Genomic DNA, 69,406 nt, shown 5'->3' with positions numbered 1-69,406 from the left:
GTGCAAGGCAAGTCTTTCATTTTATACTGCTTTTGGGTATAAAAACGTATTCACTGTATTGACCAAATCAACACAAGCATCATTGTGCTTTCTGATAACTTTCCCATTGATAGAGGTGACGAGTGGCAATTATTGACAGCAGATTGATTTTTTTAGACAGTTGATCATTACCAATACATATTTTTTTTTAAGCTCACAACTCTGTCGATAACTGAAGGGTAGTATAGTCTGCCTGGACTAAGGGAAGGGCAATAGGGCTTGAACACGTAGGGTCATTTAGTTTCCCAATACTGCTTTCTGTGTGGGAGGGTTATCCGCAGGATTTTTCGTGCAATATATTTATCTTTTTTTAATGCATTCTTTTCTTGCATTGTTGCATCCTTTATAACTGAGTGTGAGACAAGACGAGAGTTTAAAAAGGTAGTTTCAGCTTTAGAGCCACAAAAAAAAAAAACACACGTGATGGATCCCAGTAGAGGCTCTACTGCGGGTGGAGCAGGATGAGTCATGCCATCCGGAGTTCACCAATTCGAATCCTGGTCGTGCCAATTGCTGCATTGGCCTCATGGCTCTGGCTGCTCACCCGATTGGGCTTCAGACCGCGACCCCTACTGGTCAGGAGTCCCACAAGTCCAAACAGACCTGATAAAATAGGGCTTAAAAAAAGGCATGTTGCAAGTCACGTATCTTTGTCATTGTAGCCCTGATCCCCAGACGAGAGGCTAAAAGGCAGGCTGTGCGAGACACTGCCGTGATCTTTTGACAGACAGCAGTTATATAATTTGCTCTGATTTGCAATGATCAGGAGGTTTCTAATGCTGGTGCTGGTTTGTTTAGCTTCCCTCTTCTAATGTGTAAACACATTAAAGCTAATTTTATTAATGACGGGTAATTACTGACGGAGAGAGAGAGAAATCGCACAGTCTGACTGGGATGAGCGGGGATTGCTTTAAAAGGTGAATTTTGTAATGCAGTGTTGGATGAACTGAGAATCTGAAAATTATACTTCAAGGAGCATTTACCAAGATTTTGAAATCTATTTTCTTAGCTCTTTTTAGCTGCAGCAATGTTATCGCTAGAAGTCCCCGTTTTTTCCTGTTAAAAACCTTTTGGCACTTGTATTTCATTGGGGGTCCCGCTGCAGTACTGTGACCTACAGCAAAGGTACCAGGATGCAGCAGTTTGTCAATGCATTTGATGTAGTTGCATAGCCTCGACTTTCTCAGCAAAAAAGCATGCGGGGGAAGAAGTGATATTAATAAAGCTGATGCAAGCAATGGATTTTAAAGCGTTGGTTAGCACTTTTTAAATCAGATCGTTAAAAACAAATGTAGCTTGACATTTACACTTTGCGAACGTTTCCAAAGAGCATCACACATAGGAATACGCTTTTGACCTTAAAGGGTTAAAGAATGGGTTCTGCCTGGTTATGCACTTTACAGTTCAGTTACACAGCTACCATACCCCTCCGCTGCCCGAGATTTCATACACAGGGGTGGAAACAAGACTCTGATTGCATTGCGGTCAGATCCATTCCTGGTTTTACTAGGAGTATAAGAAGACACTGAGCCTGTTACCTGTACACTGTGGCTAAAATGAAGCACATGCAAAGACCTGGAATGGGTGAAACTGCTGTGCAATAGGAATTACCATCCCTGTCACAGCCAGCCCTGTTATAATTGAAAACCCGAAGCTCCCTCGTTACAGCACTAGTGAAGAGACCGGATGTAATCAGAATGCAGTGGGGCTGTGTCGCTGTACTGTATCATTGCTAGGTTGCCCTATAATGAGAGAGCCCTGCGAGCTGCGTGAAGCATCGTTGACCCGAAACAATTCCAGCGGCTGAGTTAAACAGGTCAAGTGCTGTCGCAGAGTCATTCCTTATTGAAACCCCACTTCGTGCGACCTCGCACAAGAAGCCCTGACTCCAAAAATATCAATCCAGGGCTTAGGCAATTGGACATGAATCCTTTCACCTCCAGGGTCACCAGCTCAATGGCAGTAGCTGTCGCAACGTGATTTGAAGCACAGCTGCCCTTGTGTAACATGGCTGGAGCAATTAGGAGAGTTGTTTTGTTTTTCTATTATGGATCCTGTTAGATTTGCTATGCAACCCTCTCTGCGATTCTGTTTGTGCTCAATAAATGATCTGTTGGATGCTTTGGTGTTTTGCATTGTACAGCGAGCTGTTTATTTCTTGGAAACGTCACTGTTTTAAGAGGTATGTAAGCTGCTGCAGGTTTAGGTGCAAGGTGTGTGCTTGGTGGTCTCCAGCTTGCTGTCAGTTGGACAGCAGTGTAATGCACATCACAGAACAGCAGACAATGCAGCACAAGGAGATTTGCATCGTCACAGCGGGAGTGATCTCGGCTCTAAGAAGTAAATCATTTCCCCAGTGTTGCTGAACCAAAACAGTGGAGGTACTCACTGAGGGTGAAAAACAACAGCATTAATATCCATCCTATACACAGTGTAATCTTGTAGCACAGTTATGCTCTTCCCACTCTGGTGAGTGGCAGCTGCAGACATTCTGTCCGGAATGTTGACGTGCCACAGTTCTAAAAGCAAACGCTCCGCAGCGAGCAGGATTCCTCCCGGCTGAATCTGGCCCTGCTTGTCACTGTTCAGTAGTGATGAGACGAACACAAGGAGCACAGAAGTAACACGACCTGGAGAAGCTCGGAGCCTGCCTGTAGTGCCTGGCTCCTGCACCAGCTTTCTAGTTTTGAAACCGGAGCTCCTAGCGTCTGATTTAAACCCAGCGGACTCTGAAGCACTCTGCGGTCCGCCTGTGCTTTTAGCTGCTGTGAGTCCAGTTCATGGTTCATTTGTAAGGAGTTGAACACACACGTTTTTAAGTTACACAGATTCCATTAGCAGATTGCATACTTGTCCTCAGCCCGAGATGAGTTGCAATATTCAGAATTGGCATATTTCAAATCAAAGCACGTTTTTATAATAAAATTTCATAATTTACACACAGGTAAAGGAAAGCATGATTGCTTTTAATGTGTTTAATAATACCAACAATAATACAGGGATGGAATGAGACTCCTATTGGGTAGCAGTTGGATCCATTGCTGGTTTTGAGTTTAATGAGGCACGCCTGAGCTTGTCACCTATACACACTGGGGCTAATCAAGCTCGTAGTAAAACCTGGAGTGGGTGAACCTGCTATGCAATAGTCTTATTTCCACCCCAATAATAATAGCAGTAATAAGAATTGTTTTCATTCTGCTGAAATGCTGTGTAGTTAAATGCTGTATGAGGCACAGGGGCCCGGATGCAGCTCAGTGATTTACTCGCTGTGTTTAATACCCTGGCTGACTTGGCTCCAGAATGTTTTGGGGATAATTTGGGTTTCGGTCATTGCAGATGGAGGCAGCTGCTCCATTAACCAGGACTGCTCTGCGATAGGAGTTTTCTTTCCACCTCTGAATCTCTAATAAGACCAACATGCTGTTGGCTTCCAGTGGTAGTTACTGGTTTCAGTGAAGTGCAAACCAGTTAAATGCAGCCCGTCCCTGTGCTGTTGCAAGCTTTGTGTACAGTGTGTGGGGCTGTATACATGCACCAGGTTTCAGGGCAGTGTTCGTGCTCCCTGTGTAAAGAATGCCACAGACAGATGTGATCAGTGCATTAGGGGCTGCATTTTGAACCCAGAGCAGCCGCCTCTGTTTGAACAGAATGATGTAAATGAGACAGCGGCATGTTAAACTGAAGGCTGTGCTTTCTGTATTGTGATGCACGTTGCACCCCCCCGGAGGATGTAGTCCCTCTCTTCCCCTCTCTGCCTCTCTCTCCCTCTTCCTCCCCCCTCTCCGTCCTCTCCCCTTGCCTCTCCCTCCTCCTCTCCACATCCTCTCCCACTGTCTCTCCCTACCTCCTCCTCCTCTCTCCATCTTGGTCCTCTCTCCCACTGTCTCTCCCTTCCTTCTCCTCCGCCCCTCTCTCTACCTCCTCCTCACCCCCCCTTTCCCTTTCGCTCTCTCCCTCCCTGTTCCGCACGTGCTGTGTTTGTTGTCACCACCAGCTCTTTACCGTGTCGGAGGTCAAGGTTCAAACACATTTTCTACTGTTTGGAGAAACATTTCAACAGTTCCACCCGCGCAAGCGACGTCGGTGGCTGGAAGCGCACTCCCACTTACTAGGGAGTCCACACCCCCTCTCTGGTCTTCCTGAAACGTGGAGCTGTCTCCTTGAAATCCAGGACCAGTTCTCAGTGCGGTGGAGTTCTGAGGATACGGTTTCACCCCCCGACTCTGTAGTCAGGAGTTTTTTTTTTTCTTATTAATGTATCGGTTTCTACACAGCGGAAGAAGGGCTTTTGTCCAAAAAGTCCTGAAATAAATGCTTTTTGAAGAGGGGATTCATCTGGAGATAAAGGCCAGGGATACTTGGTTCTCCCCGCCACTGTTTTTATTTACAGATAGAAGTTTATTCTCCGTCTTCAAAGCACTTTTAACCTGTTAGAAAATGCTAGAGTGCAGTAGTGTTAACATTCCTTTTTTATTTTTATTTTTTTTTAATAAATCTGCAGTGGGGGACTATGCAGTACCTTTTCAGCTTAGTTTCCAGATTCGTAACATTTCATTATTCTATTTTGGCTGAATGAATATTGATATACGTGAAGCTGGCGGCAGATCGGTATTAAATTAACGCATGTGTGAATACATTTTATGGGTGGTTTTTTCCTAGCTCAGAATTAACAAAAAGAAGAACCCTGTTTATTTATTTACTATCTTCTTGCTTGAATTGCCCCTCCCAGCCCCCTCGCCTCCCCAAACGGTGGTAAAATGTTGTCATTTTTACCAGCAGTGTGTCTGCGTGATTTATTTGTTCCCTAATAAACCCAGTGGCCCTGCACATCCATTCCATTAGAGGGGCTTCGTTTACAAGTCATTATACCCATTTCTGCATCGCTGGTCATTTTTATTAAATCTGATTTCTGGATTCCAGCCGACTGCCTTTTCCACGGCTGGTGAAAGCAGCTGGAACCAGCGCTCTGCAGTTAGAATTCAGAATAAATTAATACATACAGCTAATAGAGTAGAATGCAAACCAGCAATCTGGATTCATTATTGCTTGGCTGCAAGGACGCTGTTGCAGGGATAGAGGGCTCTGAATTCAATATGATTTTCTACCAGTTACTTCAGAATGGTTCACAATAATATCAGACTTCTGCAATGTCGGGATCTGCTCAGGTTTTGCATCACCCTATGGAACTCATTGTGCTTCATAAAGTCGAATGAAAGCTGCTGAATAATGTCAGGTTAACATATTGAGTCACACACCGCTTTGTAACTTTGCCATAAACTGACAAATTGAAAAAACGTGACGTTTCGAAATCTAACATGAAATACTGTTCTATTACGGCTTCCGGTAGACTTTTTTGCGATATCATTTTTCTAAAATTCTAGGTGTTGTCCGTTATTTTACTTGTTTAAAATAAACATACACAACCCTCGTGGGGTGGGGGGGCTGAATCAGTGTTTTTGCTAGAGTGATTTGCTAGAGTCAGCACACACACACACACAGGCTGCAAACAATAGTCAATGTGCATTACAATAGCTTCATTTAAGCAAACCCCTTTCATTGCTTTTTGTAACTCTGAGGGCAAAAAAACTGAAGAAAAGTGATGAATCGACGAATAGTCAACAGCTGAGTGCTGTTATGCAGGGGGGGGGGGGGGGGGGTTAATTAAATCCTTTCAGCCCTTTACTTAACCTGAAAGGAGAGCGCTCGAGTCTCGCTTCCATGTACAGCAAAACACAAAGTAATAAAGCAGAGTCTTGTATCCCTGCAGCGTGTCCGACTCCCCCAGTAAGGTTCATTTTCACCCTAAACCTAGAATTCCTTGCGAGCCCGTTGGTGCGCGCTCCTGTTTATAAAATCAGGGGTTTGCTCGCCAGTACTGTACACGCTGCTAACCTCCGCTGTCACCCAGATCCTATTAAAGGAGCTCTTAACATCGCGGGATCACCTTTTCAAATGAGTCTTTGTCCTAGGCTTTCAACACCTGGGGGCAATTACTGCAAACAAGCCCCTTCTAAATAGGGCCAGTGTATTCTGCTTGGCCGTGCGTCCCGGGTGGGTTCTGTGTGGGTCGCAGGCTTGTTCTAAATTATTTGGGCTAAACAATGACTCCCCTTAGAGAATAAGGAAAACAAGCATTCCTCTTTTTAATGACTGTGGAAAAGCAGCTAAAACCAAAGCCATGTTCTGGGCTTCTCTTTGTTTAGCCAGGCAGTAAAATACACATTCATGCCTATTACACTCTCAATAGCGCTTTTGAATTTTGAAAAAGCTGAGAAGAAACTTCAGTTCAATGGCAGACGTTTTCGACTAGGTGCAAGAAGCTTGCTTTGTGTGGCGATGCCAGGCCAGTGCCACTGCGTCACGGAAACGAGGTTTCATGAAGTGTTTCTGGACGGGCTGGCTGGTGAAAGGCGCTGTATCATGTTGCAAATTAAGTCGTGCTGGTCTCGTTTACGCCTCTAACTTTTAATTTAAAAAAAAGAACAAAATAAAGTATGAGATTTTGTGTCCCGCCCCCCAGGGAGTCCTCCCATGACAAGGAGCCTTGAGCACGGCACTCGATAGGAGTCGATGTTACAGCTCTGTAAATCTGTCCACTGGGCCGGCTCAAACACTGGCATGAATTAAACTGATCTGAATGACTTCACATGGCGTGCTTGAGTGACACACACACATACACATATATATATATACAATACACAAAAATAAATATTTACAAATCTAACTTTCAGTCGTTTTTTTTATGAATGAAATAGTTTTGATCATTTAATAAACTGTTGTAGGCTTCAGGAGTTGCAGCTTTGTTAAACAGTTTTAGTTTTTAGTTATGCAGTAGGCTGGTTGGCTAGGTCATATCACCTGCAAGTCAAATACAGAACTTTCAAAAACAGCAAACCGCCCTCTATCCAGGGAGAATCAGGATACTCGCCAATCACTGGAAATAATGAAGATGGACGAGTAGTGATTGAGAAACACAAAACTCTTTAATTAGCTATTAGTGAGTTTCAGTTGATCAATTACTGTTCATATATATATATATATATATATATATATATATATATATATATATATATATATATATATATATATAGAGATATATATATATATATATATATATAGAGAGAGAGAGAGAGAGAGAGAGAGAGAGAGAGAGAGATAGATAGATAGTAATCTTATCTGGTTATATTGTTTTAACACTTTACGATATCTGTAGTGTTAAAACGTACTATGACCTCATAATTTTTCCAATCAAGCTCCAGCTATATGATGAATTATAAGCGCATTGGTGTCACGGATCAGTCTCCTTCCACCTCACTCCCAGGAAACTGCCGTTTGTCTTTTAGCAGCGTGTTTAGAAATGAATGTAAAACAGCAACTGTCAAGACCCATCTCTCACATTACTTAATATCTAACCCTATAGAAATCGGATCTCAATATCTATTGTGGTCCAACAAAAGACTGTGAGACGGAGGGCAAAGTGTCTTTAAAGACTGACACGACTTGGCTTGGTAGTTTCACCCCTGTCCCCCGTCACCCCCCCCCTCGTCCGTGTGTGACAGATGCCCTAGCTAGCGCCATCCCTTCACCACAGAGGAGAACCCCACCCTCATGTCGCAGCTTGGAGACGAGAAGCCCACATGCTGATCAGCGCCGGGGCTAAGTGTCAAACTCCGCTCACAACAAGCTTTCAACTGCGGGCTTCAAACTAAAGACCTCCCCTCCTCTAGACTGGCGACTTGGGGCTTCCCAGAGCTAAACCGCCGTCAGCGCGGTGCTCGGCTGCTGCCGCTCATAGCAGCAATCACCTTTTATTTATTTATTTTTTCTTTGTTGCAACTCACTATTTTAATAAGCAGCTAATTCAAAATATTAATAGTGAGTTTTCAGTTTATCAATAACTTAATTATATGTTGTGTGTGTGTGTATATATATATATGTATATATATATATATATATGTGCATATATAGAGAGATTTTTTAAAAACATTTGTTTGTAATATTTGTTTTACAGTAATAAATATGATGCATGTACTGCTTTTGTGTTTCATGTTTTTCAGCCACACAGATATTAAATAATTGCCCCCTTTGCGCTAGTAATTCTAGATTACAAACAGATTATAGTTGAGGTTTTAAAAAAAATACATAGATGATGATAATGGAATAGTCACTGGTGTGTGTGCCCTTATTGGAAAGACAGCACTAACACACTGAACAGACCACCAATTCATTTGGCATCAAGTGGATTTGGAAGAGCTCGAAGGAGCTAGGTAGTCAGTGACCTGTGTGTGCGTGTGTAGATGGAGGCATGCTGAGGAATGCGTACGTGTGGGTCCCTGTGAGGGAGGCAGTGCAGAGAGATGCCTTCCGTACACTCTTTCTCGTTTTAGCGAATTCTTTTTCCTGCTGCTTATGCACGCTTTCTTATTTGTCTGCGTTCGTCATGGCAGAATTCCCAGTGATTAATGCCAGGGTTTTTTTTTTTTTTTTTTTTTTTAAATCTCATCAAAAATTCTACAGGATTTGCAAACGAGAGGAAGTTAGAGAAGGGAGTGTCTGGCCTTGCATTAAAGCATGTAATTGTATTACAGTTGCAGAGAGAGAATAAACCCTGGATGTCCCACGCAGTTACTCTTAAACAGATGCAAATCGGAACAGACAGTATAATACGAGGCTTGCACACTGTAGCAGCCTAGCCAAACTAAGAATGCTTCTTTGTGCTTCCGGGGGGGGGGGGGGGGGTAGGGCAGGAAAAAGGGTTTAAAGAGATTCTGATCTTCAAAATCTTAAACCGTGGTAATTATTGCTGACAGCTAGGGCTTGTAAGATTCCTCTGGGTCGCCTCACAGATCACTCCCGCTTTCCGGTTTTATCCTTTCAATCTGTGATCTGCATCAGCCCGCTCCTCCTGCCAAAACCACTGGACTCCTCAGGGCGAGGTTGCAGCTCGATTTTCAGATCAATAAGTCAATGCATTAAATGAATAGTCGTGCTCTGTGTTTGGGTTAGGCACCTCCAAATACAGTAGCCCGTTTATTTAATTTGTGAACTAGGATAAAGGTCCCGAAGGAGGACCATCTTCTTTACAAGGTCACCCCGAGGGGGGCTGCTGGTGCAGTTACACCCCCTCGCATCAGGTGCTCGTCGGATCGGACATCGCTCCAGATTGGCACACTTAATCAATCTTGAAATATTCAGGGGGGGGTGTAGAAAAACAATTCCAGCTGGGAGTATATTATTTCTCCTCCTGGTTTAAAGTTTTGTGAGATCTCAGTGCCAGACTGTAGCCTGCGCCCATGTGTCTCAGAACCAACAAGAAAGAAAAAAAAATTATTGTAACAAGAAAACAGTATTCAAAATTCACTGAGCGGCTCACGGCAGGCAGAAGAGTGGAACTCTCTGCTCTTGCAAACCTGCAGCTGCTGGAAGAGTTAGAGCCTGTCTCGAAGCTGGAGAATGTCCTAAAGCCCGGTGAATTCCAGCACCTTCATCACACAGGAGCCATAATCTCATGGCTGTCTGAATGTAGTAGTTTTTCATAGGGCTGGATTGTCAGGTTTTATTCTGAAACCTCTTCTACCGTTTTTAAATCACTGTCCTTTCTTTATTTTACTGTTTTATTTATCCTGGGGTTTGTTCATCCACAACACAGACGATTTTGTATTGCCGCCCAGTTAAATGCTCCAGCAGATACTAACACAGTCCAATTGTTCCCATTGAATTGTACACTAAGCAAATGGGAACATACATTTTTAAAAGGAAAGAGGTGTAATTTACAGACTGCAGACCATATTCACGAAAGCTAAGGAATGTTTTTTCAGAGCGCCTTACAATGATGTAGCCTTTATAGTGTTCTGATCTCGCTCGGTCTTCCAGCCGTTCTCGTTCGGGTAGCACCTGTCAGTCAATCTCCCGGGGTGTGACAGCTAGCCCTCTATATTACTGCTCTTTCCCTGCAATTTGCAATCCCATTAACTGTGCATGCAATCCAGCTGGGCTAGCAGATAGACCCGTCCCTTAATCTAATTGATCCAGTGTGAGAGCTGCACTGAGCAGGGTGCAGGATGCCTTTCAGTGACTCGGGGATATACTGTAGAGAGGATGCAAACTGTGCGGAGTGGAAATGCAGATAGGATCAGTAACACAGAAGATGCACTTCTTTAATTACTCTGTAATTACATTAATTACCGTGTGACTAATTCTGTTACAAGGGACTTTATACAGTAGCTGTGCCCTGACTTGCCTGTACAGTAGATGCTACTGTACTTTATTGCTTATCTTTTTGAAGGCAGAAGAGATTAAGATTTTGAAACCCCTCAGCTCAGGTGTGTCTTTAAAATCAAAAACCAGGAATGGATCTGCCTAAAGCTCTAAAAAAGAAAACGCTTTGAAAAAGAAAAAAGCAATGCATCTTCTTTTTTCTCTCCCTGAATAATAATATATTTAAGAAAGCTTGCTTTCACCTTTCTCCTACGCAGCTAGTTTGTTTCCTATTGCTAACGCTGTACGAACGATACTCCCGGCTGCATGCCAGCAGAGAGAAACAGTGGCATATTAAATGTTAAACTCTGCTGGCGTGGTCCAGGGTCTGCAGAAAGACCGCGTTGACTGTTTCTGAACTGATCTGATGACCCCCCCGTCTAGTAACTGATCAGCGGCTACATTATTGCATCCAGAAATTGTACCCCACATAACACTGCCCGTCCCCTTTCTCAGAGTTTGTGCGGTTGGATTCACGCCCCAGGTTCAGAGTCGCTGGAGCCTGCCTCTCTTATTGTTTAAAGGCTTATAGAATGGTTCCATTCATTAGCTGTGCAGATGCTGGTTGCACCCTCCAGGCAAACAGTGGGGGTTCAGTCCGAGCTACCAGCGAGCACTCGAGCTGCAGGCACAGGGATCACTGCAAACTGAGAAGAGGGGCCAAGGGTGCACAGAGGAACTGAATGTCCTTATTTATTATTATTATTATTATTATTATTATTATTATTTTGTGTGGATTGTTTTACATTGTTTCTGTGATTGCCAGGATATACTCCAGTGTTTTATAATTCCAAACAGAAAGGGATTAGCCCACTAGCCAGTCCTTTTAAAACGCTACACAGAAACCAGGAGCAGAGGGGGTAGGGTTGGAAATGAAACAGGCTTAGAACAGAGGGCTGGAAACCTTTCTTTTCGCAGAGAGAAAGTGGTGAGGGTGTGGAATGGGTTACCTAGCCATGTGGCTGAGTCTAAGACTCGACCAAAGTTTTGAGATCAAGAATGACATTTGAATGAGGCTGCCTTGGCATGCGGAGTGCTGTATAACACTCCATTTGGATTGCATTGTGTACCGGATGAGCACTGACGGGTCAAGCAGACTCGTTTTGTACATTTTCTTCTGTGCAAACGTGCTGAATGGTACAGTGTGGTTTTATGAGGGTTAAACAGAGTTCACCAAACTGGCTTCACGTGTGGTCAATAGTGAGCAGCTAATGCATAAACACACTGTGTCTCAGTATATAACACCTCAACCGCTCTGACTGTGTCAGGCTCTCATTGCCTGCTTTATGATTTCAATCTTGCGTTCTTCTCTATAGCAACTGGAGGCTTCGTAAACTGCCTTTTAGCTAAGTTTGACACATTTAAAAAAAAAAAAAAAAAAAAAAAAAAAAAAGCACCACACTATTAGTTTGTTAGTCACATTTTACTACCCTTGTTACAAGGGACAGCTCCATAATGTTTAAGTGTGAAAAGCAATCTTCATAAAAACAGTGGTGTGATTTTTATCCAGCACAGATTTCCTGTTACATGCAATGCTAGTGCAGCAGCGTTACTGTTGTGCAAACAAGACCCTTGGTAAATTCAAACGATCCGTCAGAAGCTGCTAAAACCATCTTACTTTCAAGGCTTAGCGACTGATCTTAATCTCCGTTTAATAAAGTTTTGCAGCTGAAAAAAGGGGAATCGCACATCCAGTGTAGAATTAAAACAGGGCAAAACCAACATTCCGTTAAAATGAATGTCGAAGGGAAGCAGCTTTTTAAAATGCTTTTTGAGGATTATAAAAGCAAGTAAACCCACTCTGAATCCGCTCTCTTATTCAATGCAATATGAAACGCAGTGTAGTGCTTGGGCTGGGCCGTGCAGTTCACAACCCGCTCCTCTGCTGTGAGCCGAGCGTGGAGAATACTCCGAGCTGTCAGTCAGGATGTGCTGTGTGCTCTCCAGAGTGTCCCGCTGTCAGTCACGCTGGCTGAGGTGATTAGAGCTGAGTTCCAGCACAATGCCCGTCATCACTGACCCCATTGTTCCTCTGCTCTGCTGGCTGCAAGGCTCGGGACCTTTCACTGCGCCGTCCAGGATTCCCATGTCAGGCCAATTTACCTGCCTGCTCTCCCAGCTCCCAGCCTCCCCTGCCTGGGCTGCTCATGCTGCTGCTGCCTGTCGACACGCCTGTGATGCCATTTCATTAGATGACTTCATAACAGAACCCTTTTTCCTTTTAAATGAAGGGTGCTCACTGCTTTTGTAATGCACGCATGTTCCATTCACAAACTATAGAGTATTATACCTTTGTTTGCATTGTATTTTTAATATAACTAACTACTTCAGGTTTTCCAGCATGGGACCGCATATAACAGAGTACTGTCCCAAGGGTTGCTACAGTGCAAGTCAGTGTTAAATCTGGCTGCAAAGCAAGGCTTTTGTCATTCATTATAGAGCCTGCTGTCTGCAGGGTTACTCCTATGATAGCACACTTGTGTTCTGATACACTGAGAATTGGTTAAGATCATTGTCATACCTTCCCAGCATGTCACATAGTGGAAATGCTTGTGTGGAATGATTTTTCCTAATGGGAGCGTCTGCAGCCTCCTTAGTGCCGTACCGCATTACCATTGAAGAATATTGGGTAACGGCGTTTAAACCAAGTCCTCATATACAGATACTGGCCTCAAGGCAAGGGCCTTTATCTGATACTGTGCTGCCATCTAGTGGCTATAATGCATTATAACACTTTGTCACAACCACATCGGCTTAATATCGCTTGTTCCCTTCTGGTGAGTCCTGTTAAATTAAAACAACATATTAATTTGCATCAAGGTTATCGGTGGCACAAAAGAAATATGTAGTTTTAAATATTTATTTACTATGTTAAAAAATTCCAGCATATCTACAAATACGTTTACGACTTTCTTGTTTGTTAGAGACAAAGTCTTAACTCTTTATTAAAATATTTTCCCTTTTTCTTTTTTGATTTGTTGTTTTTTCTTCTAAAAGATTCGCTGTTCTCTCGAGGTGCACACCTCTAAGCTACAACCCCCCCACGCCCTGTAAGAATAAAATAAACTAATTAATGTTCTCTGTGCACACGGCAGAAGGATTGCAGCTGGTTTTAAAGTGGGTTTGCACTGCATCACCTCTGCAGATTACCTTTAGGACCGAGCATTTAATCCTAACTGCAGGGATGGGAATGACACACACTGCACTACAGTTTGATCTGTTTACTAGGAGTTAAATAACACCTGGGCTTGTTCTCTATACACTGGGGCTAATCAAGCTCCTAGTAAAACCTGGAATGGGTGAAACTGCTATGCAATAGGAGTCTTATTCCCATCCCAGAACTGGAACCCCCTTCTGAAGTAACTTGGATCTGATGCTGTCCACCCTTCCCCTGTTATACCTCCTTATAAATACACTATAGAAATAGTGTTTATCTCCTAGATTTTTTTTTGCATTACAAAAGATTGCATTATGCCTAATCAGAGGAACACTGTCCTGCTCTTCAGTCCAGTATTGTTGGAGAATACAGGCCCCTAGTGTAGTATTAATAATAATTGCTGGATGCGAGCGAGAGGAGGGGCAGGTGCAGTGACAGGGTTTCTGGCTCAGGGTAAATTGGGTTCATTTTCCCTGTTTAAACATGGAGTGGAATGGCCCTCCAGGACCGAGGCTGGGCATCCCAATCTCAGCTGTACGGTTTGCTTGCAGATCTTACATGCGCAAATAAATCAGCACTTCAGTACACCTTTTGGATTCGTTTATTCGAGCACAGGTAAGAATCGATTTGGAATTGCTTCTCTCAGTTTACACACACAGTGGTACAATAGGATGGGATTGCAGCTGACAGGTAAACACATTCACTTCGACAGACAGGTATCAAGTATCCACTGGGCTGCCTGAGGCAGCTGCCTATGACGCCACACGACAGCATCAATTACAGTACAGCACAATTCACAGAGTAACTGCATCTGAAATTATATATTTTACTGCGGAACAAACGTTATTTAATCACATTACTTCACTTGTACATTGTCCCCAGTCTAGATTTAGGACATGGCTTCAGAGCAGTTTGAGAGAGACTGACACTAAAAAAAAAAACAAATACACATTGGGACAACTTCTCTCTGCAAATCCAAATTTCAAAGTCTTACATGGTTTACAGCCTTCACAGAATTACACAACATGTGCAGCTGCACGATTAACAGAGCTTTCCAAAGACTTTTTACAATAAAATACATTGATATTATATATATATATATCTTTTTTATTTGGTTTTCTTAAAACAAATTATATACAGTCTCTATTTCTACACGTTAATTACATGGCGCAGTTTACTATGAAATTATATACTAGAAAAAGGATCTTCGCTTTCCACCCATTCTTTCCCAACGCTCACTTGAGTTTTTTTTCCATACACATATATATATAAATTCAGCATTGAGGTGTTAGCGTGGAAAGTGATTATTAAGAACCCAGTCTAATGCATTTTTAAAGGTTTCGCTTCTATTAATATTGTAATTCAGAGTATGGGAGTCAGATTATTGGAGTGATCGCTGAGACCGAATGGAGTAACCCCGAGCAGACTAACGCATGCGTTCGCTCTTGTTGCCTCCCTGCTCTGTCGTATAGTGTGCTTTTGGTAGCTTTCGTGTCATTTTTATTAATTGGTGACTTGGAGACTAGGGGGTGAACTAGGCATCTGTTGCAGAGTCTTGTCCAATAGGACCTCGTTTTTGTTTAGCGTCTCATCCGAAGGACGGAGCACGAGGAGGTTCAGTGACTTGCTCAGGGTCTCGCACAGGGAGTCAGTGGCTGGGATTGAACTGGGAACCTCCTGGTAACAAAGCCCCTTTCTCTAACCACCGGACCACCGAGCCTCCGTTCGTAAGGACAGTTTGCGTTTTACAGTTTAAAAGTGAAGAAAACGTGGTGTTCACAGAGGGAATGCTGCAGGCCTGACCGAGAGAGCCTGCCGTATTACCGGCTCTGCTTTGGTTCAGCTGCTGTGTGTTTTTAAAGTATTATCGTTGGTTTATTGTTTGTTTAATGAAGGTTTCAGTTTGGGTGAATTGCTCCAGTCGATGCTGATCTATGGCTATAACAGCACCTTGCTTTGACTTTAAGACCAGTCCCTGTTAAAGTGCATGAACAAGACAATGTACACATCAAACAAAGTGTGGAAGTGCTCCCTCCGCTGCCCTCCCCTCCCAGTGTGACCGCTTCAGCAACGGGCAGGCTGTCGATGGACGTGGGAGAAGCAGAATCTTTCTCTCTCCAAAGGTAAGGAGGGGTGCGGGCTGACGTGCAGGAGAGGAGTGGCCCTCAATATAATTTTGCGAGGAATGGGATAAAAATAGACCAGCTATAGCAATATCACATTTCACAAACTATATTGGAATAAAAATTAAGTTTTATTTTTCAGTGCCTAAAATACATAAACAATTAAAATAAATTTAAAATATGAACAAATGTATTTAATATAAATAAACAAAAAGCTAATTCACTATTAAAAATCCGAACATTGTTTTTCAAACATTTCAAATTTCTTAGTGAGTTTTTTCTAACGCATTAGAACGGACTGCAGTGTGATTAACTCTACCGTTCAAGAATGGCTTTAAATCTGGTCCATCTGTCAGGAGGGGGACCCTGCTCACTGCTACAGTGGAGGAGGAGAGGAGAGGAGAGGGGGACCCTGCTCACTGCTACAGTGGAGGAGGAGAGGAGAGGGGGACCCTGCTCACTGCTACAGTGGAGGAGGAGAGGAGAGGAGAGGGGGACCCTGCTCACTGCTACAGTGGAGGAGGAGAGGGGGACCCTGCTCACTGCTACAGTGGAGGAGGAGAGGAGAGGGGGACCCTGCTCACTGCTACAGTGGGAGGAGAGGAGAGGGGGACCCTGCTCACTGCTACAGTGGAGGAGGAGAGGAGAGGAGAGGGGGACCCTGCTCACTGCTACAGTGGAGGAGGAGAGGAGAGGAGAGGGGGACCCTGCTCACTGCTACAGTGGAGGAGGAGAGGAGAGGGGGACCCTGCTCACTGCTACAGTGGAGGAGAGGAGAGGAGAGGGGGACCCTGCTCACTGCTACAGTGGAGGAGGAGAGGAGAGGAGAGGGGGACCCTGCTTACTGCTACAGTGGAGGAGGGGGGGTGGGGGTTGGGGAAAGGTCTTGATTGCCCAGTGATAGTTGAAAGGATGCCCTGCTAGGTCTTTGCAGTGTGTCTGCTGGCTCAGAATGCTGAAGGTCTTCCCTGAGTCACCATGCTGTGTTCATGAACATCTTCACAGCCAAGTACTCAGTTTCAAACATTCCTGCAAGACAGAACGAGGAGGGAGGGGACAAAAGAAATGAATTAGTTAACCAACACCCATACAGGGTTCCACAAAAGGGGGCAAAGCTGCTGGACCTCCCAGTGGATACTGCAATAATGGTAACCTCTAAACTCCCTGCTCTCCCTTCCTCCCCCTCCACACCCTCCTCCCTCCCTTTATTTACATAATCCGTTTAAAACAATGATTATCAGAAACACACAGTGGAAAGCACCATATTAGGGATTGTCCTCAATCTACTCTGTTTGATTATTTCGTTGCTCCCCTCCCATTAGGGTTGGAAGAACGAGCGACTGGGTCTCCTTGGAGCTCCGACTTGAACTCGACAGCAGAGGATGTGTGGGGTCACCTTGAGAGTGTACCACTGCCAGCCAGCGTCTGCAGGAACGGGACGCATCTCTCCCGAGACGAAGGAGGTACCGCTCGCCACACTGTTAGTTTAGCTTCTCTTTTGATGCACTTGTGAGTTCATGCCGACGCGCAATGAGAACGAACCACGGGCGCAATGTAGTATGGAGGAGTTTAAACTATTGCCTGTTAAGCACACCATTGCATTAAAGGGTTAACTAGCTCTAGGGTGAGCACAGAAAAGACGCCACCTCCCCTCTCTCTCTCCTCTCAACCTGCTGGCTACTGTGGCATGCTGTGCTTAACAGTTCAGCTTGAGTGCCATCGCCACCGTTGCTGGAACACTGCATCAAAAAGCAGGGCATTCGGTTCACCCCCAGACGTGAATCTGGAACCTTGCTCGAAACCAATTGCACGTGACAGTATTTGAGTAGATAATTCAGAGTAGCGAGGGGTGTAGCCAGCCTATACTGTATGTACATTTTTGCAAGCCGTGTGCCTTTTGCAAGCAACTTTGAGCTTTCTGCATGGCAACGTGATCCACACAGTTTATACTTGTGGGATAGTGACTGGATGGAGATGCAGAGTCTGCTTGCAACCAGCTTGTATGTTCCCTGTCCGAGTGCAATGGTTCACAAGGATGGAAATGAAGGCTCCTATTGCACAGCAGTCTGATTAGCAGCAGTGTGTGTGTAGCTAACAAGCTCAGGTGTGTCTTATTAAAGTAAAACCAAACTGCTATGCATCGGGAGTCTCTTTTTTCCATCCCTGGTTCAGTTTCAATTGCTCTACTGATGTGCATTCCTTCCTATTGCAGACTGTCCACACTCTATGTATTTTAAAAGGACTGGCTTCACCCCTGTTCTGCGTAATAGACTGAATAGAAAAGTGAATGTAACCCAGCATTGTGGATTAAAGAATGCAAACTTGCCAGTCTGCATCACTATTGCACTTTAAAAGTCAATGATAGAGGAGTGCCCTTGCCTTGCTGTAGAAACTGGGATGTCCTTGAGATTAGAGCTGTCGGTGTTCTTACCGACTGCTTTCCACACTGCGGTTCTAGACATTTCGTCTGAGATGTTAATGTCAGATGGGTCACACCTAGAATAGAATGTCACATTTTAACGCAGGGGGGGCAAAGCCATGCAAAGCAGGTTGAGCAGGGCTGCAGTTACTGCATTCCATGTTAGGATTCAGCAGCGGTGGTGCGCACACACACACAGACAGCTATTCTGATTAACTGAGCCTCCAATGTTGCTATGCAGTATATTCTGTCTTAAGCAATGGGATCGGACACCACGAAGCACTGTAGAAATGTAATACTGTAAGAGAAACTGAATGTGCCAACAGATGAATACCACAAGGAAATAAAGTACAGCACAGGGCACTGATAGGGCTGTGTCTCATTCAAAGTTATAGATGTCTTTGAAATTGCAGTAATGCATTGCTTCATTCTTTTCGTTTTTATCACAGATCCACTGGTGCACGGTTGTTCTGGAGTAAAGGGTCGCTGAGTCTAACAGAAGCAATACATTCGGCGCTGTCGGTTTTATAGGACAGACACAGACGGTAAGTGATTGAAAACTATTGCATTGATTAAACAGGGAGAAGATTAAAATCGCATTGCATCACACCGCAGGACTGCGATCAGTCAAACTTCGCAGGAAAGAAATGTGAATCGTGCGAGGGCTCAGGAAGACTATCGCTGGTGATCACAGTCCCCCCAATGCATCCCCTTGTCGTTTTAGTAAACTCTCAAGTGAAGTGCCAGAGAGCAGGGCTGTGCAGTCCGAGCGCTGCCAGGGCCGCGGGGTGAGAGTGGATTACCTGGAGTCATTGTTCTTCCCGGGGCTGTGGAGCAGTGTGCTGCTCTCCATCGGGATCTCGACTGGCTTGTCCTCTAGGGCCGTCTCCAACATCTTTGCAGATTCCTGAGAAACAAACGTCAAGCAACAGACACACTTCAACCAGGTACATTAGATACAAGGATAAGGGGGAGTGCTTTCACTGGGTTAGGGAACTAATTTAAAAAAAAAAACAGGGACCCTTGTGCGCCGGTCCTGTCCGTCCGTCCGTCTGGCGCACACTACACAACGAACACAATAACTACCTTGAATTTGCACCAAGCTTCATTCCAAGCGTCCTATAGCTGTTTCAAATTGCATTTGGCTGTAATGCGATAAACTCTTGGTTTTATACGAGTATGTTTAACCTTTTCAGCTGCTGTGTGATTATTAGGTAATTGAGGACCCTCTGCAAAGGGTTTTCTTTTGTAAGAGATGTGTTTGGGTGGTTGTGTTCTGTATGTTTGAAAGCTGATATTATTTAAGGAGGGGATGTCATAGTGAATGTGTTGTAATCTCTGCTCTTATCATCTTGCAGGACTACTTGGCTCTCGCTCTAGTGGAAGGACTCAGCCTCTCCCTTCCACAGTTTCTCAGGGTGAAGCTGGAGATCAAGGGCCAGTTCCATTTACATCTACACAGCTGCTGGAGAAAACAATCCTCTTTCCAAAATCATTTCGTCAGATTTATGTTTTTAAACTTGGTTGTAATCTCTTATTTTTAAACCTGTTTGTGTGCTTAATAAATATAATTTAAACTTCATTGTCTGTGTGTCTGTCTTGTGAATGACAGGTCTGTGACCAATCAGAACATCTGAGGGAGGGGTTTAGCCTTTAGAGTTGGCCAATCAGGCAAAAGAACTGTCCTATGCCCTTTCTAATTAGGTATCTTTATCACGAATCAGATTACAGTTATGAAGTGATTGACAGACATTTTAACCAATAAGAGAATTAGATGGGTGGGGTCAGCTTTTATTTTAACTAATGAGAGAGCAGTGTTGGATTAATGATTGACAGTCCTGTTAACCAATCAGAATGTGCTAGGGTGGGTTTATTTTCACCAATCAGAATGCAGTTTGAAATGATTGACAATATTTTTAACCAATGAGAGCACTATATGGATGGGTTCAGCTTTTATTTTAACCAGTCAGAGAGCAGTGTTTGATAAATGATTGACAGTCCTGTTAACCAATCAGAATGTGCTAGGGTGGGTTTATTTTCACCAATCAGAATGCAGTTTGAAATGACTGACAATATTTTTTTAAACAATGAGAGAATTCTATGGGTGGGTTCAGCTATTATTTTAACCAATCAAAGAGCAGTGTTTGATAAATGATTGACAGTCTTGTTAACCAATCAGAATGCAGTTTGGAATGATTGACAGTATTTTTAACCAATAAGAGCATTATATGGGTGGGTTCAACTTTTATTTTAACCAATCAGAAAGCAGTGTTTGATAAATGATTGACAGTCTTGTTAACCAATCAGAATGTGCTAGGGCGGGTTTAATTGACTTTAGGCTTATTTTGACCAATCAGAACGCAGTTGGAAATTTTTTTAACCAATGAAGGCACATCATGATGATTGACAGCTATGCTAGCCAATCACACCAGAGTTGGGGCAGTATATTGAAAACAACAGAAACTTAGAAGCATTGCTCCATTTCTATCCAGCTCAATATATAAAACATCAAACATCTTAGTAAATTGATGGCTTGCATTTCAGAACTACTATTAAAATTACAAATAATTGCAATGAAGAATATACACATGATTCTACCATGATCTTAATTTTAGGCTTTTTTTTAAGCATCACATTTAGATCTTTAGCAGGTTCATGGAGCCCCTCAGCGCCCCGTACCTCCTGCTCTTTAGCCCTCTGCGTGGCGTCATCCAGCTTCTTCTTCTTGCTCTCTGGCATGAGGTCGTCCAGCCAGCTCAGCTCTCGCTTGGAGAAGCCCAGGTCCATCAGCTTGCGGATAAACACCAGAGCCAACACCTGGGGCAGAGCAAGCACAGCTCTGAGTCTCCGAGCACATGGGCAGGGGCACCAGCACACCGCTGCACACTGCATCCTGAAGAACATTCAGCAGCCCACAGCCATTCCAAACCCACCATCCTGAAGAACAGTCAGCAGCCCACAGCCATTCCAAACCCACCATCCTGAAGAACAGTCAGCAGCCCACAGCCATTCCAAACCCACCATCCTGAAGAACAGTCAGCAGCCCACAGCCATTCCAAACCCACAAGCAAAGCGAGGGAACCCAGCTCTCATTCTTAGAACGCATACAACAGTCACCACATTAACACCACAGAGGTCCAGGAGAAACAGCTACCAGACACCATGCTGTGCAACTCCATGCTCTTACTGCAAGACACTGAACCGCTGGCTTCACAGACCCTGATCAGCAATGACCTAGGATACAGCTTACCCCAAGGCACCCTTTGGTAGCTCAAGTATAGTTCTAACCTGGGTTCGAGAAGGGAAGTCACAGAGACGCAGCCCTTGCACATTCACAGAAGCTGCCACGCTGCGATGCTTTTGACAAACTCTAACCTCTTCTACATCTGGGAGCACAAGAGAGATTTCTTCTAGTGCCACTGTCAGCATTCCAGTGTTTCTATAGAGATCAGTGGGTATCCACTGTGAGATATCTCTTAAGTATTTATCCCAAATTATTGCCCATATGGGGTCTGGGAAACCAGGCTTGGGAACGGTTTAAAAATCTTGGTTAAGTTAGCTCGTTCTGAAATTCTCTCTCACCATCATGGGGAAGACGATGGCGGCGGGCGAGGCCTTGATGACCCACAGCAGCACAAGGCAGGCGAGCTGGATGAGGGTGAAGAGGTGCACCTTGCGCAGGGGCACGTGCCTCAGGTAGATGAAGTCCGGCTGGTGCTTTGGGGGCATAGCGAACAGCTTCAACCGGTCGAAGAACTGTCAAGCCAGACACAGAGAGATGATGAGTGAGGATTCAATACAGGATTTATCAACAGGTAAAATCACGTGTGTGTGTGTGTGTGGGTGTCTATGGACTTGGGTTAATGAAATTGGCACAGGGCATCTTTCCAAGCAGACAAGAAGAGAGGATGGCATTGCATGTCAACCCTGCCCTCGACTTTATCAAGATAAAGGGTGCTCTCTCCAGTCCAGGGCAGGCTTGAGGCATGGAGACTGAACTGCTCCCTCACCTCCTAAGAGAAAGGGTGCTCCCTCCAGTCCAGGGCAGGCTTGAGGCATGGAGACTGACCTCCAGGTATAGAAACACTTTGTGTTCGTATTATCCAGCTGTCTTACCTGAATTCCCTTCAGAGAAGAGGCTCCCATGTAGAGGAACACTCCATACAGCACAGGCATGGGGATGAACTGGGAAAGAAAAGGGAACAAGTGCGGAGCTGTGATAAAAACCGAGGGTTATTTAGAGTAACTCTGTATTCATTCATTCAGTAAAGAAACCTAAACCATTCACCCCCCCCCCCTGCTGAAGCATCAGATAGCTTCAGCTATTCCACCGACTTTTGAAACATGCAAGCAAGTTCGTTCCTGACAAGCCGACGGTCTCTGCACAGCCTCACCTGCAGGACTCCAGTCATGAAGACGGAGCAGCCCATGAGAACGAAGATCACGAGCCCGGTGAGGCGCTGCTCGCGGATCCCCAGGAATTTGGGCTGCTCCCCCGGAGCCGAGCACTCCGACTCCAGCTTCAGGCTGTTCACGTGGCTGATGGAGAGGACCGTGGCAGCCACGAACCACGGCAGCCCCATGATGGAGCACACGCCCAGCATGACGCCCACCACGAGCAGATCCAGGTGGTATCCACAGCCCTTCTGCACAGGGAGACAGAAACAGAACAGCAAGCTTCACAAACGGGAAGGAACGAGACAGAGAGAGAGAGACACGGAAAAAGTATTTAAACTTCAAAAGTGCTCAATTAGAATTCCCAGGTAAAACAGTAAGTAGCTTCAGCCAGTGCTGCCTTCTACTACCCTGAAGAAGCCGAAGCTGTTCGCTTACAGTCGGCTGCTTTTTCTACAGCTTTTCCTTAAAATATCTTTAGCCGCGTCTTACAGTTTTTGAGAGTGTCGTGAAGCCTGCTTTCCTACCACCAGTTTGTGCTCCTTCCTGTTGACGATGACCGCTGTGATCTGCTGGTCCATGAAGATGAGGATGGTGCAGAGAAGAGCGGGGATGAGCGCTGCCAGAACCGTCCACCAGGGGTTCGGACCGATCGGGTTAATGATCCAGCCCCGGTCATCTCGCGTGGGCTGCAAGCACGGACAGGGTTAGCCGCAGAAATACCAGACCAGCACAGTACGATAAAGCACAGCAAAAGCATGGTAACGCACAGGAATTGTAAAGCACAGAGAGGTATGTTAAAGCATATTGAAAAAACATGGCAAACCAGAGTGAACTACAGTGAAAAGGTCTACTATAACCATGGGTAAAGCTTCTAAGTAATTTTGAATTAACATCAGGTTACTTGTGACAATTTTCCTTGGTAAGTTTGCCTTGTGCACAAAGTGCTATGGATTTGAAGTACTTCCTCATGCTTTTATCTGTAGTTTCCAACAGCCCAGATTCTCTGAGTTAGCACTTTCAGAAGCCAAGTAAAGTCGATCAATGTTGAGGCATCAGCAGAAAAATACGTCTGCCTCTCCACCTTTCCAATGGGATGTACTGCCCTTGGGGTTTGCTGTCACAATGCTACCCAACAGCTTAGCGGTTCCGGTTTTACAATGAGAGAACCCTGCTGAAGCTTTGTGGACTACCTGCAGTGACGAGAAGTGGCAAGAAGTCACGCTTCCCCCCCCCCCCCAATTGCACTTTCACTCCACTGGCATTCCTAACCGATCCAAGGGTCAAAGCCGCCTTCCGCGCATTAGAGACTGCCCAGGGAGACGAGATCGATCGAGTCTCTGATCCCTCACAGCAAGCTGATGGATAACCATGCGGGCGTCTGCCCTCGCACAGTCTCTTCATACCGTTTACAGGGCCTTGACTATCGATAGTGTTGCTCCGGTAGCTGTTTAATTTGAACGCAGTAGCTGAAGCAATAAAAAGGAGTCTTCTGCCCAGATCAGCGATCCTACCTTGAAGTCTCTGGGCACTCGGAGCTTCTGAGTGGGGATTCCCAAGGCGTAGTCGATGAGCACCATCATGAAAATGGTCAGGAATACAGCAAAGTCACTCACCATCGACCTCACCTAAACACACACAAAGCAACATGTTGAACACTGGCAGCCCGTCATACCACTATACCAGGCACAGGGCTATTGATCCTAGTACCTTATAGTGGCCTTCTTGCTACTAGGGAGAATACCAGCAGCACAGGCTCTTAACTATGGCTCCAAGGCTTTCTTCCATATATAATTGAATATAAAATGAGTCACAAGCTATTCACCCTTAGGGGTGTGTCAATATACTCATATAACAATGCGACACATATCGCGATATGCAGGTCGCAATACTATGCATGCAGTGGACCAGATTGGCTACTTGTATGATGAATCATAAGACCAAATATTTACAGGATGTGCTACTTTGTTAAAAACACACAATTAAATGAGATGGGGAAAGTGTGTGTTCATGCTATCTATAAAACACACCGATTCTTCATTCAGGGACCACCTGGTGAACTACAAATGAGCAACACTGTTGTTCTGTAGCAGGGTGCAAACGACACAACGCATGGTACACAAGACTCACCCTGGTGGGGAAATAGCGGCTGGTCTTGAACTGCTTCAGGAAGCTGGACATGGCGAAGGTGGCGAAGAAAAGGATGGCCGACCAGAAGAGCACGTCGGGCGTGTAGGGCCCGTGATGCCCGCAGGAGGGGCCCACAAACTCGCCGTGCAAGCTGCGGCACTTCTGCAGGACAGACACAAGACAGGACTGAGAGCAAAACCCTTTGCAATGTGGGGTTATTCAGGGATGGGAATAAGACTCCTATTGCATAGCGGTTTCACCCATTCCAGGCTTTACTGCAAGCCACAGTGTATCTCTCTGGTAGCTTACCTCCACTGTCAGGTTTGTCCAGTTAACTGAAGATGCTGTGATGTTGTTCTGCTCCCAGTGTTTCAGGGTCTCATTACTGGGGTTGTCTGGCTCCGAACACCTGCAGCTGCAGACAGGAGAAAAGGAAGCAGACTCACAGAGAGAGTGCACAGAGGAGTCTGGCAAGGTGGCGTTCCAGTTAATGCACAATCCGGCTGAATCACTTTAAGACACTTGACGCCGTGCTGTATAAATTATTCACTGGAAAACTTACAGGAACCCTCCTGATGAGCAGAAAAGGATTTATCTGTTTGCATTTACCTATTCTTTGAAGCAGGGCTTGAAATAAGACTCCTACTGCATAGCAGCTTCACCCATTCCAGGCCTGAGAACAAGCTCAGCGATCAAACCCATAGTAAAACCAGGAATGGATCAAACCTCTATACAATGGGAGTCTTATTTCCATACCAAAAAAGCACAGCAAGCGCTTCAGCATGCAGATTTCCAAGCATATATACAATATCGTCCCACCCCCGGGCTGTGGTACTCACTAGTACAGGGTGAGCTTGTCAAGCTCAGAGTTCATGTTTATGGGGTACAGCTCCCCCAGGTGGAGGAGCTTCTCGATGGCCTCGTAGATGAAGATGAGGCAGATGAGTGAGGCGAAGGCTTCCTCGGTGAAGCGGGTGATGTAGCACACCAGGGAGCTGGCGTCTGTGGCCACCAGCAGCAGGCACAGGATGGCGGTCCAGAGCCCAATGCAGGTGCGAAGAGACAGGTAGGAAAGCTGGAAGTCTCTGGAGGGGAGGAAGGAAGAGGACCCGGTCACACAGGGACCCCGAAACACGAACTGTACGATTGAAAACATCAGGAGTAGGCTGTTAATAAAGTGTTCCTCCCTTATAGCTGCACGGACAGCTGCTAGTAAATTAATTACGTTATTGAAATGGAGCCAGGAGACTTTAAATAAACAGTTTCGCATCCCATAGCTGTAGGAACACACCCTATCAAACCTATTAATTCTGAAATAAGCAGGAGCCAGGGGCCTGGTTGCTCAAACTCCTGGCGTCTGTTCATTTCAATACCCTATCTAAACCCAGGGCCAGGTGCAGGGCTGGGGTGATTTCCCCCGTCTTGATCAGGAGTTTCCATCCTGCAGGGTCATGCCACTCTCCAGTAACGCTCTCTTCTCTTCTCAGCTCTCTGTTCTTTTGCGGAGCCCTTCGTTAGTTTCATTTGTATCTGTGTATTTCCAGCAGTAAGTACCATGGCGGGGAGCGACTCACTTGCAGAACTTGAAGAGAATCTTCTCAAACACCAGCACGGGGCCCGTGCTGCCCAGTATGGTGAGGGGCTGGCCAGCAAACAAGGAGTACGCGATGCCCGTCATGGAGGCTCCGAACAGAGACTCGATGGCGCTCTGGGGAGATAAACACGCTGGTGAGCGTACCGGGCAGAGCTGGGTGACACATCGTCGTTATAGATTCTGCCCCCTGTCTGCAAGATGAGAGCAGGTTAAAAGCTCTAAAACCACTAAATGCACTGCAGTGAAAGACCTTGCAGAGCGTGGAGTCGCTCAGTAATAACATACCTGCCCCCTATTTCATATTTGCTGCGTTTCTAAAATCAGGTTTAAAATCACAGCGGTTTCTCACATTGAAGCTCTACTGATGTCAGATATTACCAGGAAACTCTTTTTTTTTGCCTACACACAAAGGATGGAAATAAGATTCTTATTGCATAGCAGTTTCACCCATTCCAGGTTTTGCTAGTGCATAGGTAACAAGCTCAGGTGTGTCTTACTAAACTCGCAGCAAAACTGCTCTATGCAAAAACTTCTACACCTTATAAAACAGATACACAGACAGGAACCCTATCGGGGCACAATCACACTCGCAGAGACCGAAGGGGTTATTTCTGTTAAGCGTTCTATTTCCAGGGTAAGAAGACAATATAAAAAATGAATGCAGGGTTAACCAGAGTGTTAAAATGCCGTGGCCCTTACAATGCGCCCCTCCGTGGCCTCTCCCAGCAGCCCTCCGAAGGTGATGACGGGGGACATGCAAGCGCAGTACAGGAACAGGAAGGAGGCCACGCACTGCAGGTTGAGCGCGTCGCGGTAATCGCTCCAGTAGAACGGGGCTTTGCGCGTCACGTCCAGGATCAGCCCCCCGAACAGTCTGAGCAGAGGGACAGAGGGAGGGCTTCGTCACGGTTCACACACAGACACGGGCGCGGTGCGATCCCCCCTCCCCTCTCCCCCGGGACACACACCTGCCAGTGCGCTGCAGTTCAGGTCCGTCGTGTTCTCCGTGGGGCTCAGGGTCGGCGAGGCTGATCGTCCCGTTGGGCACGCCCCGCATCTTCCGCTTCTCCTGGGAAATCAGGAAAAAGAAAAACATGGGACAGTTTAACAGTTAGGAAAACAACCCACATACACACACAGTAACTAACGCAAACATTAAAATAGCCTTTTTATTTCATTTATTCTGTACCATGATCGACTGGTTTCGAATCTCACATGTTGAGTATTTTGTATCCCCATTAACACCTGCTCTTGTGTCTAATATATCACTTCTAATATAGCTCAGAAAGCCCTGTTCATCAGTTTGGTGATCACATCAACGCTCGTCTCAGTTCAAGTGCGTTCTTGCCCTTATGAAAACGAGTCAATTCACGCAGCGTTTGTTTGAATGTTCGAGTCTGGGATGGAGCAGCAGGTACCTGTGAAGGGACGTTCTTGGGAGGCTCGATGCGTATGGAGGGGTCCCACTCCCCGGGGGGCAGCACGGTCACCTGATCCAGGAACTCATCCACCCCGGCCAGCAGGTCGCTGCGGTTCTTCGCCTTGTACGCCACGTCGTGGAAGATCTGTGGCACGCACACACACACGCACGCACGCACGCACGCACACACACACACACGGGACACAATGAGAGCAGAGTAGGGGCTAAACACACACAGGCCTGGAACAGCAGAGAGCCGATAAAAGCAGGGCTGCATATACGGGAGCTCCAGTCCACAGTCGGCAGTGGAATAGCCTGGACTCGAACCGGTGATGCCCAGGCTTTAGGGCCTATACGTTGTGTTAAATGTATTTAAGAGATTAGCGCGGAATGCACTACTGAGTGTTCCCAAAGTTTTTACCCTTCAGCATTTTAATACTCCTGGTTCTAAGCTGTCGTCAGTTTCATTAACAGACTCCCCCGTTCCACAAGATCACCTCGTCGGTCATGACGGTTGCCATGGATCTGCCAATCTCGTGGTACTGCTGTGCCTTCCCGTTGGGTCCCAGCAAGATGAACAGGAATCTGCCGGAAACACAAACAAAACCAGCGTTTCACAAAACACACCTCCTTGCTGCGCCTTCGACCCCATTCCCGATGACCCCGTTCACGCTCCCAGGAACAGCAGCCGAGAGTCGTTCTTCACACACCCTCCATAAAACTGACCGAAGAGGAGGTCACACGTTAAAATACAACGGCGTGTCAGAACAGCATCCTGACAGCTGTTACAAATCCTTGGATGATCCAACAGGGAGTTTAGAAGTTGTGGGAGTCACAACAGCCAGGGCGCTGCACCAGGGGGGACTGACCGTGTAGGAATGGGCACCTCGGTGAGTCCGGACAGCAGCACGGCCGGGGAGAGGCGCACAAAGGCCATGATGGGGCGCTCCAGAAAGTCCAGCTCTCCCACCAGCACGTTGGAGGCCTCCGCTCCCACTGGGATCTTCTTCATGAAGTGAAGGTCCACCTGCCACAGCAGAGAGGTGAGATTCAGAACCTCAACAAGCACCGTTACTAAAGGAGACCGCGTGGCTCTATGCATGCTCACCAGGACGGATTGGAACAGCTCCATCGCAATGCAATCTGGTAAGTGGTTAAAAAGGGGTTTGTCTTTTCTTGGCAAATACTTGACCGCTTCTATATAATTGGATTTTGTTGCTGTATAACTCTGCCCTGGAAGCTGAAACACAGCCACTGGAAAACAACACAATTGTTTTACGGCACTGTGCTTTTAAAGGGAGGGCTTGCTGGTGTCCAGCGAGGCGAGGAGTTCACTCCTTTGTGAGCTTCACGCTTTCATGACCCCAGACAAAGGGCTGATTTTGCAAGGCAGAGTCGCCTTGACACAGCACAGCGGACACCTCCGCCAAGACTCAGCCAGGGCAAGAGAGACAAGAATGACCTTGACCCAAAAAACATCCTTTTTGATTCTATGGAACATACGACCCCACGTGCACTAGGACAGTTCGGGCTTTTCAACTCTCATTGCAATTCCTTCTGGTACGGTTTACCTGTCTCGGGTACCTTTCACAGCAGGACTACACTTACCAGAATGCATTGAGGTGTGAGTTGAAAAGCCTGAACTGTCCTAGTGTACATTAAGTCATATTGCAACCTTAGTTTTTACAAAAAAAAATAAAAAATATTAAGACCAAAAAGCATGTCATCCTTTAAAACATTTTTTTGATAATTGAGTTAAACGAAACAAAACTCAATGCAGTGGTGCTTTGTGGGCGGTTATCCTATGCAACTTGGCATGGCTGGGATTCGAACCATGATTGCATGACTCCAAACGGCAGCACTGTTACCTGAGGAGCCACTGGGGGCCCTATGAGATACACAATCTCACTGAACGCATACTTCAAAGGAACACAGCGAGTTCTGTTCATAGGCTGTGGCAGGGCTCTCTCTGCGAGTTCGTGCAGGAGGGGACCCCCTCTCACCTTGCTCAGGTCCACGGCGCTGTTTTCATGGTGCACCCCGTTCTTCATCTCTTGGTTCGTTGGGGCGGCCGGGGGGGACACAGTTTGACCTGGAGGGACGGAGGTCAAGAAGGAAACCCTCAAAATCACACACAGCCTTTCAGCCACGCTACGAAAGCAGTCAAGGGCGGCGCAAAGACCAATACATTTTTAAGGAGGGCCTTGTGTTTTTTATTTGTTTTACCTCCCTTGCATTTTGCAGGGATGGGAATAATACTCTGACTGCATAGCAGTTTTACCCATTCCAGGTTTTACTACGAGCTTGATCAGCCACAGTGTATTGGGAATGAGCTCAGAGGTGTCTTATCACACTGCTATGCAGTGGGGGTCTTATTACCCTACCTGATTTTGATGTATACTTGAACAGGGTAAACTATGGTAAATGCAGCATATGACATGGGAAAAGCTTGGGAACACTGCAAAATGACTTTACTGTGGGCATATTTTAAAAGCGTTTCCCATTGTTTATTCTCTCTCTCCTTTGGGGTGAGGGAGTTAATGAGGCTCTGTTAGTGAAGCCAGGCCATTTTCAGCCCAAGGACTCCTGGAGGTTAATTCCACGCCCCCCTCCTCAGCCCAGGGGGGCTGACATTTTCATCTTTCTCATGTATGAATGTATTAATCTCTCAAAGAGAAAGTAAATCCACTCATCCCCTCCTCACACCTGCTCTCCACTCTCCTTGCTCTGCCCAGCGTTATTTACGAAGGCAGAGTTTCGTTGAGTCTAATAAATAACACTGCTGACCTGACAGAATAACACTGCTGGCCTGACAGGGCTGAGGACGGCAGACATGACAGGGTCTGTTTATCTAAACATCTCACAGCCCTGTTCTATCGCAAGCCTCTTCTCCCTCACAGTTTTAACTGGATTGTTGTATTTACTGAGATTAGTAAGGGAACGATAAAAGGTTTCCCACAGTAAAAGCACAGCAAAGTGTAAAAGCACATTGAAAGCATGGTAAACCATAGATAAGCATAGTAAAGCACAGAGAGATATGATAAAGCATAGGGTAAAGCACAGAGAGGTCTGGTAAAGATAAGCATAGTAAAGCACCGAGAGGTCTGGTAAAGCACAGATAAGCATAGTAAAGCACAGAGAGATATGATAAAGCATAGGGAAGCATTGTGAAGCACAGAGAGGTCTGGTAAAGCATAGGGAAGCATTGTAAAGCACAGAGAGGTCTGGTAAAGCACAGGGAAGCATTGTAAAGCACAGAGAGGTCTGGTAAAGCATAGGGAAGCATTGTAAAGCACAGAGAGGTCTGGTAAAGCACAGGGAAGCATTGTGATGCACACCGTTCTTGTCCATGGAGTGGGGCTCGGAGTGCTTCTTGCCGGCCTCAGTGAAGGACCGCACCATGGGGAGCAGGTTGTTCCTCTTCTTCTCGATCTGGTGGTGGTGCTTCTTAAGCAGGGCCTCTCGCACCTTCACCCTGACGCTCTCGTCCAGCTCCATGGAGGCCTCCTGGTGATCCAGAACCATGTCTGGAGAAACGCAACCCAGGGGTCGGGGTCAATTCCAATTCCAATTCCTTTTTAAAAATCCATTCCCCAAATTCCCATTCCCTGTTTAACACGTCGCCGGGCAAAACTGCAACTCACCAGCGTTCTGTTAGAAGTGAGCTCCTCACAGTGGCAACAAATTACTTCAATTGCAATGACTGTGTCGGTCAATTACCACGGGCTTCAAAACACAAGCAGCTGCATCATCACAGGAATTACTATGTCTGGAAAATATTAACAACTCCCTCCAAGGTATGATATTTCTACTTCTTATCCAAATCAGATTTAGACTACTGTGCTGAGAAACGGGCTTTTGAAGGCTCTGTGGATAACGGATCTAATCGGATCGGAAATGCGCGCCGCTCTGAAACTCAATTAGAAAGCAGGCAAGCCCCAACCCCCTCTCAAACACGCACGGTAATTCGATTTCAAACTTGGAACCACGTGTGGAAAACAGAAGCAATATCCTCGGCTTGTTAACTCTGCAAACACAGCCCTCTGGTGCTTTTATGATGCCTCAATATAAAATAAGAAACTGACGCCTAAAAATGATCCGTTTCTTGTCGAATTCCTCCCTACAGTGATGATAAAGCTCTGTTTTCTCTGTGTTGAGCTGCTCCGATTTCACTGCTCTGATTACGGACGCGTCTAACTTGACTGTCCTCAAAACAGGACGTTGCAATTTGCAGCCAAAATAACAGCCGCCTGCACCTTTTCCCCTGCGCTGCTCGTACCTGCGATCTCCTCAATGGTGCTCGCTTGCATGTCCAGCAGCACGGTTCCACTGATGAGGCAGCTGCGCAGCTCGAACAGGCTGTGCAGGGACAGCGTGGCCACATAGGGCTTGCTCCAGCGGTCCCCCCCGTCCTCCACGTCCTCCTCGAACTTCAGCCACCTGCAGCCGGGCACAGACACGCGCGGAGCTGGGTTACAAACTGCAGGGCACTCAGGGTTTGTCTTAGGTTAGTCTCTGCAGCACCAGCCCATTGGGTGCAGCTGTCCAGTTTGTCAATGCTGCATGGGCTGCGTGTGCCGCTGACCCTGAGCTCTCAATCTTGCTTCTGTTCCTACCGACGAGCGCAAAGTAAAGAGGTTTGATTGCAAATGCATGTTTTTGTGTAATAGTTTTCTGGATTATTAAACCACCCATACCTTTACATATAGGGTGTGTATGGGGCATGCATTCAAAATACAGAGCCTTACAATACAGCAAAACTACATTATAAAATATGTGAAATGCATTAATAGGGATTCTGGGCACCAACTTCAAAATCTCTCAGTCAAAATTCAAGTTAAAACTGTAAGAAACAAAGTCAACTCGGGCGCATATTAACAGGGCGGAAGCTGGGATCGAACTAGTGACCCGGCCCGCTGCAAGAGAGCGCCTTAACCGCTATGCAAAAGAGCAGCTTGCGTCTACATTCGTGGCTTTCTAGCTTTTAATGTCATCTCCTCTCGCCGACAAGGGACAGAATCCCTAGCGAGAACGCATCCCACAATGTAGGAAAAAACACAAACCCTTCGTCTCTCCCAGCCTGCAGTGCAGAGCCCCTACCTGGCCGTCTCCTTCCACTCCGTGTTCTGGCCCTGCTTCACACAGATCTCGTCGAGCTCCGTGAACAGGTCATGGGGGACATGCTCCTCGTTGTCGTCCTCTGTCCCCAGGATGAACTGGACACGCTGGGACGGGGTATCTACAGGGGTAGGGGGGCACAGATCACCAATTACACAAGTCAAGGATGGAAATGAGACTCCTGTTGCACAGTGCATAGATCTTCCCCGCGGTCTAAAAATCCCTCTTTCAAATTACAACCTCCTCTGTTCTGCTGTGTTACTCCCTCAGGAGATAAAGAGCTGTGCGGAGATGGAAATAAGACACCTATTCCATCAATGTCCTTAAATTAATAGGGAGGTCAACGCGATGGGCAGGGAGGTCGATGCGATGGTTCTTTGTTACCGTGCGAGGGCCTCTCTTCCTGGATCGTCCCCTTTATCCGGTCTCTCTTCCTGTGTTTCGGCCCATGGGGGCGATGATGCCGGTGGCTCTGTCTTTCCATCGGCATCCGCACGCCCACATACAGCGTCCTGTGACCTGAAAAAACAAACAGCCACTCAGAATCCACACGGCCCACAGCCTGGGTCAGACGCACCGGGGCCGGACCTCAAAGAGAGGCGTAGCCCCCCTTTAGTGCTACACAGCTATGAACAAAAGTTTTACATCACTCTATAGAATTGGCTAATTTTGCTTCATAAAGCTGAATGAAACCTGCCGAAGGTAGACCTTTACTTTGTCATTTTTTTATTTTTGATTAACTGTTGTTAAATAAAAGATCTATCTTCAAGAATTATGTTCATATATATTTGTGATTATGTCTCTATCAATTGCTAAACCTTTGGCCTTCACCACCAGTAATTATTTGCATTGACACCCCTTTACAAAGACCTTCTCCTTTTAAACAGCCGTTTGATTTCAGGCTATTGAACTGGTGAAGCGAGTTTGTAAATGCAGTTGCTGTAGATCAATAAACTGAAGTCCATGTAACCCAGCTGTGTTGCATTTCAATTGTCTGCAACCACAAGAAAAGCAAAAGGGGAAGAAAAAACCCCTGCTTTTTATACAGGAACTAATGAGGACCGAAGAAATGTCTCAACAGACACGCACTGCATTCGTTTACAGCAAACACTAGTGTCAGGTACTGTAGGCTTGCATGTGGATGCTGTAGCTGAACCCAGTAACCTTGTAAAGGAGGGTAGTCTGTGGTTGGTTGCACCTGAGTGAGTAACTCATTTGTATTGTAATCTGCAAGAGAACAGGAGCAAACTGTAATCACGTACGCTCTGAGCCAACTAGAGTACAGAAATAACAGGCATAGAGGAGACACAGACAGAGAAGCTCTCGCTACCTCCAGATCATTGCTGTACTAGTCTGAGGGCTAATCTAATCAATCGCCTATCTCTGTTCATACTAGTGCCACGTATTGTATCTAATACATGTAGAATGTAAAGTTTGGCATTTGGAACTAATAAATATTGAACATTGTTAAAAGGTGAAGCATGGCCTGGTCTCATCCTTATAGCGTAACACAAGTAGTTCATTAAATGTTTAGTTTAACCCTGTAATGCCCACTTTCTGTATCAGATCCGATACAATGCTTTAGCCACGCGTCTGCAGGGCTGTGTTTTTAAATCCAGCCTCGCAAGGCAGAGATTCTCATATGCTGTAAATCATGTGTTTCCGGACTGGGAAAATAAAACTGGTCTTGTACGAGAAAAATCTAGTAACACAAATAAAAGTCGCTGTTCTCAAAATCCTTTTTTAAGCCTTGCAGTTCGAGCGGTTTCTGATGCTTCAGTGCCTAGAGCCCGGAGGGTGGCTGCAACACTGTCATGCTATCCAATACCAGAGCACATGGAGAGACAAGGGGCTGCGCGCCCCCCTGTTATCCAGCCCCTGTGTTCGGCACGTTCTTTAAAGGATCTGTGTGCTTGGCAGAGCACCGGTATCAGATGAATGTGTCACACTGAGAGTAAGCAGCAGCTTAGCCTCTGGGATCACACTTAGCAGATTTACTGCTGGCTCGCTCTCCGTGCAGGTCCCCAAAGTCCTTACTTTCTGTTCTCCGACAGCTCGGAGGAACACAGTGTACTCTGTCAAAGAGTCAGAGCTCACAAATAAAGGGTTTTTAACCCAGAGAGAGGAGAGAGAGAGAGAGAGAGAGACCGAATTATTCACTCGAATAAAGAGAGACCCGAATAGTTCATATTCAATCAAATATAACAGCACAATAATAAAATAGTTCCAGGCAGTTACTATACAGAGACCCAGTGAGGGCTGAAGCAACTTTGATCTCTCTCTCTCTCTCTCTCTCTCTCTCTCTCTCTCTCTCTCTCTCTCTCTCTCTCTCTCTCTCTCTCTCATATGAAACAAGCTGCTAGTGGTTGCTGCTTGGATAAATAATTCATCCTTTTTAAATTCGATGCATGCTGAACTTGACTCTCTTCATATCTTCTGCTGGTATCACATGACCCTCCTTAATTAAAAAAAATCTACCGACCCGCATGGAAACCTCTGGGTGGGCGAATTTCAATTTTCTGTCAGTGATCCACGATATAGCACCAATAGGCACTCGTGTGAAAATGTTAGACCACTTTGTGCTTTAATCAGGCGTCTTAAACAACTTCTAAAAGGTCTCCTGTGTTTTACCGTGTGTGGCTCCGTGTTCCTTTTCTCGTATTATTTTTTAATTAACTGTACGTGAGACAGGTTAAAGGTCGTCAATGAAATTAGACAATCATCAATTTGCCTATGTTGATAATGTTCCAAGATTTTCATTTCCAGTGGTTTGATTTCATATGTGCAAGAAGCAATGGGGTGTTCCAACACATCTTTCTCTCACACGGGTTCTGGAAGTTCAGCTCAACTGCAATTTCCAGCTGCAGACTGTAAGCCCCGCATCAGCTGCTCGCTGAATTAGCCAGCTCTCCGTCGGCTTACAGCACAGCCTTAGAGCTACGTGAATGGGCAGCTTAAAAGGACGCCGTGGCGAGAAGCTGCAGTGTCTTCAAACAGAAACTCCAATTCGCTGTTCTGTCTTCGCCCAGATAGTAAGGAATTGCTGCTTCTTGCATGCATGCATACAGCGAGCAGCGCCAAGGCTCTTAAAACCAAATCATGCAGGATCCATCACAGCTGGTCCTGTTTTTATAACTGGATCACATTAATATCAATACGAAAACGTTTGCTGGCAAATAGCTCACTGCGCATTTTTAAATATGGGAAACTTTTATAAGGGTCAGTTTGCCCTGGTTTGCTTTTTTTAATATGCCTCACCATACCCCTCTACAATGCTTCCCTGTGCTTGATCCTGCTAGCGCTGTGCTTTATCACACCCTGCTCTGCTTTCGTTTCGGTAGGGTAGCCCGGGCACTGCAGAGATGTTCTGCTCCTGTATTTTTAATAGACTGTGTTTCTGATGGTTTAATCGGTGCTTTAGGAAGAAAAAAGAAAACTCCAGCCACCTACCTTCCAGCTCCTCCTTCTCGTAGTGTATGTTCAGCACGGAGCTCGTCCCTCCTTGATCGACCACTGCCTCCTCATCGGGCCTCTGCAGGGACAAAAGCAACAGCGCTCACCAGGGGGCCGTCCCGTCTGCAGCTCACTGCTGGGAGGCAGGCTGCTCTGACCAGACATCCGCGTGCAGGAATGGGCATCCCCTCCAATGAAAGGGAGATTTACAAAACTCCGGAGGGGCACGAGGGAGGCTCGACACAGTGACGAGCACTCGAGACATTTTGCATTTCTTCTGATTTGTTTATTTATTTTTAAAACCAATGTTTAGGCTTCTCCCACGTATTGGCGCATTCCACAGCTTTCTCGAGGAATACTTTCATTCTGCAGACTGATTGGTGCACATCACACGGGATATGCATGTGCAATCGCTCACACACACACGCACACACACATGCGTTAGTAGTTCCAGTGTGTAAAGGGTTTTGAATGTACTATTGTCAACTCCAGGAGGATCCTGGGAAACCACCACAGTGAAGCAAGTTTGGGGCTAAAAGTACTGACCGTTTTCCATTGGAACTGTAAAGGTGAGGGAAGGACAGCTTCTCTTGTCTTGAAATCAACACGTTGAATGAATGAATGGGCTCCACACTGAATACGGAACACAGTACAGCACAGCAGAGAGTTGCCTGTGGAGTTCTGTGTCTTAGATACTGAGCGCTTTCCCCTTGTTAAATCACTTACACTGTGTACAAAAAAAAAAAAACACAACCTCCCAAGATGATCCCTTGAACAAACGCAACAAACACACTGGACGAAAATAATCAACACCTTTTCACCAATTACACAACTTCTTAGACAGGCCTTTGCACAGTTTTGTTTTGCTTTGCACAACTGTCTGGCAGAATGTACAGTGTAGTTTTATACCCCCCTGTATCAGTAACACAGGTCTCTAAATATCTATCATCTCACTGAGGTTGTTATAATCAGGTTGACCAGGTTGACTCCCCCCCCAGGGTTAAATACCCACAGCTGTGTTAAGAAAACAGACTCTTCTCTTACCTTCTCACTGTGTGCATTTGAACAATTGCAAGACAGAGATAGATTGACAAGAGGCTTTTAAAGCTCAGCGCGCCCCTAGCAACTCGGTCGTGAAGATCAACGCTTCTCAGTAAACAAGGTTTACCGGGAATCACCCACAGGATTTCATTAAGTCTTTTTCCACTTCCTAACAGGACAGCGGATTCATTCAGGTAACAGGCGTGTGGGTCCCTACAGTGTGGCTGCCACGCCTCGGCTGCGATGCCTGCCTTTTCATTGCGCAGAAATTAAAAACAACCCTTGAAAGCATGCTTCAGATTCAGAACCTTCTCGATCTTCGCTTTCTTTAGAAGGAAGTTGTTTTTTTTTGTCATCGTTAGCTGAAACCTTCCAAACACGTTTTCACCATTACCTCTCAAGACACAATTCCTTTACAGAGAGACCTGAACCGAATAGCTGAAAATAGAACAGTGGTCAATTCTAGCAACTCCATTGCCAATCGAAAATGTGAGTAGCACCCTGTCAATTTTTAGCATAAGATAACTAGCAGATGCATTTCTTTCTGGTCTGCTCAGTGGAGTTACCTTTGCTGTATTACTGCAGCTGTTGGCTGTGAAGTGTCATGTTTCGTAGACCTGTGTAGAGATTTGCATTTTAAACACACAATGTGAACACACTTCTATTAGCTCTCCTTCCCTCTGCACGCAGTTTAGCACGGTGAAAACACAGCAGTGTGCATTAAAGCATGGTTAGCAACATGCACAAGCCTGTTCAAACCTCATCGGCGAAGCACGACAGCCAGCACGTAATTATTAGCTTCAGTTCCATTTTCACTTCTCTCTGGTCTGCACACAGCTTCGGTGGCGAGTGGCACTTCTCTTTTCTTTACCATGCTTTCGTCACAGCTCATCACACACCGTAGAGCCCTTTACAAAGGTTACTACTTTGGTTAAGTCTGGTCCCAGCGCCAGAAAAAAAGGAAACCGCGGCTTTGGCAAGACTCCAGCAAAGAGTTACGAAGACAGAGAAACCCAGCAAGCTCAGAATTTGACATCCAGTCGCTCTAGTCACCATTTCAAGCGCCGCACAGAAAGTCGGAATTTGAGTGGAGAGACTTGGAATCGAGGGCAGGGGATGCTTTGTCTGCTATCGAGCCATTAGGACCCTTGAAGACCCCTCTAGACAAAGTTCTGGGATCAATAAGCTAACATAAACCGGGCGAGCACTGACTGATGGACCAAATCTCCTCTCGGTTATGTTTTTACACCAAAGCAGGGTTCGATGCTAGCACTAGCGCTGCATCAAGTCTTGGATCAGTTAGGTATATTGTTTAAATGGAAAATGTACTAAAAATAGCCTTCATTAAAAATTATTGGCTGGGCACTGTATTAAAACCGCACACACTCATGAGGTAAACAGTGCAATGCATTTACTGCAGTCTAATTGCTTCTCAAACCTCAGGATCAGCCAGTTTATTTCCCGTTGCCCCAGGAACTATCTGGCATCCCACCTCTCTGACCTCTACTGTATCTGCATTCTCAACACAGCACCCACATCACTGTTCTGCTCCAGCAAACATGCACTGCCTCCCCAAGCCAACTACAGCATTAAAAAAAAAACAACATGTGATGCCAAGTTTTCTCCAATCCCGAACGGCAGAGATGATAGCTCTGTTGCCAGGAGGTACCGAAGTTACACTGCGCGAGGGCGGACAAGCTTGGAAGCAGGCTAGCAGCTCTCTCGGTGGTTTAGAGGCACGATGCTGGAGATAAGGACCTCCCCCTTATTGTTTCAATCACCCCCTAAGAGACAGAGATGTGTGCAGACTTGAAGCAGCTGCCAGCTATGATGAGCGTGTGCCAGCGTGGCAGGGGCGAGGCCCTGCCCGCGTGAAAGAGGAAGGTTTCTGCTTTGCCTGTTTGGTCGTTTGTTTGTTTTGTAAATGTTTTTGTAACTGAAGTTAGCCAGCCAGACACAACTCTGAGACACTCTGCCAGGCACTTTCTGGCCATAAGCTAATCATTTTAAAAGATACAAATGCTAAATAACTAGGGGAGAACATTGTCTGCCTTATCTATAAAATTGAATTTCAATGCCGATGGAACGCTTGCCCTCCAAGGCGTGGCTGATGCTGCAACAGGCCATCAAGCCAGACAGAACGAGAGTTAATTATTCCGGAAACACAACCGACAAGAAACTAATTCAACCCCAGAGGAGGAATCCAGCAGCGAATTACTAAACGGACAGCAAAACAGCTGCTCCAAGTGTCTGCGGTAGACAAATAAATATCTGAGGCTCCAACAGCTGACGTTTTTGTCCCAGGTTTGAGAAAGACTGTCTGGTTCTTGTTTAATGCGCTTGAACAGTCAAATCTGACCTTCCTGTCCATGTTTATAAAGTTTTGTATACCGGCACAGTACAAAGCAGCTTGAAGAAGGAATTCAACTATTGAGCTGAGGCCTAATCAGGGCCTTCACAGAGAGAGAGAGAAACAGAGAGAGAGAAGAGAGAGATAATATTTGCCACGAAATTAATCAGGGATAACGTTTAAGTTTATGTTTTCAAAGCTTTGCTGTAAACCAGACTTATGGAACAGCCCACTGTGCAGTAGATGGTTTGCAATTGAAGCGTTCAAACCTCATCAACTGAACTGCTTGCAATCTTTCAAAAGGAGAGAGAGTTAGCAGTTCAAATCCAGCCTATACAAATCCAGAGTACCTAAAGGCTGCACTGATGACTGGCGTCATAAGGAACGCAATCAAATTAAAAGAATGGATGCCTACAGCCTGGTCCACACTTTAAATCGCACAATGATTTCTAGTCCCTCCACTGTCTACGATCAAAGGGAGACCGTCTCCAGACTAGAGGACAAGCCATTACTGCGTGTAGCTAACAGACTGGTGCAGAAAGAGGCCATTCAAAACACTCTGCACGTCATTTCACAAACTAAAATGTAACGGCAAACGTTTTAGCTAGAAGCGTTGCATCTGTTCCCGGGCATGTCGAATCAGTGGCTGTCAAGGGTGGGTTTTACCGAGGGTCGGGGTAATCACGCTCCCGGAATACAACGAACAACTTCAGGGTCTGGACGGGAGATTTAATCGGTTCGGTTGATGAAATTTAGGAGGAGGGCGGGAACAAAGACTGTTGTCTGATGGAAACGGCATGTGGGCTGTTTCTAATTGTGTCTGTTCAAAACACGTGCCTTGTGCAGCACACAATGCGGATCAGAGTGCTTCACTGCTGCAGAGACAGGTGTGCACGACAGGGCTGTCACACGCACACGCACACGCACACGCACACGCTGCGTCTGCGCTAGATGGGGGGGGGGGGGGGGGGGGTGCTATTTTTTTTTTTTATTTATTTATTTTTTTTAAACGGTGGTTCGTTCTATACCCGTAGATTAAAACAAATACAAAATGCAGCCGACCAAACCCCAGCTGCTCCCACAAATCAATCAAACACCGCAAGGAGCAAGCCTCGGGAGTCTCGCTCAATAACAAAACCAAAAACCACGAAAAGAAGAAACGAAACAAAACGCAAATGAAGGACCGTGTGTGCAAAACGTGTGCTGCGCACCGGGCTACCAGAGATCCAGCGTGAAAAAACAAACGGGACTTTTTTTTCTATAAGAACGGAATCATAATTAAAAAATTGTATGTTGTGTATTAGACATATTATATATTTGCTTGATGACATGCACATCCTATTTTATTAAATGGTACCCATGCATTTATTTTAGGTCACGATTAGCTGTCGGGTTGAGTAGATGATGTTTAGTTTCCCTCGTTTCATTGCCAGTTGACAGTAAAGTGTGGGAGGGTTATTTGCGGCGCTGAAAGTTTGCAATGATCCGAGGGGTGACTCACTCTCCCTGTGGGAATAATAAACTCCCCAGTAATGTTGTTGAAGCCGACACCCTGGGATCCTTCAAGAAGCTGCTTGATGAGATTTTGGGATCAATAAGCTACTAACAACCAAACGAGCAAGATGGGCCGAATGGCCTCCTCTCGTTTGTAAACTTTCTTATGTTCTTATAACAGCCCGTCAGGCCACACTCGTGTCAGTGCCCCCGTTTCCTGCCGAGAAAACGCTTGTACCTTGACAGCACAAAAAAACAACAACAAAACAACAAAACAAAACCTCTAAATGACACGCGAGAGAAAAGAAAAAGGCAGCAGTTATGGATTTAGTGATCCCTCCAGTGCAATTCCGTGCTTTGTATCAGGGATGGGCAAAGTGGGCTCCTGCTCCAAACCCTGGAGTGGAATAGCACTCCAGGAACGTGACTGGACCAGGGCTTTTCTTGCAGAGCAAAGCTTGCAGCAGTAGTTAGCCAGCATTGCAAATAAGGATCGAAGGAGTAGGGGTGTGCACGATACTTGGACTCGCAATTTGCCTTTAAGAAGTATTTAAAAAAAAACAAACCTGGAAGGTAATAAGTAAATCCATTCATTAATGTGTCGCTTTCAAAACAAAAAGTTGTCCTTTCCTCGCCTTTACAACAGAGAACCGTTACAATGTATACTGCAGTAGAACATGTCTACTCCACCCCCTCTTCTATCTCCTCCCACTTTCTCCTCTCTCTCCTCTCAAGTGCTCTTGAAAACCCAGCCCCAGCACAGCTGCTGCTACCTGCCCCTGAGTGAGGTAATGGGAACTATCCCTGAAACACAAGATTAGCATATTTCAACCCATACGTTTGGGATCTGCATGTTCAGAATAGATAGGTGCAAAACGCTGTGGGAGCGCAGAGACCAATCCCAAGCTGCCAGCCTCCGCGTGAAAGAGGGGCATTGCATTATTTCATCTCCTCCCTGTTCGGTTACTGGAACGCATGCACGCACAAGAAAGGCATGAACTGCCATTATCAGTGCACAACGCTTCTGTTTGAGCATCACTGTTTCAACCTAGATTCACTGTCTCGCTTTTTAAAGCTGAGGGAACACAAAGCCACGTTTTCAGGAACAGCGGCTTGAAACCTGGTTCCAGGAGACCTAGTTTGAGGAAACTTTGCTGTATCAAACCCCAAGTCTCCCCTGGTGTGCCGTGCAGTGGCCTGAAATCTAGTCTCTTGAAACCAAGATCCAAGCCACAAAGTGGTTTTGTGTTCCCTGAGCTTTGCAGGGAGTAAACTGGTCTGGCGACTGCCAGCCTCCATCTCCTCCAATATACCTCTCAAGGGAGTCCATTTTGTACTGTCAGCTCGCCCGTGCCGTCCAATTGCAACGCAAGTCGGCAGCGCTGTGACAGTTCACAATCTCTTCCAAAACGATTATCCCCTGTTCTGTGCTATTCTCTAGGGGTTTGCTTTGATCGTTTCTTTATATTGCATTCCAGTGCTTCCAGATAGCGCTGGGGTCATTAAAACAGCATCCAAGACTTATTTCTGCTGTCGATATTTAGAAGACAATCAAAGTTCTGTGCTGCCTAACTCCAAAAATCCCAGGGGAATGTGCATCAGATCCAAGGCGAGTAACTGCAGGAACAAAGTATCAGGATAAAATAAATCACACACAGCAGAGTCTCATCCGCACTGATCACTTGGAATTGGGAATTGATTTCGAGAAGTTAATTGGATTGGAAACCCAGCCAAATCCTATAACCCTGGAGAGTGTAAGAAAGTTGTGCAACTATTCAGCAACAATCGTGGGAAAGCTGAATGAATCTCTTTGATCTCCCAGATTGCAGGACTGCGGGTGCCAGGGGTTTCACAGTGCCAGGGCAGGATGTGTGTTGTCTAAGTGGAACATCTCAGCTTAATGGCAAGAGAGCTGCGACTCAGGAGCTCACCGCGCTGCTCTCTTTCAACGCTGTTTCGGTGACCTTCTCTGCTTCAGATTAGATCCCATTAAATATTAAATGGAAAAATAATTTACACCCGCTTGCCTTCAAGTGGGAACTACAGAACCAGCTGTCCTCAAAAGCGCCCGGAGCCGTGACTAATTTTCGTACCTTTTTTTTTTTTTTTTAAAAAGGTACACTTAGACACGCCTGGATAAGCAGAGCCATCGCAGGCAATGACTTAACAAAAGGGCAGCTGGTCAAATATTTGCCATGGATATCTTATCAGCATCATCACATTAAACTTCTCCTGTGGTTAACTATGAACGGGCATGGGAGATCGTCCGGGCGTTGCCTGCAAACGCTACACATCTTCTGCATGCAAAAGCTGTACTTTTCTTAGTTTGCAGCATATAATCATCTGCAGCTTTCCTTAACGTTTCCTACAGTAAAAGCCAAGTCTGACAAAGTACAGTGAAAGCACGGTATAGTAAGGGTAAGCATTGTAAATCCCAGAGTGGTATAGTAAAGGTTATTAATAAACATGGTAAACTAAGTTTGGTATAATCAAGGGAAAAGTGTTACAGATGAGTTTAAACAGCTCTAAAACCTGGGATACAGTTGTGCCCGGCTCTTTTGCACAGCGGTTAAGACTCTTGCTTGCGGTGTGTGAAGTCTCCGGTTCACAGCCAGCCTCCCTCCTGGGGATAACTTCAAAACGACTGCATTACGCACACTACTAGGCAGTGGGAAAATTCCACATGATGAAGACCAGGCACTGTCCTGCAGGACACAGCGCTGGCAGCTCCCCCACGCACAGCGACCGACATACTCAGCTGTGCGACAAGCTTTTTGTTTTACCTCAGAATTAGAAAATGCACAGAGCGGCTTGTGTTACTGCCAGTCAGAGGGGATCGAACAATGCCTGCCTGCCTGCCTGCCTAGCTCCTCCCCTGGCTCTGACAAACAACAGGAACAGCTCCTAACATTAAACCCTACAGACTCAAAGACCTGTTCAAGCTTTGGTGAGTGCGATCATTTTGATTCAGCAAGGGGTCCAACAGCTTTCATTCCTGGTACTCAGATGGTTTTTCAGTTCCTAGGGTTCGCACAAGGTATGGCAAGGACAGCACGCTACCAACATGTTAGCTTTTATACAGGTATGCAAAAGGTACTTGTCTGCTACTTGAAATGCATCCTGCCCTCCCACCTTTAATTGTGCAGAACAGCAAGCAGCGCTGTCATTAATCCACTGGCCCTGATTAAACCACTCCACGCTCAGGTCACAGGTAACGACAGCGAAGCTGAACACACGTGCTTTGCTTTTATAGCAGCTGCCTGTGTACAGCCGTCCAAGACTGCTGTGCGTCTGTCATAAAACAGATGCTTCTGTCAACAGAGGTAAAGAGAGAGAGAGAGAGCATTTACATCTTGAATTGCAGCTAGCGCGTTAAATAAACAAAGCAGTTCAGCTGCAAACTCTATCCACGTCTGGTCTGCTAACATGTGCATCGGTCATCGTTAGTCAAGTTAAAGGAAGACGCGTGCTTTAAAAAAAGTCTGAAATCCTGCTGCACAGGGGATTGTTCTACTCGCACAGCACTGCAAGCAACATGTATTTATTTGTTCAATTCAGAGGCATCAAACACCACCGCTTGAGGAGAACGCCCCTCCCACACCCACCCACACACACGATGCAAACTGAAAGCAGGAGTCTGCTTCACCACATGCGATAATTAAAACACACACTGCTTTGCTAAACTTCTGGGCTTGGTTGCTCAACTAAAAACCACAGCTAAATAAGAATCACCTTTTACAGCTCTCTCGCTCTCTCTCTCTCTCTCTCCTCATGTGCATTCCAGCACAAAGCAGACTTTGTTGACAGTGCAGTTTGTGTACACCCCCCCCCCCCCCCCCCCCAAAAAAAAAGCAGGAGCAAGCTGGGGTCCCAAGTCTGCCAGCAGAGCCAAGCTACTTGCAGCAGTAGGAGGTGATATCTGGTTCTGAACAGCCAGTACTAGTCAGTAACAGCTCATTAAAAACATTTCTCAGTTGGTTTGGTTTTTTTTTTTTTTTTTTTTTTTTTGCTTATAAATCCGGCACAGCTGCAGAAAGACGGTCTTTTGAACACACGTTACCCTCACCCTAACCATAATTAAGAGATGATTTAAATCTTCAGCTCAGTATTTGAATTCTCTCGCTGGCCTGTAGCTGAAAAGCGTTTCTGCAAGTCTAACAATTAATGTCCTACGGACTGTAATTGTACGTTTACTGCAACTTACCAAGTATTTTATTATTATTATTATTATTATTATTATTATTTCAGACCCCCTCTATCCAGTTCCGTGGTAACTATGGTAACGAGCTCCACAGGCACTCTGAACTCAAAGCAGGTACACAGCGCGCATTGATGATCTTAAGATCGATATAAAAACAAACCGGTATCGCTCTGATGATAGAGATCTGATTAATTAAAACACGTGCAGAATAAACTACATGCATGCTATGGTCATGATGCTGGTTTGGTCCGACGTGCCTCTTAATATCGCAGTCTGTGACACAGCCAAGCACGGACAATGCAATAGATTGTAATCATTTAAAACAAGAAATTGCATGCACAGCTGTAAGGGTGTACAGGCCAGGGTGAATTGGCCCTTTCATATTTCATAGCAAAAACCTCAAAACGGTATCCTTGCGCTGCACTCTGCGGGGCTGTAACGTTGCATCGAGCGCTATACACGACTGAATGAAAACATTTCTCAAGGTCAGAGACAGTAACCAGAAACAAAGAAAGAAAAACATTCACTTCTCTTTCAAGGAACAAACACATGGCAACGCACTTTCAATCCTAAAGAACTACAAAAAGGGGTTGCGTTTGTTTGAAAGCTCAAGGTATATATCTATATAAAGAAATACAATCCAGCACTGTTATCATCTGGAGACAGGGTTACTACTGGAGAGGCCAAATCAAATACCGGCGTGGAAGGGGTAGAAAACACACTGGCAGCATCGTTTTGGGGGTTTTATATTACAGTACCAGTACATATTATTACCAGTAAGAAACCTCGAAAGCCTGCTTCATAAAACCGAGTTAACGATGTATTTTTAAAAAAATGTGTTCTGTGCAGGCTACCACGAGCGTGGGGGGGGGGGGGGGGGGGGTCGTCTGTCTTATTGTTGACAGCAAAACCCTACAACCCAATGCAAAATATAACACAGCGGTTTAGCATGCAAAGACAGTACAAAGTTACACAATGTGCGTAATGGGACAGGACACACCGGTGGAACGGTACTGGAAGGATGCATGTGTCAGAACAATACACGCACACGCACACGCACACGCACACGCGTTTGACATCATGCAAATTAATTACTGTCCTTGGTTTCACCTGTCTGTGAGAAGATTGCTTGCAAATGAATACCGCAGACCTAATCAGACGAGTCCAGCAGCAGTATTGAAAGTGGAACCACACTATGCTATCCCTTGCATTGCGCTGTAATAATAATTCTAATATCTATATCTTTTATTTAAATCTTGAATGACGTTAGAAGGCCGTATTACACCGTCAAATATTGATAGACTCGATCCTTTTAAATAAAAAAAAGACACTTGCGTCACTAACAACCAACAGACAGACTGACAGGCAGGCTGGCAAGACAGGCAGACAGTATTGGCGTTTGAAACGTCATACAAACACATTATCTGCTGCAAATAAATACGCGTATTAAAATATATAGATGCAATATTGTACCTGGTAGCTCAAAATGCATTCGGGGTCGTTGCTTCCGGCAGGCATTGCTGAATTGTACGTGCCGCTGTTTCTCTTCTGAACCGGAGTCGAGGTTGCAATCCGTTATGGTCAGCCTTTTCCAGTACCGTAATCAGCATCCGCCACAACAGTAGCGCTGCCGCCGCTGCGGGTCAGTATGTTTCGGCTGGCAACAGACTCCGGCGGTCCAGAGCAGCTGACACGGTAACTCAACGCTGCCAGTGCGGCTCCGACCCTGTATTCAGGCGTGTCCGAGCATCGCTCGCCCGCCGTCCAATAGGAGGACAGGGGGACCGTAATGCGCCGCGCCACCGCAGCTCAGTTCGGATGGGTCGTGCATTGAACTCAACGATGCGCGCAGCCAGTGCTGATATCGGCAGGTGAGGTCGATTTAAACAGGATTAAAACAAAATACAATCTTTCCATGTATTTAGTATTCAATGTCTTTTTTTTTTTTTCCCTTCTCACTAACTCGCTTACCTTATTGTTTTTATTTTGTTTAACTTAAAACCATTAAACTCTGTCTGTTGCGCTTTTTTATGATTTATGTTTTTATTACATTTCAAGATAATAAATACATGATGTGCGTACACATATTAAATAGAATGCATAAAATAATTTAAAATATGACACACCCAGTTAGATTCACATGGGCCAACCCTTTTCTTGAAGACAGTACAATTCACAGCAATACAGTTAATATAAATATAGTACACAGATGAATATAGAATAGGTGGCTTATTCATAGATGTCAGTGTTAGCCAGATAAGTTGATGCCTTGTACAATATATACTTAAAATCCTCGAGTTTATTATTTAAAGTTTAAACTTACAGGACTGTCATTCATATATGAGTTTACAGACGTGCAATTAGATTCCTTGTGTTCCTCCACTGCAAAATGTCATAGTGCGTCATTCTGGGGATGCAGCTTTTTTTGTTGACTGTCCAGTTTATTTACATTCTCCAGTTTCAGCTGCAGGACCACAAGTGTAGCCCTCCCCCGAGCCGAGGACTAGTTGCAGCAGTAGGAAGGTATAATTCTAGCCTGCAAACAGGTGATAAAGGAACAGCTTTTTTCTTGAAATGTGTCTTATAACGCTGTTACTTTGAGCTGCAGATCAATACAAATCGCACGCAAATGACAGGCAAGACTCGTGGAATTGTTGTGTTGTGTTGTGTGCAACCTCCTTGCAGATGACCAGATCACTGTAGACTCAATCCAGTGAGCCTGGTTTTTAAAATAACTCCTCATACATCCCGCTTGACCTGAACAGCCAGCAGCAGTCTGCAGCCCTGCCTGCCTTACTGCACGGCGTGCTGTTGCTGCAGAACACAGGGCTGCGATGAGACCGGACCCATCTTCTGCACACTGTTGATTAATAAGTAGGGTTCATTTTTTTAATGACGTTTGCAGTTATTCGGCGTGCTTCTTTGCAGTTACTCAAATACTCCATTTAGTTTTGATAGGTATGGGTGAAGATGCTTTGTTCTGAACCCAGGAGCTGTTCTAGAAGCCTGCCAGAGAGAGAGAGACATACCACACGTAGAAATGCCAAAGTGTCTTAACCCCTTGAGGTAGAGCAGGAATTGAGCGGTTGTTCAAAGAGTTTCTTCTTAAAAACACACTGGAGAGAGACCCGAGCACCACCAGGAGGAAACTGAGCATCTGGACGCCCAGATCGCACCTGCCAGCACATTTCAAGCCCTGTTGCTTCGTGCACCTCATTGCAAAAAATAAATAAATAAATAATTAAGAAAGTCAGCATCATTTCAATTCGTGGGACACACATCCCCTTGCACCTTAAAAAGGTTCAAGAGACGTAAGAGCTAGCGCCATCTAGTGATCTGTCGCTTGGGACGCAGTTTGAGTTTTGCAGACAGCAGGCTGCTGTGCACTAGAGATGGTGCTAGAGCTGTTTTGGTTAGCCTGCATTGCACATGACCAGGACAGGCAACTAGCACTGAAGAGCAGCTCCCGAACTCACACCAACACAGAGACTCGCCAATTAAAACACAGCATTCGACCCACAGCAAGAACAAGCACTCGGCATGCCAGCGAACATCATGCAGGACCTGGAGTGAGGAGGATGAAATCTGATACAGTGCTGCTTAAATAATGCATGGTCAGCACCGCTGGCACCAGGGGATCACCGTTCACTTCATCCACGTGTTTGCATTGCAGTACCATCCACAACTATAACACACAACGGCAGTGCATGCAGTACTAGCAATGCTAACCCGAGGGGCTATTGGGACAGTCAAGTGTTCATTGGCAGGAGCCTATTAGGGTTTCTTGGTGCCAGTAATTCAGCCGGGAGTAGATTAACATCAGGGCTTCAGAGAGAGACAAATTTCTGTTTTATTGGCTTTAAGATTATATAAAGAGATACAGGTAGTTCTAGAAAGAATTAGTCTGTGTGCAGATGCTACTGGCAGCAAGCAGGGCTAGTGGAAATCCTATCAGCCTCAATATCTGCCCATTCTAAAAGAAAAAAAGGTATACAATTCTACGCAAACGTTTTGATTAGAAGTATTTCTCGAGGTCTTCAAAAACACAGCTGCATTCCAGGCAAGATTGTAGTAAATGGATTAGTTTATCAGCATCCTTAATGGATAGTGAGGTCACACTGTAGTTCCACGCACAGCTACAGGGTATCAATGCAGACACAGTGCACGTTAAATGATATTCTGCAATGAAAGCCACAAGTGATTAAAAAAAAGAAGTACTTTTAATGTCAGGACAGCTCGAGACACTACACAGTCTCACAAACTGCACAATGGTAATACATACAGCAGTGGTCTCGGGTCTCTGTGCGAGGTGCGCGGCGGGGGGGGGGGGGGGGGGGGGGGGGGGGGGGGGGGGGGGGGCTCTGTCAGGTGGGGGTCCCCCCCGGGTCTCTGTGCGAGGTGCGCGGCGGGGGGGGTCTCTACGTGATGTGTGCGGTGATGTGCCGCAGGTACTCCCCCCTCGTGGTGGTCTCGCTGGGGAACACGGCTTGGCAGAACTCGCAGACCTGAGAGTTCAGGGTGACGTCGGAGAGGAGGATCCCCCCAAGCTGCAGCACCTCGCTGTCCAGCTGGCACCCCGGCGTCCACGGCATCTACAGACAAACGGAGAGCTCCAGTCATCTGAACACCCACACTCAGAACCAGCATGCCACTCTTAGGCTAACACACATGGAGTTATAATTGTCACCCAATTTTTTTAAACCTGATTTTGATTCTTGTCCGGAGAATCCTAAATGCCAGGACTGAACAGTAAACAAACCCACACACAGGGATCTGTTCCACACCTGCTACTCCTGTTACATCACAGGTGAAATTGCTATGCAATAGGAGTCTTACTTCCATCTCTGGAAGTCTTCCCTCAGCTCAGTCTATTTTAATGATCTAAACAGCACTGCCCTTCAATTTATGAACCTGATTATGTGGGCAGGGGTGCAAGGCACTGAATTGCAAATTTAAACAAATCAGGATTAACACATTTAGATAAATCCTGAAATGGTTCAGGAGACCCCCAGAGTCTCTAGTTTCTATTGCTACATCACATTTAAAAATACATACCTTGAAATGGCCTCTTGGCTCCACTTCTGGCTCCATCCAGTCTTTTTTACAGACCGTTTCTGAACCACAAGCTGCCTTCTCTGGTCTATAAAGTCCTCCAGGAGCCAACACATGGTTCACCCCTGCCTGCCGACCAGCCTGCAGTACCCCACTGGCGCCAGCAGGGGGCGGTGTTTTCAGGTCAGAATCAGCACCACCTAACAGACGATGAGGAGGAGGAGGAGCCTGAAAGTCTTTCTTGTTTCCAGTTTTCCTGGCGAGGCAGTGGATCTGCATCCCTTCCAGCCCGCTGGCTAGGAAGTCGTAATCGTCTGTGCCGGCTGGGTATTTGACTGTGCTGTTGCCCCGGCGGTGGTCTCCAGTGTGGTTGAGGGGCTTCTCCACCTGGCCCGGCAGCTCCCGATTCCTGAAGGGCACTTCGGAGCGGTTCCGGTCTCCTTCGGTGCATTGAACGGGCATTGAGACTGGCATGCCAGAGTCTGCCACGGACGAGAAAGCATCGGGTTCATTTGATCAAGCAACACTCTGATTTTACAGCACCCCTCCCAGTGCTTCCCTTATAAAACATTCCTGCAGTAAAATCATAGCACAGTGTAACGAAGCACAGCAAAAAGCACGGTGAAGCCTAGCCAAGCATTGTAAAGCACAGGGAGGTACGGTAAAGCACACTGAATCACAAACCATGGTAAACTAACCCTTATTAAAGTTTCCTCACAGTGAAAGCATAGCAGTGTAATCAAGCATAGTGAAAGCATAATAAAGTGAGGCATGGAAAAGCATATTAATAGCTTGGTAAACAAATCATTCAACTGCAGAAAAAGCATTGTGGGTGGGGGGGGGACAGGGGGGACTGCCGAAATACCACTGTAAACTTTTACAATCAATCTTTTATATAGCACCTTCCATAGTGCACCATCACAAAGCACCACACTGAGACCTGCATGAACCTGCTTGCAGAGGGAGGGGAGGGTATCGCTGGAGCAGCAGTGCTTTACTACCCATTCTCCACAGAGACCTGCATGAACCTGCTTGCAGAGGGAGAGGAGGGTATCGCTGGAGCAGCAGCTTGGCAGTGTTGGGAGGCTGGCCCAGGCATAGCAGGGCCAATTCTTACCGTTTGGGAAGCTCTGCCTGGCTGTCAGTCTGTCCAGCATCTCTGCTTGTCTGACGCAGAGCGCCCGGAGTATGAAGCACTGCTCCTGCAGCTGCATGAAGGCCTGCTCCATCTTCTCAGCGCTGGAGAGGACAAGACGCCATCCGGATCTATTAAACACACTCAACACTGCACCAACACTAACAAGGACACCTACAGCAGGGTGCACATATGCTAGAGCACCTCACTGCTTCTGTATCGGAACACCCCACTGCTTCTGTATCGGAGCGCCCCACTGCTTCTGTATCGGAGCACCCCACTGCTTCTGTATCGGAGCACCCCACTGCTTCTGTGGTTTTGATTTGTTGTGCCTATGAAATCAAACCACTGGAATTGAATCTTGGAAAATGTCAAAACAGGCAAATTAGCAAGTAATTGAATTGCTGACTTTAATCGACCACACATGGAATTCATTTAAAACAGTAAGAGAAAAAGGAACACAGAGCCACACAGTAAAATGTACGAGTCTATTTAAAGTTGTGCAAGATGCCCAATTAAAAAAAACAAAGTGACAGGATCTGTCAAAGTCCTAGAACACCTTATGCTTTGCACAATGTAATCACATGCGCAGGACATGACACAATGTGACAAAACATGCATCACATACTCCAAACTATTTCTCATTTATATTTTAAGGAACTTTCAGAATGCCAAAATATTAAGAGCGCTCTTGTGCAAGCTGGGACGCTTTTATAAGGTAGATTTCTTTAGGAGGTCTTGCAAATGCTTTTTGATGAACACTGGCAACGGAAGAGTTAAATGAGAAAAGGAAGCAAGTGTCGCATCACGCAGTCTCGCTCCGACCTCTCAGCTTTACCGAGACAACCTTCCCTTTTCCAGAGCCAAGCCTATCGCATCGCCAGAGACATGAAACATCTGTTGCCAACGCAACAGCAGTAACCCGAAAGCAAGTCTTTCACCCGTTACAGCAGACTAGAAGCGCAACCTGCAAAACACAGAACAGTCCACTGCAGGGTGAGGAAGACTCGTTCTAACTGGAAAATGAAACTCCATCCTCCGCGCCTGTGCGATTCATTAAACACACCAGAGAAGTGGCTAAAAAAGGAAAACCGCCAACCTAGCAACAACTTCTTCCTGTCTAGGGGGAGAGTTTCAGTTTCTCAATTCTTTCATTTATCCATGCATTAAAAACACAGTAAGCGCTAGAGGTCCGAGGACAGGCTGCTTTCATTTTTGTTTTTTTTGGAACCATTTTTTACTCTGCATCTACCTGCTATTTTAATACTCTTTAAGTATATTGTTATGGTAACACTCAGTTTAGCAGAAATCTGAGGAGTTGCACACTTCACACACAGAGTATGATCACTTTACTTACTTTCAGCCCAGAGTAATCTTCCCTTCTGCTTCTCCCCTGTATTGACAGCTCCTGTTTTGTGTCTAGGTCACATGACCGGAATAGCCAATCCCTGGGGGGGGGGGGGGGGGGGGGGGGGGGGGGGGGGGGGGGGGGGGTCTGCAGTTCCAGTAAAACTAGAACTTTTATGAAGAACAGGAACTAGAGCCCTGTGATCTCACTATAGCAGTGGTAACTATCTACTAGCAGTATGATCAAAGCTGGGCTTCTGCAAAAGCGCTTCTGCAAAAGGGAGTCTTGTTTTCAAACTGGTAGAACAGGTTTCTCCCACCTGACCCAATCCAACAGCAGCTGCTCCATTAATAAGCATCCGTATTTTACCACAAAATAATAAAAGCCACTTCTTGCTACCCGGACTTCCAGAGGATAAAAGGATTGAGGCGCCAGCGAATCTCCCAGCAGAGCTCAGCGGTAGCGGTGAGCTGAGCCCAGAACACAATTAGCTATTTCAAACTGGGAGAAATGGGATAAAAATCTAAATTGACGACTAATAAAAAACTACTGATGTAAAGTTCCTGCTGCTTCCTGATCACATCATGCTGGAGAGGACTAGCTGTATTCTGATCATGTGGATCTACAGAGAAGGGACTATGATGCTCCAGTTTATCTACAGGGCTGCAAATCCTACACACAATACAAACAGAAGGGGGGCTGCAGGTACTGCCTGATAAAGCGAAGAGGCACGAATGTGGATTTGGAAGCCTGTCCTCTAATAAAGAAAGGCACACCACACACACTGACATGTTCAAACCAGCGATTTATTTTAAACATAACAACTCAGTCTAGGAGTTGTTCAGTTTAGCTACTTAACACACCATAAAACAATACAATATCTAATAATAATAACAACTCAAAACACCAGGATGGGAACTGCCAACAGCTGTTTCCAGAGAGAACTCTCCTATAAAAAACAAAAGTAAAGTTTTAGCACACAGAATGCTTAGAATACATTCACTATGAATTGCACTGCATCAAATATTCTTGTTTGAGTGCCCAGTTAATTTTACCTCCCCTTTTATCCCAAACGTAGACTGTCCAATGATGTGCCCTCAGTGCAGCAGACCCCCCACAACAGCTCAGGAAAAATCGACGGTCAAGGAGCATCCTCCACTCCCAGCACCAAAACCAAACTCTTTACACCCGGGAGTTCTAGAGCAGAGGTCAGCAAGCTGCTGGGAACTGAAGACCCCTGCTGGTGCCTGCTACGAGCTCACCGGGCCAGTAGGGGTCAGTAACACCAGTGGCTTAGCCTCCCTCCTCTGCAGGAGAGCCAATGCAAACGCTCCCTCAGGAATACCCAGAGGAGACTGAACCCTGCATTGTGTTAAAACCGACACTTACAGTTCTTCCAAGGCAGGGTTCTGGGCACTCGCAGTCCTGCTGGCAAGCTGCTGCTTGCACTAGGCTCAGGCCTGCAAAAGACGCTGTGGGTTATTACAAAATGATAAAATCAGAAAAAAAAAATCCCACTATTCAGAAGTACCAGGCAAAGTGAATAAACTAGAGTTAGCTCTGCTTCTGCTCACGGTCCCTTTGAGGGGGGGTGTATTAATGGCTCACACTGGCATTGCACACACAGTGCCTGCAGTACACAGCTCCTAGCTGAACCCCAGCCACCCCCCATGTAACACAGGGAGCCACTTACCTGCTCTCTAGGATAGAAACTGTATCAATACCCCAGACAAACGGCTTGCAAGAGGAGTTATCCACTTCTGCAGAGGGAAGAAAAGACGATTCTTAAAGACAGCAAAGCAATTGTATTGTACAAATGTTTCCAAAATGCCCCCCCCCTCCCTGATGTGAAAAAGGGGGGCTTCCAGAACACAGAACTGCGCAAGACCCCCCCCTTACCTTCATCCCAGTCCTCTTCAACGCTTGGGTTTTGCCATGTGCTCACGGGCACTTGCCACTTCTTGTCATGCGCGTTCTCGACCACTGGAACAGAAAACACGTCAGCGACACCCAAGCCCTGAATCGTGACTTCATGTCAATGCAGAACTATTGGCGCCCGGCCCGAATCAAACAGAGAGCAGTGTTTGACTTCCTGTCCTGAGCATTCGGATCACCCGTACAGCAGGATCAAGGTAACCCGATTTCGACGGGGAAATGTTCCCCTCGCACTGCAGCAGTACTAAAACTTCTCAGTGGGTTTGTATAAAAATCGCTAGTCAGTATGGGAGTCTCCACGCCAACCAACAGAGGCAGCACAGTGCATTATGGGCAGTCAAGCACAGGAGAAAGCTGAACCTGGTACAAACAGAAAAACACTGGTTCTACTAGGTTTTGTCCCCCCCCCCCATTGTGAAATTTCTCAATCGTGACACCATTTCGGAGAGCAACCCTATAAAAATATTTTCCATTTGAACATTAGCGTCCAATTGTGGTGGAGTGGCTGTGAAGCACCTCTCAGAGGAAATGCACGACCACAAATAAGCCAAATCTGATTGAAAACCAATTTATTCCTACATGCCCCAGCTACAGCAACCGTCCCCACCACGTCTGAAACCAAAGATACACCCCCCCGGGGCTGTGCATGCAACACACGAGCTCCGCCCCCCGGGGCTGTGCACGCGACACACGAGCTCCGCCCCCCGGGGCTGTGCGCGCGACACACGAGCTCCGCCCCCCCGGGGCTGTGCGCGCAACACACGAGCTCCGCCCCCCGGGGCTGTGCGCGCAACACACGAGCTCCGCCCCCCGGGGCTGTGCGCGCGACACACGAGCTCCGCCCCCCGGGGCTGTGCGCGCAACACACGAGCTCCGCCCCCCGGGGCTGTGCGCGCAACACATGGCTCAGGTGTGAATCCCATCAGCAGCCCCCGAGCCCCTGTATCGGACTCCACATCTCACAGCTGTCCTCGCCGATGATGCACCGGTCCACGCAGTTGGCGATGTGGTGACTCAGCTCGCTTCTGGGGAGGAGGTGACGGGCGTTGAAAGGGCAAGACTTGAGTTCCTGGGCCAGCTTTGGGTGGTTCTGAAACAAGAGGGGGGAGAACAGTGTTCGGTTGAAAGAATGTCTCAAACCAATTCTTTAAAAAATGCTGGATTAAAGGAATCGTTCACGCATTTAAAAGCAAATAAATTTTAGATTGCCCCCCCCCCCCCTTCCGAAAAATTTACCAGTATAAAGATCTGCCTTTAACTATAAATGTGTGTTTACAGCACGAGACACTTCCCATTTGCACAGAAATATTGCTCGCATCACTGGCTGAGAATATCCTTTACAATAGGCTGATAAAAATCAAGTGCGATGAACACAAAACGTCATTTAGTAATGGTCAGCAGCCAGTGGAGTTCAGCTCTAGTTCATGTTTAAGGGTAGGGCAGGCTGAAGGCGGTCTGCAGAATGAATAGGTCACCTTGCTGCACTTGACGAGATGGTAAGGGAACCTCAGCGCTCGGATCAGGTGATTCTTATCGTAAGGACACTGCAGCAGTTTATCAGGGTTCCACATGTCGGCTGCCTCTGGGGAGAACAGATAGGACACCCGGTTCAAACTTTCACCCTGCAACCGGCCAAGGGAGACCGGCTAGAGCAGGGCTTCCCAACCCTGGTCCTGGGAGACACGGGGGCTCCCCAGGACCAGGGTTGGGAAGCCCTGTCCTAGGGGATAGTGCGCACAAAGACATACTAATACTACACAAGACTGGAAATGACTGCAAGCATCTAGGTCTGCCTGCTCGGAAAGGGTCAACACAATACACGCCATTGTTCTCGTCTGAAAACAGGCTACTTTATTTTGGCGCACTTTTAACTGGCATCTACCCATTAACTATATTGTTATGATAACTTACAAAAAAAAAAAAAAAACGTTATTTACATAAAAGTCTAGAAAGCAATGCATCAAAAACTACCAAAATAAAGCTTGCGTTAGGACTTTTCTAAACATACATTTGCTCGGGATGGCTAATGGCGCCATCCTCAAACCGGTGCGGATTTGCACGGCATCAATAACCGATATATATATAACGTATTTATTTGCAATGCGTTATTAAAAAGCGTGGTCCGCTTCGACTCACCCCGATCAGGACGACACCCGGGCGGGTCGTCTGCTTCCACCCCGAAGGCTGCACCCCGAGGCTCGGACATGTTGCTCAGGCTGAAATCTGGCGTTACTTAAAAAAAAATAAAATAAATTGAGGTCATAAAACTTACAAACCTAACCGGACAGCGCGATTCCGTGCGCTTTCCAAACCCGACAGTCACACCAGCGTTTGGTTACCTTGCTTCCAGTTAAAGAGTATCGCGTTTCATTACAAAAGCGCTTTGAAGAAAGTTACGGTTGTTGGCAAACAACTAAAAACAAATATTGTACAAAACATAACATTCTTTTTTTTTTTTTTTTTATTAGGTTAATTCATAACATTGCCCGGATGTATAATACCCCCAAACAAACAATTCAACACAAAACACTGTTAAAATACACAAATCCTACATGTTATAACTCGCAGTTGGTTTGGTTCTGCGCACCAAAATTTGCGTTTCTTATTCTGTCCTCGCCTCGACTTAACCACACCGACGAGGGAAAATCGACCGTTTTCATTAAATGCGGATTTAAAAATCTGCAGCAGGCCATACAAACACTTTTTTCTTTAGCTAGTGAGAAACTAATCGTTTTTTTTTTTTGAAGGTGTGCTTACCAAAACACGAAGCCGAGTTTAACACCACCCGGCGTGGATCACGTCAAGCTTAAAAGCGCTGCGTAAGGGCTGACCTCTGTTTAATTATGACAGCTATTCATAGTGAAGAAGAAGAAATAAAACATATGCATTAACACAGAGCCTGCTGTTTTGTTTTAGCACGATAGAAACAAACAGTTGTTTGCTGTTTTTGATTTCTCTATACTGGGTCTAGCATTTGGATATAATTGTGTTAGTGTTGATTTAACTGCGTTCCAAACCAGAATATTTACTTTTAGAGTATTTTAAAAATAATAATAATAATAATAATAATAATAATAATAATAATAAATAACTCGGAACAGTAAACTGGACACTATAAATGTTTACCTCTAGTGGAAGTATCATGGGATATATTTGCAGAAATTAATTCCCCCCCCCCCATGTGTTTCGCATCGTCTTACCCTGTTTTACATGCATTTTTCAAAACCAGCTTTTAAACATCATCAACTCTTTATATTTACCGCATCCCATAATGATAAACAACATACTGAAGTTCTTTAGAGAGTATTAAAAATGCATGGAAAAAAAACCCAACCCAAAACGAAACCCTGCACACATGCTGCCTATCACAATAAGAATTAATAAGAGCAGCATTAGATTTTGCATCGTCTTTTTTTTTGCTTGATGGTACTGGCTTCGTCGTGGCCTCCTTCAAACCTACTTTTAGAGAACCCAAAAAAAAAAAAAAAACACACACAAAGAAAACGCAGCAGCCCCTTGGTAAGAGCGCGCATTTTAAAATACCGGTTTACTCTGGTCAGGTTTGAGCTGGCCGTGCTGAAATACATTTTATAAACGGGGTTTTCTAAAAAAAAAGCGTTGTTCTTTTTACGTGGTTTCATTTCATGCAGGACACCAACTTGTAACCTTTATAGTTAGGTAGAAGCAGAGCACACACACACACACACATATGAAAATGGCACGTTTAAACCATTCCCCAGAAACAACAGTGACACTTTCTTTGTTAAATTAATCTGTACAGCAGAAAGATCGTAATAAAATCTTTTATTTAGCTTATTGACAGCCCTGCACTACATACAAACTAAACAGAGAGAGTGAGGAGACTTTTTTTAATACAAAAAAATGTTGTTTTTTTTAATAAAAACTACACAAAATAAATGAACACAGAGGGGGGGTCCTTCGAACTAAATCGAAAGGTTCAAGGCTTGACATGCAAGACTATTAAACAGCTAAAAAAAAATAAAAAAATAATAATAATAATAATAAAATAATAATAATAATAATAATAATAGAATATCTGACAGCTAAACTAGACAGGCACAGACTGAAGTTTCCCTCTGTAGGCTACTTCTCAAAACAGCGATGCTACATCAGTTTGCTGTTTACGAGGTACTCTGAACCCTAAAAAATTAAAGGACAGTGCTGGTTATGAGAGCAACCAGGTGGACTGTGCTTGGAGGAACACACAGTAAAAGAAATGATCGAAAGCACCAGCAACAGGGCAATATCCTGGGATCTCAATACTGTGTCGTTTTCAGCTACAAAAAGAGAACTCGCACCCACCAGGAATAGCTTTTTACATCTCAATCTGTTCTCTTCAGTGTTGTGACAGTTTCCAGTTTTGTACGAATGATAACCAGCCTGCAGAAAAGTTTGCAGAATTTAGTGAACTTGTGTGAGTGTTAAACACTGCCTTCTTAAAGCAAGGTTAGTTTTCTACTGAAAAATATAATTTCTTGGTGTAACTACATTCTTAAGCGTTTCTGCTTCCACAGAAAGGAGGAAGACCTTGTTGACCACCCATTTGGTTTACATTCTCCAAAGGTGGTTTCTGCTAGTTCAGACCCGCCCATGAAGTCTGTTAGGCAATTAGACAATATCCTGCTGCCACTAGAAGTGGTAGATTTATTGAATCTTTTTGCTTCATCATTTTTGCAAGAAACACCTTTTTCGAGTTTTTGAACTTGGGCTTGTGAGGAAACAATTTATAACTACTTATAAAAACACTCAGAACCATGAACTATATTGTTCTATTAGAAAAGAAAGGGTGAAGTATAACAAAAGTTCCCGTTTATATAAAAGAAAAATTAACCCAGGAGCTTTCCGCAATGGCGCAATGCACTTCCATACAGCCACCTGAATTTTCCGAATACCCTTTGTGTAAAAAATTCATGAACTATAAAATCAACTAACCCCACCCGTTCTGGACCCCTCTCGCTCCCACCCGTCCCCTTTAATACACAACAACAACAACAAAAAAAAAGATTTTTAAAAAATAAAGCATTTAAAAACACACATTGGAGAACTGTACCACAATAAAAACATTTTTGTTTTTAAAAAATAACAATAACTGGGTGGGGTGGGGGGTGTTAAGAAAACATGACATGTCCAGATCACTCTTAAGAGAGCCAAGCCACAGTGCAGCTCTGACCCGGTGACTCCAGGCACTCCAAGGCAAGGGAACGCTGTGATCCCACGGTGCCTCCCTGCTCAGACAGCGAGTCTGCTGGAGGCTGCCTGCGTCATGGGGCTCCACACTGAGCCGGGGGAGCTCTGGTCCTGAGAGTAGGCTCTGCTCTCACAGCAAGCCTGTGCTTCCATCTTCACCGCGCTTCCCTGGCACAGCCGCCGGTGCCTCAGCAGCCTGTCCGTCCGGGAGAAGTTCTGGAATTATAAAGGCCGTGATCGTTAACAGCTCTTGTTCCGTGGCCCGTATCGTTGCAGGAGATCGTGGCCGGGGGGGGTGGGTGAGGGGGTGCATCCCTAGGGGGAGGGGTGATTGATTAGTGATTGTTTTTGCAGGGTGGCTCTCTCTGCGTGTGTCTCTCTGTCTGCCTCCCTGGTATTGACATGCAAACACGCTGAAGCAAAAGTGAGTAGAAGAGTTATCACGTCACCCCTCTCCGTCTGCTCTGCAGTGGGCATGCGTACCAGGCCCGGGTTTGCCACGCCCATTTCCGCGAGGGTGGCACCGGCTCGCGACTCACCTGCTGACAGCGGTCGCACTGGTACGGTTTCTCTCCGCTGTGGACGCGTTTGTGCCGATCCAGGTGATAGCGCTGGATGAAGCGCATGTCACAGACGTCACACGCAAATGGTTTCTCTCCTGCACAGCAGGGATAAAAATATATATATATTACTGAGATACACTCAGACATTAAAAAAAAAAAAAACCTAGGACCTGGGACAATCAATAACGACAGCTGTACACAGGTCTGAGAAAGAGAACTCCACTCTCCACACTGCAGAGCGCTCTAGCAGTATAGGAAAGAGAACTCCACTCTCCACACTGCAGAGCGCTCTAGCAGTATAGGAAAGAGAACTCCACTCTCCACACTGCAGAGCGCTCTAGCAGTATAGGAAAGAGAACTCCACTCTCAACACTGCAGAGCGCTCTAGCAGTATAGGAAAGAGAACTCCACTCTCAACACTGCAGAGAGCAGTATAGGAAAGAGCTCTGCAGAGCTCTAGCAGTATAGGAAAGAGAACTCCACTCTCCACACTGCAGAGCGCTCTAGCAGTATAGGAAAGAGAACTCCACTCTCCACACTGCAGAGCGCTCTAGCAGTATAGGAAAGAGAACTCCACTCTCCACACTGCAGAGCGCTCTAGCAGTATAGGAAAGAACTCCACTCTCCACACTGCAGAGCGCTCTAGCAGTATAGGAAAGAGAACTCCACTCTCCACACTGCAGAGCGCTCTAGCAGTACAGGAAAGAGAACTACACTCTCAGCACTGCAGGTGTCAATGCTAGTTTCATACAGTTACCACTCAGAGTTGCTTGCTAAAGGCACAAGCTGCTACCTGTGTGTGTTAGAATGTGTCTCTTCAGGTGATAGCTGCTGCGGAAGGCTCCATAGCAATGATCACAAATGAAGTTTTTCAGAACTTTCAACGGACAGTCCCCGTTCTCATCCACCGCAACCACCTGGAGGACAGAAACAAGGGTTCAAAAAAAAGAAAAAACCCTTCAACCCAGCTTGCTACTGCTATATGATTATCCAACCCTCCCCAAAAATAAATATATATATATACATACACACACTCACACACATAACGGTAATTTCATACAAGACTTGGTTTCCAAATGAAAAGATACTTCAGATTGAAAACTGAAAAATAAGGTGTTCATGTTTAAAATTCTCATCACAGGTCAGTGTAAAATAACTCGCTTGGAAGAGAACTCGTTGCGACTGGCTGGTTCTCTCGCACATTTTTTTCTGAAGTGATCGTGGTTTCACACTGCAACGAAACAAAAGTGGAATTCCCGAAATAATCCGAACTCTGAATGGGGGTTCACCCAGAGCAGTGAAAACAGATTACCGTTAAATATACAGATCAAATATTAATACACACCTAAATGTTTTATTAATAAATTGCATTTTTCAAAGAAGTAAGATACATACAGCTGTACACAGGTCTAGGAAAGAGAACTCCACTCTCCACACTGCAGAGAGCTCTAGCAGTATAGGAAAGAAAACTCCACTCTCCACGCTGCAGAGCGCTCTAGCAGTATAGGAAAGAGAACTCCACTCTCCACGCTGCAGAGCGCTCTAGCAGTATAGGAAAGAGAACTCCACTCTCCACACTGCAGAGCGCTCTAGCAGTATAGGAAAGAGAACTCCACTCTCCACACTGCAGAGCGCTCTAGCAGTATAGGAAAGAGAACTCCACTCTCCACACTGCAGAGCGCTCTAGCAGTATAGGAAAGAGAACTCCACTCTCAACACTGCAGAGCGCTCTAGCAGTATAGGAAAGAGAACTCCACTCTCCACACTGCAGAGCGCTCTAGCAGTATAGGAAAGAGAACTCCACTCTCCACACTGCAGAGCGCTCTAGCAGTATAGGAAAGAGAACTCCACTCTCCACACTGCAGAGCGCTCTAGCAGTATAGGAAAGAGAACTCCACTCTCCACACTGCAGAGCGCTCTAGCAGTATAGGAAAGAGAACTCCACTCTCCACACTGCAGAGCGCTCTAGCAGTATAGGAAAGAGAACTCCACTCTCCACACTGCAGAGCGCTCTAGCAGTATAGGAAAGAGAACTCCACTCTCCACACTGCAGAGCGCTCTAGCAGTATAGGAAAGAGAACTCCACTCTCAACACTGCAGAGCGCTCTAGCAGTATAGGAAAGAGAACTCCACTCTCCACACTGCAGAGCGCTCTAGCAGTATAGGAAAGAGAACTCCACTCTCCACACTGCAGAGCGCTCTAGCAGTATAGGAAAGAGAACGCCACTCTCAGCACTGCAGGTGTCAATGCTAGTTTCATACAGTTACCACTCAGAGAGTTGCTTGCTAATATCACCCATTGGTCATCAATCAGCCTTATATATCGTGGCCTCCGTTCACCGCTGTCATGGCGTGGCGGCCGCTAGTCTTACTTTGCAGGGCGTCCCGGACTTCCGGTTTTTCTTCTTCAGCTGCTGCTGCTCCTCCGACTCCTGCGGGATTTTGTCTTCCAGAATCCGGGCAGCGTGGAAATCTCCTTCCTTCCGGATCACCTGCCGAAAGATTTAAAAAAAAAAAAACTCTCCTAATGAATCCGCAGGACCTTTCTGCACCAGCTGTGACCGGGAACCAACTCTCCTACAATTTATCTGGGTCGCTTGCCCTTTAGGAATAGACCTCTCAGTCTTTGCTAGCATTTTCATTTCTTTAAAAATCTGCTTTTAACCCTGATCATTTTTAAAGCGCTTTGGCACACGTGCTCCTGAAAGGCGCTATAGAGATATTATTAATGCTGCTATTGTTAATATCACATGCACGTAATTCCATTGCAGCCTTCATAACGCATCTGTACACAAATCTGACCCCCTCGCCCCTGCAGACTCACCAGTGGGGGGCAGCTGAGTGCTGCAGGCATGACCATGTGATTGTGACTGTGAGAGTGGGTGTGGCTGTGTCCTCTGTCCCCGCTGTCCCTGTGAGACGCCCCTCCTCCCCCACTGCTGCTGTGGGACATCTGAGACATCATCTTCTTCTGGCCCGCCATGGAGCTGGCCTGCATGAGAGCCATGCTGGAGAGGACGGCCTCGCACCCCAGCAACCCCGCCTGGGACACGCACGAGAGAGAGAGAGAGAGAAGCACGCGGGAGGAGCATGGTTAACACATTTCAGGAACGCTCAGCTGGGCTCGGGTGTGTCAAAGTTTAGGTCACAAGGGCTGACTCCTGCATCGTCTTCAATCAATGTCTCCGCTTGTCAGTCAATGAAACCGGCTTCAAATGAAAGCAGCTGAACAAATCGCAGCAATTACTAGTGTCTCTAAAATATCAATTCCAATTCCTTCCAAGGAAATTTTACAAAACGGAATTGGAATTGCAAAGCAGGAATTGACCCCAACGCTGCTTCAAACACAGACGAGCGTTACACAGGGTAGTGTAATATATGCAGCTGGAATATTTAAAAGCAGGAAGCCACAAAAGAGTAAGACTGACTTTATGAAAACCTTCAAAGACACGCTTGTGTCTTCGTGCACGATCAGGCTTTTACACAACAAACAAAACACAATGAAGCTTTATTCAATTCTGCAGCACGGCGGCCAACATGTGCCAAAACAGCAGCTCAGCAATTCAAGCATGTCATTTCTGATTGAAGGGCTTTCTGTACCGCAGCTACAGATGTGAAAAAGCCTCGGCATGCAAACTCAGAATCTAATAAAAGTGAAAATGAAAAAGTGAAAGTAACCCATTTCATGTGATCCCTCACCGCGCTGCCTGGTAAATGGGCCATCGGTGCGGGCCGGCGTGCGTTACGGGGAGCGCTGTGCCACTGGGGCCCCTCGATCAGGCTGCTCTGCTTGGATTAACACTTCATCCACCCCAGTCATCTGGCAGGAACCCAGCGGCCACAACTGCCAATGAGAAAAAGGCAAAGAAATGCACACACACGCTGTATTCACACAAATTCATTGAGGCAGAGGTGCAGAAAGACAGGCCAATGTAAAACTGAAACGTGCTTTTTGAGTTCGCTGCCCTGACCCTAACCCTAACTAAAAACTCATTTAAATCTTAAGTGTTCAAATTCTCTCAGCTGACCAAATTGACCCAATTTACAGGCAGAAATACATATGTACTGTTTGTGTGTGTGTGTGTATATATATATATATATATATTGTAATACTGTATAAATAATGGAGAAGTAATTGATCTACCGAAAACTAACTATTTTAATAAGTAGCTATAGCGTTTTGGCTCCTGCCCTCTTCAGACAGCATGGCAGAAACAGTCAGATGTTGTCGTTTATGTGGTAAAGTGTTGTAGCTCTTTCTAGGAGTTTTATTATTGAGTTTTCAGTTTGCCAATGACACTTCTTCCTCGTTAAGTCTTTCTAATGACTGCTGGAGGCTGATTCTCCTTGAATAGAGAGCTGTTTGCTGCTCTCTCTCTCTCTCTCTCTCTCTCTCTCTCTCTCTCTCTCTCTATCTCTATCTATATATATATATATATATATATATATATATATATATATACATATATATTACAAAAAAGACAGTTTAACTGCTGTGTACATATTGTTGAACAATAAGAGAAGTACAGTTCAAATGTACATGAACTGGTTTGTTATCTAAGTCCAGGGCGTTTTGTAGAACAGTCAGCTGGATTCATGTTCGTGTTTATTGATCTAATTTTATAACCCAAGGCATCGGGAAAGGTTTTGGTTAGGGCAGGATGTCTATTTAGAGTAAGAGCAACGACGGTTTAGCAGAAAACAGAGATTTGAATAAAAAAAAAAAAACAATTACAAAAGTAATGAAATTCAGCCGTGGTTTGACTGACTACACGTTAACCTACAATATCCCAACCAGCTCACCTAGAAACAATTACACACACACACACAGATATGGCCGGGCTAAACTTTAAGTCTAGGTAAAAGATTTTTTTGTTTTTTGTTAACAGACGGCTTAATGTGTTAAAAGGTGAATTTACAGAAAAGGTTGAACACTAAAGCAGGCAATGTATTTATTGCCTTTACTTGATAGCACCGGCCAAGCACAGGGGTGCGACCACTCTGTTCCACAGCGCGGCTGAAGCGACCCCAAAAAGCAAAGCATCCACAAACAAGCCGTCTGCACCGCCGCTTGTGCACAGGATGAAGCCGATGCGAGCCGCTCGTAACGCAGTGCACGGAGGGAGGGTCGGCGCTCACTACTATTACAATGCATCACTCCCCGTCTCTCTGACCCCACGGCGGGCTCACACAGCGGGGTCTGCCAGAGCTTTCCCTTCACGCCGCTTCGTGCTGTTTGCTTGTTCGTTTACCAGAGCGCTGCCTCATGTGCGCTAGCATGCACCCACCCCCCTGCGAGTCCATATCGCTGTATTAGACTATAACGGTTTACCTGGGTTTGGTTTCGTTTGTTTTCTCTCTGTCTTAAAAACGACTTCGTGATCTCAGTTTACAAACACAGGAAACGCCACCGGAAGTGCTCCCCGGGGAGAGCGGAGGGACACGTGACGGTGGCTGCAGGCAGACGGCGAGGGGGCCATCTTGGTAAAGTACAAGGCGCCCTGAAGCTCAGAGCGTCCTTTTTAGTGAAGGAGAAAGGGCTTTTTGCAGTATTGCTTGGACTTTGTGTATTACCTAGAAACAGCCACTAGATGCTCCCGTTATCAATGAATATGTTACAAAACATAAAGCGAACACGTGTTGTAGCCGAGCATGCTTTGCAGTAGAGAAAACTTTGAGGAATGCACGCCAAAAAAAAAAAAAAAAAAAACTTTTTTATGAATGGTTGTTTGCGTTCCAGAAGCGCTGCTGCATTCCACAAGCTGTGACGTCATCACCGGAGTGTCGTGTTGCATTACGACGTCACCTGCCTCTGCAACGTAAGCACGTTACTTTACCACCTGTTCTTTTCCCTCCATTGACTATGAAAGGTGTAGACTTTTCTTTATGGCTAGATCTGTAAGTCACACTCGTTTCTATAGATATCTATATATAACTAAATGGTTTCAATTGGATTTAGAGTTATATAGTGCGACTGATCACCGACATGCACGATCTTCAACTTTGTACACCAAATCTCCAGCCCCACTTTATAATACGCTTAAAAACCAAGCAATACTAAATAAACCGCAAAGACTTGGTTTTTATTCACAGTAAAATGCAGTACCCGGCGTTTCTATAAAACTGTTAAAAAGAAAATCAAAGAGTACAAACCACTACACCAGAATAGTTTGTTTTATTTGTTAGGTTTACTAAAACATGAATTGCGTTGAATACAAAAATACATTAGTGCATTAATTAAGAAGCAAACAAGAACACCTTGTGCAATTACAAGACACAAGCCACACAACACTAACACACAGAGCTGGAAACAAGACTCCTAATGCAGAGCAGCGCCACCCATTCCTGGTTTTAATATGAGCTTGATTAGCCGCAGTGTGCACAGGCAGCAAGATTAGGCGCGTCTGATTCGACTCGTAGTAAATCCAGGAACGGATCAAAGCACGAAGGAATGGGGAGTCTTATTTCCATCCCAGAGGATCTATTTAAACACACACCACTTGTAACATCCTTGCAATCAGGTCTTTGCACGGTCTGAGTGAGGAGAGCGCTGTGGTGAATTCTCAGTGCAGCTCCACAGCGCCACCTAGGGGGTGAAATTGAGTGTGTCGCTGTATCTGTAATTTTGGTACAACTCTGCCCCAACAGCAGTGCAGAGCAATCTCCTCCACCCACACGTCACAGTGCAGACAATCCCATCTATTCAGAACTCGTGACAAACACAACAATACAGGCTTTATGCCCCTTGACGCAGAGCCTGTTTCTAAAACAAAGTTCCTATGATCGTCTTACAAAGTCTTACCCTGTCGAGGTGCCAGCAGTGCCACTAGAAAAGGACAGCTCTGATTTCTGACATTGTGTTTTTACAATGTTCCTTGGCACTTTTCATTCACCTGAAGACAGCTTTGTTTCAATAAAGTAAAAAAAATATATATATATATCTTAAAAATGTACGTTCACTTTTCGTTCTGGAATTCCGATTTACGTAGCGTTAAAATTCTGCTCCAGATTTACACAGTTCAGAATTCTTTTTTTTTCTCTTTTTATTCCAGTTTCTTTATTCTCGAATTTTGCCAGTGAAAGGTGATTGATTACTAAGGCTGTATATTTTTTTCTTTTCTCAGTGAGCACAGATGTCATGATTTCTCGGAAGTGTGTTGTAACGTGGCAACATTGTGTTAAAAGCGTGAAATATCTATTTCTAGACCATGATTAAAGCCCGGTCCATTACTTCGGAAATCAATAACAGATCTATTTTTTCAGGAGCCAGGAATCAGTCATTTACTTTATTTCAGTACAACCCTAACTGGTCCCTGAACACAGCACTACGATAAAGCTGTGAAACATTCATTCAAACACTTGATAAGACTCTTAATACCAGAGGCCACTTGGCAGTGCTTCTGTCAAAACACAATTTGAAAAGATGCCTCTGCAAAGTGGTTCCCAGTGCAACGTGAACAAAGTGGTTTCGATTTCAGACACAGGACAGCTGCGGGGTCTTTATGATCTGGGGCAGCGGTCCTGCAACCTTGATAAACGCTTTTCCGATCTGCAGGGAACGCTGCGTCCACAGCATCAGCCGTGCAAACTCTGGGGTTAAAACTGAATTACGCCGTCCTTAAGAGCGGCTTTTAAAACGTACCAGATGACAACATTTAAAATAAAAAAAACCTACAAAAGCTGTCCTGTGTTACAACACTCCATGAAAAAAAGCAAAACACACCCTTCCCAAGCACAATCTAAGGGAGAGGGCAAAGCACTAGTATGATCTCATTTTCAGGGGCAGTGCAGTCGGCTACAAGTCTCGCCCCAGGCTCTCAATCTCATCCAGGAAGAAGTCGAGGTCGGCTCTAGTGATCTGAGGGCTGATCACCACCAAGCGGAAGAAGTTGACCTTGTCTTGGTGCGGCTGGTAGCCCACCATCATGCTACCCTTCTTCACCATTCGCTCCTTGATTGCGGGAGCCACCTGGAGGAGACGGGGGGAGAGGGGAGGGCAGGCAGGCAGTGAGCTGAATTTAGAGATATTCCCAAAGTTAATGCATGCAAAACAGCCGTTGAATATTTCAATGGCAGACTTTGTAGCAGCTTGTTCTCGAAGGTGTTTAACTGTTTTTAAAATACATTCGTAAATCCTTTCTTTTTTTTTTTTTTTTTTTTTTTTTTTTTTAATATCTTGAGGTTTGTTTCAAGTGAAGTTTCTCGTATATGCCAGCCCCACATGCTGCTGAGTTCTAACTTTGTGCCACTGTCAAGCAGTGCTCCGGGTATGAATAGGATATCTCCACTGCAGCTCTATTTATAGGATGTTTTCGGGCTGGGCCAGGGTAGCAGCCACAGCCTTGTGGAGAAGCCCCTGTAAAGCATGGGGAGGCAGGCATGTTTCCTTCAGAGCCGGTCTCACCTTGGACAGCTTCTCCTGGTAATCCTCACTGCCCTCCTCCCCTCTCAGACTGGGGGGGACGTACCAGAAGCACAGGTTCACAAACTGGGGCTGCAGGGAGGGAAGAAGCCGTCACAAAAGAGAGACAGTAGACAGTAGACTGTAGTGATACTGAAAACATTAGATTCTTCAAGGTACTTCACTATATTTTAGAAATACACATACATACATACATACATACATATATATATATATATATATATATATATATATATATATATATATATATATATATATATATATATAATATACACACACACACACATACAAAGTGGTATGTAATTCAACAAGTTAACGTAACACTATTCAACAGGTTTCACTCCACTTTATGATTCAAGGCTAGTTAATTCTATTGGGGGAAGCAACACTTCTGGCAGAGCTGTGAAGGGAAACATTCCCTGTTATACAATGCAGCCCTTCATAAGGCAGCTCTTTACACAGCAGAACCAGTTAGAAAGGTGGCATGATCGTGGCACTCCACTAGCGCGTTCATTCTCGTCAGAAGAATCTCAAAACTACGATTACAGAGTT

General features: G+C 45.6%; 5 protein-coding genes across 13 annotated transcripts in view; all 5 read right to left on the bottom strand.

Moving 5' to 3' along the window:
* Positions 1–16,366: 16,366 nt before the first annotated feature.
* Positions 16,367–46,974, bottom strand: slc4a8 (solute carrier family 4 member 8). Of its 3 annotated transcripts, none has more exons than XM_041241649.1 (25): positions 46,665–46,974; positions 36,103–36,184; positions 33,037–33,171; positions 32,635–32,773; positions 31,814–31,974; positions 30,873–31,061; positions 29,538–29,626; positions 28,404–28,561; positions 28,032–28,119; positions 27,533–27,679; positions 27,083–27,183; positions 26,814–26,988; positions 26,095–26,228; positions 25,360–25,605; positions 24,830–24,935; positions 24,521–24,682; positions 23,905–24,018; positions 22,918–23,079; positions 22,390–22,641; positions 22,112–22,180; positions 21,578–21,751; positions 20,675–20,812; positions 18,799–18,902; positions 17,956–18,072; positions 16,367–16,605 (listed from the first exon to the last, which is right to left on the bottom strand). In XM_041241649.1, the coding sequence occupies exons 1-25, from the start codon at positions 46,707–46,709 to the stop codon at positions 16,596–16,598; spliced, it is 3,297 nt and encodes a 1,098-aa protein (XP_041097583.1). In that variant the 5' UTR covers positions 46,710–46,974; the 3' UTR covers positions 16,367–16,595. The 3 variants fall into 3 exon arrangements, with proteins under 3 accessions (XP_041097583.1, XP_041097585.1, XP_041097584.1); XM_041241651.1 differs by lacking the exon at positions 46,665–46,974 and adding an exon at positions 37,713–37,796; XM_041241650.1 differs by lacking the exon at positions 17,956–18,072.
* A 2,606-nt stretch (positions 46,975–49,580) lies between these two features.
* Positions 49,581–52,814, bottom strand: zgc:113184 (uncharacterized protein LOC553745 homolog). The gene is made up of 4 exons (XM_041241663.1): positions 52,736–52,814; positions 51,361–51,482; positions 50,247–50,725; positions 49,581–49,783 (listed from the first exon to the last, which is right to left on the bottom strand). Exons 2-4 carry the CDS (start codon positions 51,470–51,472, stop codon positions 49,610–49,612), a joined length of 765 nt encoding a protein of 254 aa, XP_041097597.1. The 5' UTR covers positions 51,473–51,482; positions 52,736–52,814; the 3' UTR covers positions 49,581–49,609.
* A 722-nt stretch (positions 52,815–53,536) lies between these two features.
* LOC121308930 (gametocyte-specific factor 1-like) lies at positions 53,537–57,698 on the bottom strand. Of its 5 annotated transcripts, none has more exons than XM_041241654.1 (7): positions 57,419–57,698; positions 56,798–56,893; positions 56,137–56,243; positions 55,625–55,751; positions 54,626–54,709; positions 54,420–54,486; positions 53,537–54,198 (listed from the first exon to the last, which is right to left on the bottom strand). In XM_041241654.1, exons 2-7 carry the CDS (start codon positions 56,865–56,867, stop codon positions 54,099–54,101), a joined length of 555 nt encoding a protein of 184 aa, XP_041097588.1. In that variant the 5' UTR covers positions 56,868–56,893; positions 57,419–57,698; the 3' UTR covers positions 53,537–54,098. The 5 variants fall into 5 exon arrangements, with proteins under 5 accessions (XP_041097588.1, XP_041097589.1, XP_041097591.1 ...); XM_041241655.1 differs by lacking the exon at positions 57,419–57,698 and adding an exon at positions 57,214–57,403; XM_041241657.1 differs by lacking the exon at positions 57,419–57,698 and having other exon boundaries at positions 53,537–53,675; positions 54,116–54,198; positions 56,798–57,402.
* Positions 57,699–58,429: 731 nt separating this feature from the next.
* On the bottom strand, positions 58,430–65,862 carry znf740b (zinc finger protein 740b). 2 transcript variants are annotated; one of them, XM_041241652.1, is made up of 7 exons: positions 65,765–65,862; positions 64,111–64,276; positions 63,257–63,475; positions 62,805–62,924; positions 61,226–61,349; positions 60,409–60,527; positions 58,430–60,085 (listed from the first exon to the last, which is right to left on the bottom strand). In XM_041241652.1, exons 2-7 carry the CDS (start codon positions 64,153–64,155, stop codon positions 59,912–59,914), a joined length of 801 nt encoding a protein of 266 aa, XP_041097586.1. In that variant the 5' UTR covers positions 64,156–64,276; positions 65,765–65,862; the 3' UTR covers positions 58,430–59,911. The 2 variants fall into 2 exon arrangements, with proteins under 2 accessions (XP_041097586.1, XP_041097587.1); XM_041241653.1 differs by having other exon boundaries at positions 64,132–64,276.
* Positions 65,863–66,588: 726 nt separating this feature from the next.
* csad (cysteine sulfinic acid decarboxylase) overlaps positions 66,589–69,406 on the bottom strand; it is a 12,453-nt gene continuing 9,635 nt past the window's right edge. For both annotated transcript variants that reach the window (XM_041241639.1, XM_041241638.1), the window contains exons 13-14: positions 68,837–68,926; positions 66,589–68,401 (exon numbers count right to left, since the gene is read on the bottom strand). In XM_041241639.1, coding sequence (XP_041097573.1) covers positions 68,228–68,401; positions 68,837–68,926 — 264 coding nt within the window. In that variant the 3' untranslated portion in view covers positions 66,589–68,227. The remainder of the gene's footprint in view (positions 68,402–68,836; positions 68,927–69,406) is intronic.

Source organism: Polyodon spathula, unplaced genomic scaffold (assembly GCF_017654505.1).
Source record: "Polyodon spathula isolate WHYD16114869_AA unplaced genomic scaffold, ASM1765450v1 scaffolds_806, whole genome shotgun sequence".
Classification (NCBI taxonomy): Eukaryota; Metazoa; Chordata; class Actinopteri; order Acipenseriformes; family Polyodontidae; genus Polyodon; species Polyodon spathula.
The sequence above is the reverse complement of the archived record's forward strand: the minus strand, read 5'-3'. Positions and strand labels throughout refer to the sequence as shown.

What these genes read in the sequence shown, in the direction of transcription:
- slc4a8 (XM_041241649.1), bottom strand. Translation starts at nt 46,709, where the DNA reads ATGCCTGCCGGAAGCAACGACCCCGAATGCATTTTGAGCTACCAG. An exon ending in GCGCCGTGGACCTGAGCAAG is followed by an intron (nt 28,562 to 29,537) that starts GTGAGAGGGGGT and finishes CTGCTGTGGCAG; the next exon opens with GTGGACCTTCACTTCATGAA. An exon ending in GAGGTGCCCATTCCTACACG is followed by an intron (nt 28,120 to 28,403) that starts GTCAGTCCCCCC and finishes TGTTTCCGGCAG; the next exon opens with ATTCCTGTTCATCTTGCTGG.
- zgc:113184 (XM_041241663.1), bottom strand. Translation starts at nt 51,472, where the DNA reads ATGGAGCAGGCCTTCATGCAGCTGCAGGAGCAGTGCTTCATACTCCGG. An exon ending in CAGGCAGAGCTTCCCAAACG is followed by an intron (nt 50,726 to 51,360) that starts GTAAGAATTGGC and finishes CGTCCGTGGCAG; the next exon opens with ACTCTGGCATGCCAGTCTCA. An exon ending in AGCCAAGAGGCCATTTCAAG is followed by an intron (nt 49,784 to 50,246) that starts GTATGTATTTTT and finishes GTTTGTCTGTAG; the next exon opens with ATGCCGTGGACGCCGGGGTG.
- LOC121308930 (XM_041241654.1), bottom strand. Translation starts at nt 56,867, where the DNA reads ATGTCCGAGCCTCGGGGTGCAGCCTTCGGGGTGGAAGCAGACGACCCG. An exon ending in CATCATCGGCGAGGACAGCT is followed by an intron (nt 54,710 to 55,624) that starts GTGAGATGTGGA and finishes TTTCTGTTCCAG; the next exon opens with TGGTCGAGAACGCGCATGAC. An exon ending in GTTTCTATCCTAGAGAGCAG is followed by an intron (nt 54,199 to 54,419) that starts GTAAGTGGCTCC and finishes AATAACCCACAG; the next exon opens with CGTCTTTTGCAGGCCTGAGC.
- znf740b (XM_041241652.1), bottom strand. Translation starts at nt 64,155, where the DNA reads ATGGCCCATTTACCAGGCAGCGCGGTGAGGGATCACATGAAATGG. An exon ending in TGAGGGATCACATGAAATGG is followed by an intron (nt 63,476 to 64,110) that starts GTTACTTTCACT and finishes TGCGTGTCCCAG; the next exon opens with GCGGGGTTGCTGGGGTGCGA. An exon ending in AGTGCGACCGCTGTCAGCAG is followed by an intron (nt 60,086 to 60,408) that starts GTGAGTCGCGAG and finishes TTATAATTCCAG; the next exon opens with AACTTCTCCCGGACGGACAG.